We start from the raw sequence: 60,408 nt of genomic DNA, 5'->3' as shown, positions 1-60,408 counted from the left end.
GCTAATAACACTTTTACTCAGCTGAAATTTTCACTTCTAAAACTGCATTTCTAAACATTTTATAGTGCTACATATGCTGCATATCTTCCAATCATACAACTATCTTTTTTTTCTTCACTTCACTCCAACTCGACTCTCCCTTTCTCAGCATTTCCTCACTATGGGTGTAAGATTAGACATGTAAAGCAAAGAAAACAGAGGGCTGTGTTGTGACTGTTTGTCACTGTCTCCTTTATGTGTTTGTGAAGTCTTCATTGTGTGCTGCAGTTTAGTTCTGTAAATATATGTGCTTAAGACAATACTTGTGTTATATGATGTATCACAAGCAAAACCTGCTTTATAATTTTCTCATGTTGTTAATTTAAAATTGTACTTTCTTAATCTAGATATTGCATACACCAAAACTATAAAAAATGTGGTCTGTTTTAAAGTTTGTATGTAGTTTGTTATATGATTTGTAATATGAAATACCATCATATCAACATATCCTTTGATTATTTACTTATTTATTAACCAATTTCCTGCAGTTATTTATTCATAAAGTTTAGGTGTGAAAATGATTGTGAAAGTCTAGTTAATGATTTATGCCTATGGTCATTATTGTAAGTAACGAAGACATGAAAAGTCTGCAAAATGCACATCTCTGGTATGTTTTACCATTTTGAATCTTAACTAATGATTGTGACTAGTGATCCTATGTGGAGAATGTGCTTTAAAGTACACTACATTCCCCAAAGGACAAGGTGCACATGTTCAGATAAAAAAAAAAACCTCACTTGTTTTCTGAGAATATCAATACACAAATATGTGTATAACAATATATTATATATTATATACAATATAATTATGAGAGATAATTTATCTATATTAATTTTGTAGAATGAAAGATAGCCCGTACCCTAATAGCCTCATAGTATTTTGCTTGTCAGTGTATTGGTTGAATTTTACATGGAAATTTAAATAACCTCACGTGTTTAAAAGTTTGTCTAAAGTTCTGGCTTTGTCATAAGCCTCATAAGCCATAAAGTTGTAGGATTACAATGAGGTTGTAATATTAAGAGAAGAAATTGATTAGTTTAAAAAGAAATTAATTATGTATATTTTGTCAGTGTTATTTTAACTTAATAAATTTCTACAAGCACTCATTTGTCTCTTATTCTAAAATGATATGTAAATGCACGGGAAATAGAAGGAGGGTGACATCCATTAAAATCAAGTCGAGCGATATTGCCCATTTGTAAGCCTCGGAGATTTGGCTGGACATGAGTGGGCAGGCCTTTTGTAATCAACAGATGGTTTGATGTTCTACAGATGACAGCTAAGAGATGTGGCACATCCCACAGCATGTCAAGCTGCTGGCTCTTGTGAATTATTGTTTTGTGTCAGTGCCAAGAGAAACTCAAGAGTGTCGACCCAGTCAGCATTCCCATTGAGTCTTGATTGACACAATTTCCTTCTCTTTCGTTTAGCATAACCCTCCTTGGCGTTCTGTCAGTGGATCACTGGGGAATCCCTTCAGTGAGCAGCTGACAGGTGACAAACATCATCTTGTTTCCAGGTAGTAATCCCAGAGCGCATTTCTCCCTGGAGAGTTGCGTGTTTATTGATTTTTGTTCTCTCTCCCAAAATGTGACAGTGAATGCTTTCAAATCTGGTTTTTGATGCTGAGGATTCTGAGAAGTTTTTTGTTTAAGAAAAAAAAAGCATTATTATTTAAAATGACCATGTTTTTATTTCATACAATTACTGACGGACAGGTCGATCTTTTGCCTAAAACAAGTGAATTTGTAGTTCAGATGAAAAATGTGAGTGTTTCTTATTTTCCTAGTTTATGTTAGACAGAAGATGAAAATTCCAAGTAATGATGACAGGAAATCTTGATTTTAAAAAAATCACAGCATTTATGATTAACACAAAATAACTTTTTGAATTTTGACAATGTTACCTCCAACCACTGAAGGCCAACAGAGCTTGTTATTGAATTTAATAGCAGACCAAGGAAAAGACATGTACAGGTTAGGACACATATAATGGCATAGAGTTGGTGGGTCGTTATTAGTTGCTGTTTAGGGAGCTGGTGAGTTTCTGCATGTTGAGTCTAATCTCTTCTGCCCCGGCCTGTCTTCAGCCAGGACACAAACTCCTTGGCTGCCTGGTCCTGCAGGTAGGAGCTCACGTCACTAGTGTAGGTGCCGTCGGCATGGCGTCTGAATAAAGTCCTGGAGAAGGAAGAAGGCACGAAAGATGTAACTGAGGTACAAAAAACAAATAAATGAGATATTCATCTTATAAAAAGCAAAGGACTACAATCAAGACAAGTGGTTTTCTCAGTGTATTAAAAGTAAAACAATTTAAGGATGACACCAAATTTAAGAGCTTCAGTAAGAAAAGCAGCTGCTCACCCGTTCCTCTTTGAGTTCTTTAGCCATTGGACAAAGTCTTGTGCTCTTCTTGTCTCCAGGTATTTACTGTAGTCATTGGAAAATGTTCCCTCAGAATGTCTCTTCATGTTTGCGAACCCAATGGGTTCAGTCAACATGGAGTTTTCAGCAAATGTTCTAAGAAAAGACACAAATAGAAAAAACTGATCGGATCTCTTTACAAACTCTCCCCTTGCTGTTTTTATTTTTTTGTAAACAGCCTGTTCTCTCCCTGTTCTTCGCCCTGCTGCTTTATTAATCCAACACTCATATATTTCCACAGTCAATAACCATAACTCTACATTCATAGCTCATTAAATCCTTGATGTGCTGGTTCTTTCCCTTGAAATTAAAATTTAAAAAAACTCAGTGACAGTAAGCACTAACATTGTAAATATTGTCACGCATCATCAGATGTCACACTTCCTTACACCACATTACAACTACAAACATTAAAACATAAAAAAACATTTCCTGAAAAAAAAAAAAAAAAGCATTAAACGCATCAAACATACTTATACTTCTTTTTACATATAATGCCAAGTCAAACAAACTTTCCCTACAAGTCTCCTCATTAAGAATTTGAACTGGTGAGTTTCATTTGATGTATATATGTTTTTGGCCAACAGAAAAAAAAAAACAGCTTCACAGCTCAAAAAGCCTGAATAGAATGCTCTAGTGAATTACATTCACACCATCCTGCAACCCTCACATGGATCCTTTGAACCACCGAGACATGCAAATAGTTAACATCTAACATCTAACATCCAAAGTTAACATCTGGTTGCTTGCTTCCAAGGAGAAAAATCTTGTATAAGACCCATGCTATCAATGAGCCAGCGACAATGAGAACGAGCTGAAAGTGGATCTTACATGGAGTTTCGCTCTGTGTCCTGGTCTGGAACCTGCCAGCTGCTTTGGATGAGGATGAAAAGCAGGAGTCCAGCCAGAGAGTGGGCGTTTTTCATTGTTTCAGCTTCTGAAAGATGAAAAAAGACAAAGGGAAAGTGAAATTATTTCACTAAAGCACATTCACTAAGGCGCATAAAGCTTTACATAAACTATAAACTCCCGATTTCAGAAGTAACTTATAGTAAAAAATTCTCACTTGTGCTCCTTTGCCGCTGAGCGTCTGAGAGGGGGACTGTGAAGTGTGCTGGCTGGTGCCCTTCTTCTTTCAGCTTCTGGAGCTGTTTCATGCCCCCCTCTTGATCTGCTCTGTCTTATATAGTGCAGCTGAGCAGCACTCTCCCAGGTGACTCCCCCGTCACAGTAACCTCAGCTCATCCTCTGCTGCTCTCAATCCATTAGTTAGCTTCCGTCTCTTCTCTGAGAGTGTTTGACTTAAAAAAAAAAGTGCCACCATCTGAGTGATAAAAGGTGTTGTAATGTTGACCTATAAATACTGACACCCATGTCTATTAAAATTCAACAAAAGCTGTTGATTGACTTACTTTTTTTTTTTTTTTTTGCTTTTTAAGGACAAGAGATTTTTAGCCTGCAGTTTTTCGGTACGGAACAGTTACTTAATACAACTTAATACAACACTATTTTTATGATGAAGCATTGTAATGTTTCATCATAAAAAAATAATATTGTACTTTTTATACACACACACACACACACACACATATATATATATATATATATATATATACTTAAAAAAAAAATATGAAAAGGTTGTGTTCCAAAATAATTTTCATTGATTGGATGATTTATTTTTCCTTCATTACAACAAAACTGCAGCAAAAATGGCACCATTTCCCAACAAATCATTGCAATTTAGATACTGTTTGTAATCATATTGAAAAAAATCACGATAAATGCATGCATTGGATTTTGTATGATTTAAAAATGACATATTCTGAAGAAAGTTCCACATGAAATACAAACATTAATTTGTACAAACAATCAAATATGCATTGCACATTAAAAAACATGTACAAAATGTTTAATCTGACACTTCAGAATAACAAAAGTAAAAAATACACAAATTAAAAACACTGTGGTAACCTTTACTATAAATGCTGTTACAGTCTTCACATCTATTTGGGACTAAGGAGGCACTTCTGCAGGAAGAGACTCATGTGGTTGTATGTATGATGGAGGGCTGATCCGCTTAGACCATGGTCTTTGTCAGTGTACCACTAAAATGAACAAAAAATTACATGAGTGCAAAGAGTAAAATTCATAAGCACATTTGAAATCATGCATGTTTTAGAAGGTGAATAGTGCCACTCTTTTTTAACATTGACACCTTGGACCAACACCATCATGGTCAATATCGCACCCACTTCGCTGAGCCAATATTTACCATAGTCTCAAAGTCCACTTGCATGTCCACCAGAGCTTTGGAAATCTGTGCTGCCTGCTGGAAATGGACATTGTCTACAGGAAAGATAGTGCTGTCACTACGTGACTGAACATCAAAGCTCAAGTTTCCATCGAGGCAAGCAGTCTGTGTGTACAAGGCTTTACCATGTTACCTGGTAGACGGATGAGAAACAGTGCTTCCACATGTTATGCTGAAGAGTATTAGATCACTGAACTTACCATCTGCTGTGCCGTGGATCAATAGGTATTCTACAGATTTGAAGTTCTTTGCTCGGGCTGTAACTGTGGAATTCTATTCATCAGAGACATTTTCCAGTCAACACACGTCTCAGTTCAGAAATGTGGTGCAGTGTGAAGCAATGACTGTGACGGAGTTTGAATGATAGTTACTATGTAGGCATCGGAGTTCTCTGTGGGCTTCCCCATGTAGCGCTCAGTGTAGACTGCGTCTGCAAAAGAAATACCACTTTACCTACAGTGCCTGCTGTGCAAATATAAAGTAGATCGCACCTACTTCACACATCAAACTGTCACTGTCTTACTGAGGAGTAAGACCACCTGCCTCAAATTAAGTTAGTCAAATTTCCAAGAATTCAAATCTCTGAGATGTTTGAATTTTTCTGGGTTTTGAAGCTCAAATCTGTTTGAAGGTGAGAGATGTTAAAATCCCAGAGAAGGATGAATGTTGATTGTGTTGTCACAAGCTGAACTTCACTGTGGTTAGTTTGTTTGGCAAAATTACCAAAGTGCACAAGTCGATAACAGGTCCAGTACAAGTTTCTCTTTGTTCACATATTAACTTTTCTAACTTTTGTGGGACCAAATCATTCCAAAGAGGAGATGGAGTAGCTTCCATTTGAATTTCTGCAGTAAAGAGAAACTGTCACAACATTAAAAGTGGTTCCAATTTTGTTAGTGTTAACATTGTGTTGGGGAAAACTGCTATAACACTCTGGTTTAGTGTGTCAGGAGGAACATAGTGGAGTGCTAGATCAATGAAATAATTCCACTAGTGAAATTTGTTTAAAGAAGGAAAAGAGTCATCTCAAAATAGACAACAGAAATATGTATGAATGTACACCCACCATAATATTCCCACTTTGCTACCGGGGCAATAGCTACTCCACACTTGAAGAGTCCAGTTCCAGCACCCAAGGCCATCGAGGTCACATAACCACCATATGACTGAAGAAGAGAGTGGATGAAATCAGGATATGAGAATACACAACCAGACAAAATGACAAACGATACCACACAACTTACCCAGCCCCATATAGCTATTCTGTCCTTGTCGATGAAACCCATCTCAATAAATTTCCTACAACACAGACATTTTTATTATCTGGGAAAGCAACACGGACATAATGTAGCTCATGTAAAGCAGACCTTTAAGTCTACAATAACTCCTTATTTTGAACACTGCAATTTGGGTTAGGGTTAGCGATTTGCATTTGATGTTTACCTGACAGCTGTTATCTGATCCTCCACTTCAAATGTCCCAAGGCGCCTGTAGATTGCGTGCATTATTTGATCGCCCTGGTAGCCACTTCCCCTTCCGTCGAAACTGGCAAAGATGATCCCGTGTGAGCTGGAGAGGTGCGTGCCCCAGTTCAGCTTGAAACGGTAGTCCACTCTCTGACTGCAGGGGCCACCATACCTGCACGGAGCAGCGACAGAATTGAAATCGCACTGAGAAACTTTCACCGGCTCATTTTGGGAAGGAACACAAAGGGGCGGGTGGTTCACTCACACATCAATTAGAAGAGGGTATTTTTTGGATTTCTTAAAATTTGGTGGCAACATCATTTGATACCAAAGATCTGTGGTGAGAGAAAGGAAAGTCAGGAAGTTGTTGTTTAAAATATGACAGTAATTAGAAGATGAAATGACATCTACATAATAAACACAGCTGTTTATGCTATCAGAAAATTTTACTTCAATGCTAATCCAACAGGTTGATTACATACTTTATTTTTCAAACTTAATTTCCTAAACTGTATGTGACATTAAAGTTTCCCAAAACTAAACATCATGTTGCTTTTGGCCACTTGGATGATTGACCCACAGTTTGCAGAACAATATATGTGCAAAGTCGAACTCTGGGGGGCAGTTTTGTCTGTTTTTAAGTGACATCAGAGTTTCACACAAGCTACATGAGCACCAGTGTGCCACCAAGTGCACATAAACTGAGAACTTGCCTCTGTGAGTTGTTAAAGTTGTTAAATTAAGAAATATTTGTCGACTTGTGCATTAAAATGCGCCTTCCAGGATTGTTAACTCATTTCTTATTTTATGTGTGGAAAATAGAGTAGACTAGAATGTTTTATTGTAATTATGTAGAAAAACCTACTAGATGCAAATTATTATTCAAAACAGAATATTTTATATTTTGTTTTTGCTTTGGATCTTCAAACGTGTTTTATCTCACCAAATCCTGCAATTTTCAGTGTGCCGTAGTGCATCTTTGGCATTTGGAACTCTGACAGAATTTTTTCCAGCTCCTTGTTGTCTTCAAGGACAGAGAGCTCTGAAAAAAATTGATGCAACTTCTAGATCAAGAACAAATCACACAAAATAAATTAAAGGAGCTCATAAATGTAAGTGATAGGACACTTGAAAGAAGGTTTCATCAAAAGACAGTTTGGTCAAAACTTTGTTACTTTATGAGAATAATTCTATCATTATGTATGTTTGTTTGTGTGTGTGTGTGTGTGTGTGTGTGTGTGTGTGTGTGTATAAATAGCAATAACTCTATATCCCTGCACATCTGAAAAAAGAATCAGTCAGTCAGTAATTCAACAGTGGCCATGGCGTTATAGGTGATGACACTTCAGTGAGTTTACGTACGTTTACCGGAGCCTCTGTTGTCTACGAGTGTGTAAAGGGGCAATCCAGGACCTGGAGAGGAGCAAAAAACAAAATAAAACTAATAAGTGACGTCACATCAAGTCTTCTGTATGAGCAGAGCTAATGCCTAATGTAGCTCCCATAATGGTTTACACATGCTCCACACTTCGAATGAATTCCCTCACAATGACTGCGGATGAGTCACTGTTTCAGAGGAACAGGGCGAGGGGGAAAGGCGGGGGTGTGGGGGTGTGGGGGTGTGGGGTAGCTTACCGAAGCAGTCCTTTCTGTAGTAAGAGGCATCAAAGCTTAAGTACGCTGAGTTGTACTGACACCGCTCCTTATTCACATCGCAGGTGAGGCACTGAGGTGCAGAAGGGCTGCTCCCAGTCATAACCCTGATCAACAACACAAGCCACTCATGTCAGCTGCATCATTCAGTTTGTGCCTCCACTCTTTTTTTTTGCCCATCCCACTCGGCTTCAGCTAAGGTGTTCATAAATGTGCATGTTAACATACGTTTTTATGAACAGACACCAAAGAAAAACTTGCTCAGGTAAAAAAAAAAAAAAAGATAAGTGCTTACTTGTAAAAATTTCTCTTTCCTGGTGTTCCTTCATACTCATTACTCACAAAATATCTGTGAAAAAAAGAGTTTGACAAGAGTTGGACTTGCATATTTATTTTCTAATATTCTTTTCATGTCATTTTCCTAAAAGTGAACTCAATCATCACTCACATGGCATCTTGCGTTAATTTGGATATGTAGATAACTTCCCACTTCCCAGAGGTAATGGGTACGGCGTTGCCCTTAACAAAACACCGTTATTGAATATAACACTTAAAACTAGCTGACTGGATAATAGTTACTGTATGTTTAGAATTGAAATGACTTACATCTTTCACATAATGAATGTGTTTGTAGCCTTGAGTGTCACTCATCACGCTGAAGAAACTGAGTTTATCTTCCGTAAAGAAAAGAGGTAAGGGTACATACTGGAAAACAAAGAAATGTCTCACAGTCCCACATCAGTCAAGGAATCGCAAAAGTAATGGACATTTTTTGGAAACTTACATGGCCAATCCAACCTGTCTTGCTTGTTTTCTCGAATTTCTACAGAGAGTAAACAAATGAAGATGTCATTTACTTTCATGAACATTAATTCATCATCATCATTCATCCTACAGTAGGTGGATGCCTTTTAAGGTGGACCCTGGCCAGACGTCTAAAGATACCTGTTTTTCTCTCCAGCTGCTCCCGTCGAAGTCATAGATCTGTACAATCATGTGATTCTGCGTCCTTGTGAGCCACTGCACAGCAACCCGTTCGTCTGTAACCCAGGTCACCGAGCACATAATGTGATCACTGAGAAAAGGCGATAGAAAGTGACAAGGTTTCACATAAGGCAGGTATTGTATTTGCCTTCACTTTAAATATAGTTGGATTTAAGCAATGCCGTTAACTGAAGGAGCTACAAACCCAGAAGCGATGGGTGCAGGCGGAAGCACCTGCGTACGGCGGTATGAATTTGTGACATCAACCACAAACAGTTTCACCTTGGTAAGTTTTGAACCAGCCTTTAGCAAACAACAGGCAAACATATGATACAGCCTTGATGAATAATCATATATTCTGACAGCATGAAGACAATTAACTTTGTAAGATGATGGAAATGGTGAATTGCCTTAAGAACTTATTCTATAAGAGTGAATAATAATGGCTTTCAATGCAAAGTATAACATGTGGTCTAGTAACTAGTATCTTTTCCTGTTCATAACTACATCACAACTTTGAAAAAAAAAAAAAAAAAGACACAACATCCCACCTTTGGGTACGGAACAGCCACTGTTTGAGGATATTGATCAGAGCCATACCAAGAAAACTCCACTTTGTTGACTTCTGTATCATTAACCTCCAGATAAGCCAAATATTTTCCAGTTGTTGACCACCATATCGCCCCATTAGATGCAAACACTTCCTCTGAAATAGTTCATAGTAAAAAATAAAAAGAAAAACAACACAAAAATTAAAAACACAGTAATATCTTACACAGAGATACACGGCACTAAAATTGTGAACGTCACATACCCTCGTATACCCAGTCAGGGATGCCATTAAGGATCTCATTCTTTTTTCCATTGTGAGTCAGTTGGACAGCCTCAGCAGTGACATCAGATTTGAGAAAAATGTTGTAATCTGATACATATGCCTGAAATATACAATGTGGGTTAGGGTATACTTCATGACAGAACTGTTTCACAGCACTTTTTTTTGATTGATTTTGCCAAATGCAATCAGCCCATTGTGGCCAATTAGAGGCAGCATACATCAAAACTAAAGAGAACAACATCAAGGACATGTGATAATATGAGACAAACTCACATATTTGTGTCCTGTTGGAGCCCAGCCAAAGTACTGCACAACAGTTGGAAGATTCGCAGGCATAACAAATGTTCTGCGTGGCCATAAGAAAATAAATGAGTCATAATCACTGCCTATTGTCCTGATGTCTCTGTCAAACTATTGCTACTGAAAACTCGAACAGATTATCACACTACGCAGTTGTACCACCTTTGTGTTTGTTTCTGAGATCATGCTTTGTATGAATGCACAGTCAGAGTAAGGATGGAGCTACTTACGAGCCCTCCCTGTCATAGATGGAGTATGAGGCTGTGAACGAATGCCTCCATTTCTGTTGGACGTTAAAGCACACATCTTGTTTTCAGAAATTGGAATCAGGTTTGTTATGCACGAATTTATGGTGAAATCTATACTGAATATCTTGCAGAAAAGAAAAAAACTGTAAATCCAACTGGAGGAGTTTCTCACCTTCGTGAAATTACTTTCGAAAGCGACATATTTGTTATCACCGGACAGCAGGTAATGTGTGGCATCCACTTGGCCCTACAGTGACGATGGTTATGGAGATATCAGTCTTAACTATTAATCATTATAGATAACATCATATTTCTTGCTAGAAAAAAGCCATATTTAGAAAAAAATAAAGATATATTACAAAGGTCGAATTGCTCAAATACAGTGACGTCTCATTTGTTTCAGCGTTGTAGAGAAAGACGTTTCCCTCTGCTGTTTTGTGAAGATACTCCTTATCTGGAGAAAGGAATGACGGCAGATTCTTTTGTGAGAGGTTTCTGCACAAGAAGGAGAGTCACCTGTTGCCCAAAAGGCCAACTCATATAACAAGAGGTGTCAATACCTGATATCCAATACAAATTGTAGGATCTCCACCTGATGGTGTCATTGAAGTAATCGTCGAGCGTGAACGGCCTTTTGGTGTCAGATTCTGAAAGGATGCAGGTGAGATGCTGCATTAGAGTCAGACTGGGCCTTGTTGGAGAAAACGGTGTCAGGGAGAGGCTGACACGGGTTTGTTTTCAGGTCTGAGATGAGAGGCCCTTCCACAAGGTGGCGATATTAGTGCAGAAAGGGTTCACCTTGATAACTCAGGGAAGCATAGCTCATATATCCCGTCATCACCTTCTGTTTCTGTCGCAAGATTCATTCTTAGGTTGACTGAGGACAATCAACATTTAGGCACCCCCCCCCCCCCCCCCCCCCCCCACACACACACACACACACATTTTTTAAACAGGTATTCTGCGGACTGTCACTCATTGAACCTGCCAGACAGACACTCTCACAAACTTACTGCTGTAATAAACTGCTGGGATTGTTATCAACGTGATGACGACAGCCGTCCCCAGCAGCCCCCACAGCACCTTGTTGCAGCCCTGTGAAAGGTGACACACACACACAAAGCTGCTCATACACTTTCTGATAACACACTTAACAAAACGCAAGCTGGCGTTGCACGTTTCTCATTTTGTTTGCCACTGATTTATCCTTAAAGCTGGTTTGACTCCATCTTTAATCTTATCTTATTTTTCCAAACAGTTCTTAAAGTCATCTATCTGAACCGGAGCGGACTGCAAGCACATTACTGACCATGATGCAGACGGAGTCACGGTGAAGCTCTCAGCCTTACTTAATCCTGACAGGTTTAAAAGTTGACTTAAAAAAAGCTAAACATGGCAGCAGCCTGGGTTGAAGCAGACTTCTCTCTTGTCCTCTCGCCGCATTCCTGAGAGAAGTCCAATGAGTTCCTGAAGGCAGCAGCCTGCTGCAACTTTCCAGGAGCGCAACTTGCTGGTATTTGGGAAGTGGCTTTTTTTTTTTTTTTTTTTTTAAACCAAGTCATCCACTAACAGACCTGAGAGAATCTGAGTCCCCCCTCCACTTCAATTCAACCTGTTTTTCTTTACCTTCCCTCTGTCAAACTCACCATAATTACAATTTTTTATATATAATAATATGCATTTTTTTCACTCAGAGAAGTAGTCTCATAGATTGGGAAACATTTTTATTCTGGATTAGCCATTAAGACTATAAATAAATAAAAGAATGAAAGAAAATTAAACATAGTAGACAGTTTTAGCACATGAAAATTTACAGGTTTGTAAATGTCCAAGGCAATCAGATCACGTCTCTTCATATAAGGAAACAGGACGATAATAAGTTCTAAAAATAGCTCACCAATACTGTTGGGTGTCATGGAAAATCATCAGCATCTGTTTGTCTGCATGTGTGTTGACAGGTAAGCTCTGAGGGGCTATCACAGGCACAGTGGCTCCTGAGACCTCAGGGGTTTGGGAGGAAATTTATTTATTTTCTTTTCTCCAGTGTTCAAACAGAGATGAGTTACATTTATCTATGACTGCTCAAGTTGCTCAATTTCACCAATAAATTCAACATGTAGTTTAAAACACACCAAAGTGAGATTTGTGCATTGACATCATCAGTAAGACGCACTTGCAATGTAGAGGACAAACATTATGTGTCGCCGTCAGCATCAGTTACTAATTTTAATGACCATTTTGCAGTTAAAATCATGAGAAATCAGCCTTTTCTTATTTCCATGTATTTTGTGTTCATGCTGTCTCATCGTCGTCGGATGACTGTGCCACCCGCCTGGCATGTTCAGCGTAGTCAAAGGGAGAAAACCTGACCGGGAGCTCACTCCACTTGGTGCACTTTCCAATCTTCTTCTCATTGATTGTCACCACAAAGTTTTTCACATGGAGGCAGGGGCACTCGATGCTCCGGTACATCATCATCGAACCCCATTTCTGCGATGGAGGAAAGTGGTTTAAAATGTTAAAGAGACGCAGGCTTACCTAATAAGTGAGAAAATGTTTGTCCAAAAATGAATCCTTCATGAATGTTCATGTAATTACACAGGGCAGTCGTGGACTTTCTGGAACTATGATTCGTGTGGGTCATGCTCTGTCCCACAGTTTATTCTAATGTTAAAGACATGATCTTGACTCACTTCCTCCTTTTTTCCTCATTCTGCTGAAAAATCCAGCTGTACACAATTATAGTTTGGTTGCTGCCATGCTGAATGTGTCTTCTCTAGTGCTTGGAAATACAACAAATACAGTTTTTTTCATTTAACCTTTAAGATTGTGAGAAAAAAAAAATCCTCTACAAAGTCTCTACTAAAAAATCCCCAAAGCTGCAAATCAATTAGAAAACTTGAAACCCATTTACCTCTCCACATTTCTTGCATGCTATGAAGCCACTGGTCTCACAATCCAGATGTTTCTCTTGAAGAGAGGTGTTTTCTGTTTGATTAAAAAGTTCACTGTAAAAGAAAACTGTTGAATTAGCTGAATAAAAATAGCGGCACAGAGATTTTACATCACTGAACACACATAAAGGTTCCATATGATGTAAAAGTGAATGTCAGCTTGTGATTTGTACCTAAACTCTGGTGTAACATTGACCCTGTGTACGCCTGCGATGATCTGGATGTCTTCTCCTGTGCAGACGTACAGGCTGCAGCCTCGGCAGCTAAACTTCACCTTAGATGGGTTCTCAGTCTTTATGTCTTTATGCTTCTTCTTTGTCATCCTCACCTTCTTCTCCAGTATCGCCTGCATCTGAAACTCTAAGATCTGATGAAAGGGAAAAAACATCATTAAGAACTCCCTTACAGCAATGAGGAATTCCCATTTGTTGGGAATAAAAAAAGATTAACGTGAACACACCTGCTGATCATATTCTGCTTGATCTAAGGTTCTGATTTTGTCAATGGCTTTGTGCATCATATCCTTGCGGTACTCGTTGACGTACTCCTTTCCAGCCACCCCAGAATTCTTTACTTCCACCAGAGTGTAAGAGCTGTCTTCAGCTCTTCCTCTTCCTTCAGCCTGAAAAAAGGTAATGACGGAGTCAATACTTACGACAATAATCCTTGTTTAAGACAATGGGGCCATTTTGCGACCGACATCACCGACCTGGATCATAGAGATCTCGTTGGTCACAAGGCCATATCGGATAACAACATTGCACGACGGTATGTCCAAGCCTTCCTCCGCCACCGTGGTTGCGACCAGCAAGTTGATCTCACCGTTGCGGAATTTGTTCAAAACATCATTTCGCTCAGCCTTTGGTTGGTTAAAACGAGTTTGTGTTATGATGCTTAGGTGAAAATAGGTTTAAGTGCTAAGGATGCTCAAATCAAATTTAGCGTTTGCTTGTGTGATATTCACTCACAGCGGTCATTGGTTTAACATTACTCTGGTCTCCTCCTCCGATGACATACGAGGCTTTCACTCCAATGTCAGCAAACTTGAGATTCTCCTGGATCCACTGGCTTAGAGCGATGGCACTGCGGCGCGTTTTGGTGAAAATTATCCCCCTGGCCTCCTCCCTTGTGCTGAACTCATGTAGAATTTTACTTTGGAGTTTTGACAGGCTGTCATTTTCATAATCTGGATTCTCTGCGAGCATCTGCAGTTCTTTCTTGTTCTCTGCAGTACATAGATTTGAAACAAGGAGGCAAATTCTTGAGCTTGGTTGGCACTTGAATTAATTTGCTTTCTAGCTAAGAGTGAGATGATAAGATTGATAGCATTCTCATATCAGTTTGGTTATTTCATAAATATATGGCTATTAGCCTAAACATTAGCCTAACATTAGCCTAAATCCTGCTGCTAGCGCATTAATTTGCTTCTGACCAACAAACAGACAGGCTGGAATATGAGAAATCGGGTGTGTTTAAACTAAGGTTTTTGTAGAGTAGAGGTCAAGAGGTGCCGGTCAGTGGATTTTGATAACTTTAGATAAATCCAGTGTAGCTCTTTCCCCAATGTTACATTCAAGAGCGCTATCAATCTTTATCTAAATAAGCACTCTGAGTGACAATGCTGAGGAACATTTGAACATCATCAAGTCAAGTGTTTCCTTGTTTTGTTGCTGTGACAGAACACTACACTACCTTTAAACAGATTGAAGAGGAATCTCTCAGTTGCTGTGATTTGTACTGCCTGTTCCCCGTCTGGGGATGTCTTTTTCTTTATCTCCTCCTCATGGCTGTTGTTCAGAAAATTGAAGGCATCACGCATTCGAATGGTGTTGCAGAGATTCAGACCCTCGTTGTACAGATGAAGATGCTCGGCGCAAACGCGTACTTTGTGATCCTCGTCCGTTGCAGCTTAAAATGTAAATTTGAAAGAGCTTTTAGATCCCAGCAAAACAGATTGTTTGTAGTTAACTTGTGAGTTATAGATTTTACTCACCTTTTACTTTTTTTTGAACGACCCACTGTTCATAATTCTGAGAGCCGAGCTCACAGTTGGGATTCAGCTCAGCGTGGGTATGAATGGCATTCATGATTTTCTTAATGACATCACCAAAGGGATCCTGAAAAATGTTGCAGTTGGATTAAACACAAGTCCCTTTAAGACTTTCCTTAAAAAGTATATTATAATGATCTCTTGTTAAATAATTTACTGCTTTTCTGTCTTCCACATTGAGAGTTTTCTTCCTTGGCTCCTTTTTGTACGCCCCAAGGTTTCCCGTCATTATTTTGGACGCATCTAGGTTTGCACAAATCTATGAAATGGATACAGATATATCATGTTAGAACAACATAAAATGAAACTATCACACCATTTTTTCTAAACGTTTGCACGCCCAATGCCGAATTAAAAAATCAAAAAGGGGGTTTTGTCTTCTGGGGCAGTAGGAAACTTTATGGCTTTGAGTGGAGAAGCACTGTGGAACATTGGAAGCAGTTTTGCTGGGTGAACAGGAACTTTGATGACTAAGGCAAAGGGGTGGGGGGGGGCTGGGTTTGGAGCTAGACAAGATGAAAAACAGAAGCTGTTTATCAAGACATGAGTGTGCTGTAGGTGTGGACACAGTCAAAGCTGTGGAATGTGATCCAACCCAATAGATTGTTGGTGCCATTTTAGATACACATTCAAAGGAACATTTTTGTCTGCACAAGGGAGCTGACAGCGCTCTTTACTTGCAGGATGTGATCCACTGCTTTCTCCAGTTTTGAGGCTCCCCCAACCCCTGGTGAGGCAGTCAGGCCCAGTATCTGAGGGAGGGGCGTGATCTCCTTCCCTTCCTTCTTCAGCCTTATGTTCTTGTGCTTCTGCTTCAGGTAGCGCATCATTATGTGGTTGTAGACTCCTCCTTTCTGAGTGTGGTGACACTCGTCTATTATGATCAGTGTCAGATCTACGTGAGCAGAGCACAAAATAATAGACACGTGAATTCTTTGTGGTTGTTCAGAACAAATGCATATTTTACTATAGAGTCATAATTATTGTATTTAAGTGGGAACCCCACACTAAAACCAAAACAGTTGCTTAGAGAGATGACTACTTGCTTTTAAGACAATAATATTTACATTCTTTTTTTCTTTTTGGCATTGTAGTATCATCTTCAAAAGACAAAATTACTGCCACCTTTCTCAAACAAGCATAGCTATTTCAGTTTTATTTATTTAAATTTCTTGAATAAATAGAGGTGACTTATCCTCGCAGATTACAGCTTCTCTCTGTGAAAGAGATCCTCCCATAGCTACCCACTTTTCAGGAAAATTTAACGCAGCAAGCCACACAAAAACATATGCTAGAAAATGTCCAGTTCAAATCAGCTTAAGCTACTTTCCTTTAAGCAAAACTTACCTTTACATATTCAAATGTGTCCCTGATCAAAAAAAAAAGAAAAAAGAGGGTGGAGAGAAGCAGCTTGATGTACTGTGGGTGATACAAGCTCTCATGTGAATTTGATCAGCCACACACTGATGGCTTGAACAGACGTGTGGCCTGGAAACCAAGCGATAGAAAAAAACAAAAAGAGTACAGCCTTTCAGGCGTTTCAACAAACAGCATATGTTCCACCGAGGTGGCTATTCCACCTTAGAGTGGTGAGTGCCAACAGGAGTGAAGAGCAGAGCTGGATTACTTTGACAAGATTCTGTCAGGTATTATCAGGGGAGCTGCTGCGGAGATGAGTCCTCTGAATGGTTTTTTATTCCAAAACCTGTCAGAGTCTGGGGTTTAAGCCTGGACAGACTTTAGCTGGAGGTTTCAGGAGGGTTTCTTTAAAAAAAAAAAAACATTTGGGGATGTCACGGCCCTAATCAATTTAGTATTTGCATACGAGTTGAGTCAAACTAAATATGTATATTATACAAAATTTTACTAACTTAAAATCATATTGTAAAGCCATACCACTTAAGTTCACCCCGTCATCTTCTCCTTTATTAAACCTCTCCAAGTAGTTTTCCAGAATCTGGGCTGTGCATATGATGACATCATTTTCCTTCACAATCTTTGTGAAAGAGATCTTGAGCTGGCAGTCTCCGCTGACTCTCTCCACTTTGTATGTTTGCTTCAGAAATGGGAAGAACTCTGTTGTGTAGTGCTGCTCAACCAGAGGAACCTGTAAAACACCGGTGCAAATTTTTACTTTGATGTTGCCACAAAATCAAGAAATGTAACGCAAAATGGATAAGAAATAGCTGCACTATTTTGGCTGCTGCAAAGTTCTCACGAGGGTTTGTTCATAATCATAATAATTGCAGTGTTTATGAGAAAGAAGATACTTTTTTTTTTTTTTTTTTTAAACTTTGCCTGAAGTGTGGTTTGAATTTACCATTGGAAGGGATTAGGAGATTGTATTGTTGGTTGTTTTGGAACCAGGGATGAGACACAGTGAGCCAAGTTATTGTTCTGTTCTTTTTAAGAATCTAAGAATGAAGCATAATGAGTCACATTTCTCAAGTTATTATTAAACTTAGCTAAATAGTCTCATAGCTGTAGAACCTTTAATCCAAAAAGGGGAGTAAAGAGTTATGTTTTTCCAGTACAGAGCAGATCATGCATGTGCCAGATAGTAACAAAGTGCTGGGTTATATCTAAACCTTACGGTATGCAATTTGTGGTGAGCTGACCCACATGTGTGAATGGTCTGGAAAATAAAGTGTTTTCTTTGGCTATGAAAAGGACAGAAGTAGGTTACAATAATAGCGCAAAGCAGTAAGTCAGGTATTCTAGACTTGGGTTGTTGTACCTTGTTCACAAGAACAACCACTTTTCCTGATTGTCCCTCTGCCCTCCTGCGCTCCAGATGTTTTTTGGTAATATAAACTGCGACTCTGGTTTTCCCACTTCCTGTAGGGAGGCAGACGATGATGTTTTTCCCCTCCAGGGCAGGGCTTGCAACATCCATCTGATAATCCCGAAGAACAATATCAGCGTTTTCTGCATCTCTGGCTGCTGCTGCTGCTGCTGCTGATGATGCTGCCGCTGGTCAGACAGACACAACATATGTCCATGTCAGCAGCCCACAATTACATGCATTACCAGCAGGAAAAGGCTGTGCTCGTATTGTCATTGTTGGTGTTTTGGGTCTTGTAGTGGAATGTTTTCATAATGTTGCTATTAAAGTGTCAAAGTAAACATATAAATTACACACCCAGTTCTGGACCTGCTGAGCACTTCACAAAACCAACATGCTGTAAGCTCTGCCTGGAGCTCCTTTAAGAACATGTCTGGGATATTTAAGACATGAACACGATGCAGTACACCTACAGCTGGACCATTTTTCCTTTTTCCAAACCATGGAATTAAAAATGATGCCAAAAACTAATTCAGGAATTCACATGAACCAATTTGAGCACATTTTACTGCCTGAAATTATCGCAAAATAATCTAACATCAGATGCAGTTTTTTAAAAAGTTAACATCTGTATATATTTATTATTCATTTAGACGCTGTCAAATCATTTGGGAGGTTTCATTTCATCCACTGTCTTTTTGTTTTGTTCTTTTAAGGACAGCAGATTTATTATGATCCCGTCAGTAAGGTTTTAAGTCGTTGGCAAGCTTTAGCTCACTTGTTCTGTCTAGGGATAAAACATCACTGAGGAACTATGCACAATGTGCACAGCCCCCCCCCCCCCCCGCAACCTCTTTCCCCTCAGCTCCAAGCTCTACATTACCCCCTCATTATGAATTCAGATCCCCAGAACATTTTTTTTTCTCTGAGCAGACAGCTTTTAATTTCCATCTCAGACTACGCCGGAGGTTAAAATGGTCTTTCAAGTTACTACAGCAAGTAAATAAATGTGCTGATGGAGAGATAGAGCTTTAACACAATAAGAAGTAAACAGTGGTCACAGTGGTCCTGTGAACTTTTACCAGTGTTTCCCACACATAAGATTTACTGGAGGAGGAAAGTCAACAATCAACCAGAAAGAACAAAAAGCTCACGGGCCAATTTCTTAGTGGGAGTGAAAGTCTTGGTTAATTTGTGACTCTTCTACACTTTTCACAGACTGATGGGAGTGTGTAAACTATGCACTCTTTCAACAACAATAATGTACATTTCCTAAATGAACATTCTCATTTCTTCATCTCTAAATATTTTTAATTGTCTCGTTTGTCAACCTTATGTGCTACTTCTCTTCAATGGGCTGGTTATTACTGAAGCAACATTTCGGTATGTGGACATAATGTCAGCAGAAGACTTTGCATGGTAACTATGTGGAAAGTGATGATGCTGAGGCAGGAATTTTTTAAATGATCAAAGGAATTAGGGAGGCTATAAACTTAGAGAAGCAGAGGAGGGCCCCACTGTGCAGCAGCTCAAATTAAACTTTTCCTTTACATTTCTCTACAATCCACAATACAGAGTCAGCATGTGGTTTTAATTTGAAGTGCTCTCTCGCTCTCCTCTTTGGCCTCTGTGTGGTTCATCATGGTGCACACATGGAACATATTCTTTGGTGCAGGCAGGCAGGAGAAATGTCCACTTGTGACTCACTACAACTCCACATAATGCCTTCAAGATACTTTGAGTGTTTGGTGTGTGAACAAGAGGAAGAATTTTTACATCGGGGTTGAGGAAAGCTGAATCAGTCCCACCTGGTTCTGAAGGCTCCAGCCCTAACGGCAGTTGTTTGGATTCAGTGCTCGCTCCATTGTACAGGTCTGAGATGAAAAAAATCACAGTCAAGAAAGCTGGGTAAAGAAATCTTTGCCCACTGTTCACCCACATTACCCCTCCACAAAATATGAAAAGCTAATACAATAGGGGGAAATGGAATCTTTACATTTTGTGGCCTTTATTACCAAAAGATGTGCCGTGCAGCAAAAGGCCTTTGTCCATACCTGGCCCAGGCTTCACAGGCCATGCTGTGAAGGAAAGCCAAGGAAAGGCCATGTCTGAAGGTTATAGTATTAACCTTCACACGTGAGCTTTCCTTTTTACAATTCTAGCGCACAAGATACAATTTTAACATGTAACACAAAACCTTGGCACATAAAATGAAAAATCTCCATGGACAAATATGATGAGAGTTGAGATCCTGCCAAATGCACATTATTCCACATTCAGCTTATTAAACTTGTTCAGCATGTACAAAATAGGAATCCTTGATTGTTATCATGCATTCTGACCGAGCTCTTTTTTTTTTTGCATGAATAATTGAGCAGAGGTAGTGGATGGGAAAAAAAAAAGACCAAACCTGTGTCTTGAGGTTTCTCTGTTATGTTGATTTGCACAACCTCTGAGGGGTCACAGCTTTCAGCGGGTTCTGTGACTGCTTTGCTTCCTTTGACTTCATCTTTTGGGGAGGTAAGTTTCTCATCTGAAACCAAACGATAAATACATGACAACAGTTTAATTTTAAATTGCCTTGAGGAAACAGCTTTGCGTTTATTAAGTATTCACATTGATAGCTGCTGACAACAACAGTTAATGAGCTGTAAAAAAAAAAAAAAAAAAAAAAAAAAAAGGATGATAATCACACATGCAGTGTAATGAGAGAGGTGTGTGCTTCAGTAAAAATGAGTCACCTTGTTTGTCACAGTCAGGTGATCCTCCAGTCAGCTCATACAGGTTCTTGTGTTCCGTGTCCCGCAGAATTTGGAGAAATTTTGAAAACCAGCCTGGTTGACCTCTCACGATGCTCTTCAGGAGTAAACGGGCTCCACCGATTGGCCCTTTGTTTGCTGTTTCAGCATTTATCTGTCAAAGGGAAAACAGATTAAATGGAGCATTCTGATCATGCAACCAGGGTGTAGGTCTCTGCAGAGCAGATGCATGCATGCCTGCCATCTTGTGGTCAACAACCACAAACGCATCAATTGAAGTTGAATTAGAAAAAAGGGGGCTGAGAACACAGACTGCATGCTGACGGTTTGTGGAAAGCATCTGTGTCTCTGCTGAGCGCACAGTTTGGGCCCAATAAGCTGCCAACATCTGTCTGCGTTCATAGGTCAGGGCTTGATGAACTCTAAACAAAATCAAGACAAATCGGCAGTGCTTTGACAGCTCACATTCATGTGACTGTACTTACAATCTCAAAGTCCTCCTGCGGGAACAGCAACTGAGCGTAACAGTGCTCACACACGTCCGCAGTTTTCATGTTTACCAGACTGGGAGACAGCAGCTCGATGAGGCGGACGCACTGGTCGTTCTCTCTCTCCACTTCGGGATCCGGCAGGTTGAGCTGGATGTAGTCGGCAGCATAGGAGCAGTCTGAGTTCAACAGGGCGTCAACGAAGGCCGTGAACCAGCCGGGGCTGTGCGGCTTCTTCAGGACCGCGTCGATCAGCAGGTCGGCGGCCGCCGTGTTGCCGTCGCTCCTCGCCTTTTGGCTGATCAGCGACTTCCGATCCGGTTCGAGAAAATGCACATGATCCAGAACCCGATCCACCACGATCAGCTCTCGGAGCCTGGGCCTAAAGTCCTCAATGACGATCTCACACATCTGATCCTTGTCGGACGCCATCACGGCACCCCTGACAGTTAAAAGCAAATGACGACTCACTGCGATTAAAGGGGGGAAAGAAGAAAGTAATTCACTTTCGTTTCGTCAAAAAAAGGAAAAATGGGTCGCCAGGGGTCAGTATTGGACCGCAGTGGGTCTATTTTACCTCCCATCGTCTCCCATATTTCACTGAAGCGCGCACAGATGTTTAAACTGTTACAGACAGATGTTTGACGGACTTTTGTTGGGCCCCAGCTGTTAAGAATGAGATTATTATGTGTAATTACTTGCTATATAATAATTGTAGGAACATAAAGGCCTTACACATTCACCAACACTGGTGTTTTCAGCTGTGGATCTAATCTCTCCCATGTTGCATCTGTCAGGGGCATTTGAACACATGAGCCATTGTTTAGGGCCACTGATTTCACTGATTTCAGTCTTCAGTCAAGGCCAGTGTCGGCTTAAGGAGCTGCAGTTCCTTTCACTGCTGCAGAAAAAAGATTGTATCATTAATAAGACAAAATTAATGCCAACAGATATTTATAACAGCTCCAGTGTGACATTACGTAGTCCTATTTTAAATTCATACTGCCTGTTAGTCTTTACTCCATAAAGAAATGCAGTCTGTCTGTTGTAAATTTGGCCAAACGGTTTGAAAAACAAGCGAAGCCACTGACACAACTACAATTGTGTTTTACTTTATTGCTCCAACAGCCTCAAAACAAACATATGTGCAGCTGTTCTGCTAAAGATTTTCTCTTATTTACTCGGTTAAAAAAAAAACTTTTTTTCTTTAAATACACCTGGCAAAAGGATTTAATGTGTTTAATTTCTAATAGCTGTCTAACAACATACTGTCTCTAATGTACATTGCCAACAAAAATAGTACAGGGAAAAAAATATGACATGGTGTTGAATGGTTAGTTTGGATTGGTTGTATAGGCACAAGACCCTCTCTGGGGCCTGTTTATGCACAACCCCCCCCCCCCCCCCCCCCCCCCCAAAACTCTCTGCCCAATACACCCTCTACATGCATCCTAAAAGAAACACGTTTTCTGACATCATTTTATATTGTCATGTGCTACTTTGGGCTTGTAAGCAGTGCAAAAACAGTGAGTATATAGATTATAAAACACATGCGCTGCCTTGTAAAAATGCCCACATCATACTTGTTTGTCGGAGGCCCAGCTCTTCACTCTCACACACAAATTATGCCCAGACAAGCAGGTATGATGTGTTCTGTTGGCTTAATGAAATAGAGCAGGCGCACATCAGTGATGGCAGAAATAATGCACATTGTTTGAAGAAGAAAACTACAGTATACTGGATACTGTACTATATATTGCAGTGCAATTGTCCATAACCCCTGAGTCACACTTCAGAGAAGACAGGCATACAACGAAGGAGAAGAGAACTGCTCTCACACCTCTGTAATAATGCTGTATTACACTAAAAGCTGCAGAAAAGTAGCTTGTGTCATACTTTCCTTTGCAGACGCAGACTCTCTAAGAGGTAGAGTTTGCCTCTGTTCTGTACACAGGCTTTAGACTCTAATAATTTCTAACAGCAACTGCTGACGGTGTCTGTGTTGTCCTGGATGTTCTGTCACAACAGAGAAAATGCACCGCATGAGTTCCTACTTATGGCCTCCCCGCCCCCTCAGTTTCAGGAGCCAGGCAGAGTTTTCAGCCACTGGGGCTCGGATTGCGTGCGGATCTTTTTCCCCTCTTAATATTTGAGGTACTCGCATCAGTCGATGGCAATGAGGACACAAAAGCACTGCAGCACCCGCCCCCCCTTCACATTCTCACTTTCATGTCTCAACTTGCACTTACGAACTGCTTCGACATCAGTTAGGTTTTTGTCCATTAGCTGCCATAGCTGCCTTGGTAACAGCGCTGATCTTCCTCCAGTCAGCATTTACAGTGCTTCATTGTGGCCATGCCAACTCTACTTGTCTTTATTGCAGTCAGCTGCACTCCTCCTTCTCTAAGGCCACTTCGACAGTGAGTTGTACAGTCGATGCTTGCTGTTGACACTTGAAATCTTTGCTCGCTCATTTGAACACATTGTTTTTGGCAAATATCTGTCCAAAGAAAAAAATGATGTTAACTACAAAAAAAATTACATCAGACACTTTTCCTTACCTGTCTAGCAGCGTCTGATTTATTATAATTACTACAAAAAATATTGCTTTAAACTGACGGACTGCCACTTTATATTTGCTGTGTTGTGGCAGTTTAATGCGCCTGATTTTATCCATGTTTGCAGATGATTTATTTTTATCTTTCTTCTGGCCAGTGCCCAATACTCAGAAGAGATCATGAGACTCCAGTGTGCTGCCTTCACCTTCTGCTCGAACAGAATGGATGGATTTTAGATTTGTTGTTACCATAAGTCTGTTTTGTCTCCTATTGCTTCCTAGATCCTTTCCACGCACAGTCAGCACCTACAGGTATGTTCTCTAGGTCTGCAGCTGACGGCAGGACGAGACCTTGGGTGATATGATTGGCCTGTACATTTACCCAAGAGTGTCTGGACATTGTGGCCAGCCTAGTGTGAGGTAGGTCAGTCAACTCCACTGACTTTGCAAGGTAACAACTGATGGAGAGAAGGTCAAGGGTTGAACGTCAAGCGTTCTTTATGGCTCCATGAGTTAACTCTTGGTTGTCTTGTGGATTGGTGCGTTCATCTGTCCACTTTGGTTGTTCAGACAGGAATGAATACAGAAACTATTAGATCTATTAGAGCATAAAGCCTGGTTAGTAGGTTGGTTTGTTGGTAAATGTAGCTAGTTCGATTACCACCAGGTGGAGCCCTTTAACCAGGACCGGTAACAAGAATTTAGCTGGTTCATCCTGATTGATTGGGCATGACATTTTGAGTGAGAAAAATGAGTCAGTGATGGGGATTATAATTCAATCAGAGGGCTCCTGTATAGCTAGATCTATTGTCAGGCTATGTAACCTGTCATTACACTGATAACTGCAGAAAACACTGCCATTGCACAGTTAACTGCAGACAGTGTTAACTTCACATGCATAATGAAAAAAAAAAAAAAAACATTTCTTATATCTATTACCAAGGCATTGCAAATCACCAATACAGAAGTCTGCGCCAGCATGCTGTTAAAAAAAGTCGATACTTATAATAATAAGTACTTATATAATAATTACAGCATTACAACCCGGATATTAGAACACTATAATGCTGGAAGGTTTATGGTCCTGGGTCTGAAACAGGTCTATGTAGTCCGGTAGAGTTGAGGTTGGCGTCAGAAGGGGATGGGGTGGAAGCCGAGGAAGAGATGAAAGAAGCTTCAGCTGGAAGAAGGATCAGTGCAGACTGCTGATGCCCTGTGATTTGTTGCCGCTGCTGTTGCGGCTCTCTATGTCTTTGTACAAGGAGTGCTGTAAGGCTGTCCTCGATGGGGGCATTCATGTTGGCCAAACTTGACAGAGAGTCCTTGGATTCCTGAACGGTGCTCTCCTGTTTGTGGTTTGGGCCCTATCAAGAAGAGTGACAGGATAAATGAAGTCTGGGGGCCTGATGGGCTTCTATCTACAAGTATAAGTGAGCCAAGTTTATCTATTCAGTGTTTTTACTAATCCAAGATGTTGTTTAAACTAGGTAACCTTGGCAAATAAAGTTTATCTGACTGTAATATCATTAATGCTGAATATTAAGCTTGCTATAAGAATGGAGAACAGGTAAATTGCTAAAGGTCATAGAAGACCATGGAAAATATCCGACACAGACTCAAATTTTTAACTCTGATTATCCTCCCCCCAATAAAGCAGAAGGAAGACGTGAGATAGCACCCTTACTTGACTGTCTGAATGGCTGAAAAAATGGCTTGCAGGCATAGCAGCTGGCTGAACCTTCACTGCAGGTCTGTGATAGTCTGGACTGGCAGTCACAGTGCTGTAGGCTGGAGGTCCCAGAGTAGGCTGCCTCTGTAGCAGTTGCAGAATGGTCTGAATATCCGACATCAGCTGAGACTCCAGCCTAAAAACAACAGCAACAAAGTGAAAAAAAAAAAAAAAAAAACAGAGGAAAGGATTAGATGACTCCATTCTAGCCTGATTGCAGCCAGTTTTGATCATTTAAGGGCTGTAGACACACTCAGTTGTGCTTGACTGAGCACTAGGTGGAGCTTCTGCTCCTGAGCACTGGACAAACAGGGATATGGTGAAGGTGTGGAAACATATTTTTCTGGAGTAGCAGACAAAAGATGCTGCTCTTGCTAGGAGCGATAATGAGCTTTGTGTGGGAGGTGTGAATTCAGCGTTTACTGGGGAAATGACTGTATCACACTCATTTGGTCAGTCTAATGATGATTTCATCCAAGCTCTATATTTAAGGCATCAAGTAAAATTAGATAATGCCAAATAAACTTAATTACCTGCAGCCCATTTCATATGCACAGACCATGTCTGATGGGCTTTTTCTCCTGGATTACTGTGTTCCTGCAATCAGCTTGGAAACACGACGTACAAATAAAAGCAGCAAGAGTAGATATTCATTGCAGGAACAGGAAAAAAACATTTTTGGGGAAGACTGCAATACTGACATCTTTTTCCCTGTCATATTCTTTCAGACTAGTCAAAGCCACAAAAACCCAAAATGACAGAGAAGTGCTGCTCATCCTGCAGCCAGCTAGCATTAGGGTTAAAAAAAAAAAAAAGGTGAGCGCAGTGGATAAAATGTCTTATTTGTGCCGAAAAAAATGAGCCAGCCCCGTGTTTCAGGCACCCTGATGCTGTCTGTGGTTGTCAGTAATAATTCCAGCTAAAAATACCACCTGCTGTTCATTTGTGCTTCTATTTCAGACGGCCTGTTGGCTGCAGGTGTGTCGGCCAACCAGTAAGAAAATAACACGACTAAAATGGAATGTGTTCTTTCTGGAAAGGTACTTCGGCGTTTATTGTTTAAAACAGCCTGCTTTGCTAGAGAGTAGTGTTTTGATTGAAAATAATTTAGATTGTTGGCGTTCTCAGTCATTTTCATTGTCCGTACAATAAAGTCACACAAACAAAACTTTTTCAAGTTTGATATGTTCCGGTTCTACAACAGTACATCCTGTTTCCAGCAGATCCAGCCTCCCACTCCGAGTCCAGCAGCAGGCTCTGCCAGCTAGTTGCCTTCCCCCACCTACTCATGCACATTAGCAATTGAACTACATGCTGGCAGTGATAGCAGTGGAAGCGTAGCCTACTTTTAGCAGTGTGGGAGGTGACAAGTTTAAAAAGTAAAGCTATATAATAACGCTCTATAGTGCTTAAATTATTGACTGAGATGAGATGGCATTTCATGAGAGTAAATACAAACTTTACTGTGCATCCACGGTTTTCTAAGTTTTGATCAAAATGTCATTCAAAAGTTTGTTTTACAATGTTTGCAGTGGTTGATTTTTCACTGCCATTCATGTTTGTGTGTCCTTTACTTTCCAGATTTTTAATGGACTGTGAGCACGGCATGCTGCCTTCACTGTGACCGTGCAAACAGTGGCAAGAAAGGGGAGCAAAGGGAGTTGTGTCACAGCCAATCAGTGTACACAGAGGTGCATGACTCGACTGTAGCAGACCAAGTGCTTGCATGTGGAAGCAGCACGCTCTGTCAAATCTTGCATTCTTCCACAAGTAGGCTGGACGAAAATAAGATGGATCATTATTGGACACAGTCCCCACTGTGACAATGTGGTGTGCTGAGGATGTGCGAACCATATGCTGACTCCAATGTGTACCTGTTCAGGTGCTCTTGAAGCTGACCTAAGCGCTGGTCTACCTCTCCATACGTGATTTCGCTGGGAGAGTTATTGTCTTCTCTCAGGTCCTGGAAGTGTGCTGACTCATCCAGGTAGTGCGCAGGTTTCTTACAGGCCCATTTATCACAGCACAGATCTGCAAAGCCAAATCAACACACGTGATTTACATCCTCACATGTAGGTCAGAGCAACCTCATCACTACGAGTAAAAAAAAAAAAAAAAAAAAAAAGAAGAGAAAGAAAAATCACCTCAAATAGAAAGTAATTAATCTCAACAAGATGCTGTGTGTAGGTTCTTGGTTGTAATTTAACAAGCCCTTGTGCTGGGAGAATTGTTAGTACAATGTTTTCCAGTGGCAAACTAACCCTTCTGTTATCTCTGCTTGGCACCTGGTAGTATTCAGCTTGTTGTCCAGTGATACGGGTTGAGACCCTCTTGTGATTGTAAAAAACACAGATGACTATACCTATGATTACACTATCTTGTGCAACAGTCTGTGCAGAAAGCTTTGTGCTATCATGATTAGCTGTATTGATATGAGCATCAGTTTTGTCCGTTCAGTGTGCCTTCATTATGGATGGTTTTTACTTCCCATGCCGCCTTATTTTCATTTGTCGACCATGCAGAAGCTTTTTTCTCTCCATATTTCAAACTGTCTACTGGCTCTACATGGCGGCCTCTCAAACTTGTTGATAGATTGTGGTCTGACCATACAAACACTGCGTTTTCCATATCAGATGCCTTGTTATGGGATGTGGACAGAGGGTTCAGTGGGTGTTAGAGCTTTTAGCCCAGGTTACAGCCCAACATGAAGGGTAGTGACAGTCTGAAATTAGCACCGAGTTGAATCACTGATCATCTCGATTATGTTTGCTGTTCTGTAGTCAACTCTCTGTTGGCTGTAGTTGGTATGTACTCAGGCGTGGACACAAAAATATGAAGCTATTAATAGCAGCCTTTGTAGGCTGTGCTCAATAATTGGATAATAACTACATCAACTAATTTTGTGAGAACTCAACCATTGAATTTTCCCTCCTTTCCTCCCCGGTGCTGCATTCACTATGTGAAAGAAAAGCCGTCAGTGTTATAACATATAACCACTCATTCCTAGTAGATCACTTTAATATGTATTTGATTGTTTACTCTGCGCATGTTAAGACAGAAAATCAACTAATAATGATAATTGTCCAGAGTCTGTCTTACATGGCTGTGCTGTGTTTGGTTAACAAAGGGATGGATTTGTAGCCTTTGCTTTCACCAAGGAAAGAACTGCGGCATAGTGGTTCACACTGTTGCCCTACAACAAGAAGGTCATGGGTTTGTTTCCCAGTTTCTGTGGAGAGTTTGCATGTTCTCCCTGTGCCTGTGTGGGTTTCCTCCCACCGTCCAAAGACATCATGTTTGGGTTAATTGGTGGCTCTAAACTGCCTGTAGGTGGTGTGGAGTGTGAGTGGTTGTTGGTCTCTGTCTGTCTCTGTGTGTTGGCCCTGTGATGGACTGGTGACCTGTCCAGGGTGACCCCGCCCTCAGCCAGTGTGAGTGGGATCGGCTCCAGCACCCCTCGGATACGTGGTAGAAGATGAAAGAAATGTCTGGATGCTTTTCACTGGTCTTTAGGTGCTGCTGGTGCATTAATGATGCTTCATTGACATTGCCTAATAGTTATTATATATGTATGTATATATATATATATATATATATATACACACAAAGACATCATTGTAGGCTAAATTCATTTCTAAAGTGAGATAGATTACCCTCAAACGACGGGCTTCTCTCCAAGCGGTCTCTGACAGTAAGATCTGAGTCCAGGTGTGGAAGAGTGGGTGAAGAGGGACCCAGGACTCCTGAACATCTCTTTAGGCACGAGTTGAACTCCCTCTCCCTCCCCACCTCTTTAACCACTTCCTTGTTTTCGCCTGCATAATGGCAATGAATATAGATTAATGAAATAACACGGTAGTCCACTCCACAGAAAACACTTTTCAGCTTTCATAGATCTGTGAGGAAGAATAGACCGAGGACATATCTGCTACCCCACAGCTGAAAAAAACGGAACTTGCGTAAATTAGTTTCGGCTTACCTTTAGATAGATCTGGTGTGAAGGAGATTCTCCTTTTAATGCTTTTAGTGCCCTCACCATCTGAATCACAGTCTTGGGAGCTGGAAGCCTGCAAAAATGCGAGTTGAAATCTAAAAGTTAAAAAACATGAATGTGATACATGACTGAAACTACGAATATTGTTTAACGGCCTGCAACAAAGTGTTTGAGCTCTGGGTTCAGTTTTCATGCTAAATTAGGTGCATAACCTGTGACCAGCTACTGCTTTGTAAAATGAGATCGCCTCCCTTCTGCACTTTCTCAATGAATTTGCCACTATATATAGGATATATACAGGAATTGCAAAAATAATCATGACAACACTCAAGTTGTAATTCAAATCAGTGTAATGTCAGTGACCGTGGCAGACTCATCTCGGAGGTTGAAGGTGAGCTCCAGGTTGTTGAAGAAGTGGTCAGCGAACTCTGGGTACATATCTAACACCTCCAGCAGATCCTCTCTCTGAATGGTGCTGAGGTCACAGTAACTCAGAGCTCGCACATCAGCGTTAGACTTCCCAGGCTTGGCAAACAGATGGATCATTTCTCCAAAGATGTCATTTTTTCCTGGTAGTAACAAAAACATAAATACATACAAACACACACACACACACACACACACACACACACACACACACAGACAGACAATTAATCATTCACTGTACAGTCACTGGGAATGAAGAAAAATGTTACCTGAGAAGGCTTCTGCAGGTTTTCATGCACATAGTAGAGAAGCGTTTTCCATTTTGAGCGCAGATTTATCTAGATATTCCTCAGGCTCTCACTAAAGGGCAGCAGATGTGTTTGTTTTTGTGGACAATGAAAATCAAACAGGCTCTCCTCTTTGTGTAGATATTCTCCCAAGGCCTGTGCATCAGTTGTCTTTCTGTCTCTGATCCATTATTGATGTTGAGGGATAGCTGCCAACTCACACAAACTTTGATGTGTGAGGAAAAGGAGCATCTGATTGTGACTGACCCACTTTACACGTGTGTAATTGAAAAGGCTATCACACATCTATAATGGCTATCACATAATGATGCCAGATCTTCAGTAATTAAAAAAAAAAAGAAGACTTTTCTCTGTTAAAATGAGCATCTCCTGTGAAAAGGAGGTCCAGTTTAAAGGCCATCTAGACAAATCCCTTTGTTGGTCCCTGGGTTCACTAAATGCCAACACTGTAAGCAGGGGTCCAGGTGAAAGAGATATGATATGTTGGCAGCCAGTGTGCCTTTCACAGCATGCACCAGACACCTTTCCAGCACAGACAGCAGCCACACACAGAGCGGTGCATATCTCACAACACGCAGCTCTCACCACGAGGATTTAGGTAGTCGTTAGCCTGGATGGCTGTGCGAGAGACTAATTCCTCACCTGTGGAACAATGCTATTAGCCTTGTTGGACCCGATACCATTACAAGAGAAAAATGCTCTAACATTATTGGCCGACCATGATCTTGTTACAGGCTGAGCCACTTTGGTTGCGGATAACAGACCTAGCAACATACAAGTTGTTGCGAATTGGGAGAAAAGTGCTGATGGAGCATTACAGCTGTATCAAATACAAATGGGATGATCTATCTATGAGATCAGTGACTTTCCCAGTGTGTTTGTTAATTTTTTGTGTGATGCAGCAGCTTTTGCTAAGATTAAACCCCATTCTGTCAGGTGCAGCTTTGGAGAGCATTCATCTCATGAATAACGGCAGATTTAATCCAGGCTTGGCCTGCAGCACGCAGTTGTGGTCTACCCACTAGAAAAACATAAATACTTTTTATTCTAATAAGAGTAATGACTATACCGTATTTAGTATCACTATATTACGTAGGCACATTAAATCATATTTAGTGCAAGCTGTTTTTTTTTTTTTTTTTAACTCTAAATTGTCTGCCATTTTTATCATTCCTGTTTTGCAGCATGAACACATTTCCCTGAGCTGTCAAAAAGAGGCAGCTATTTCACCATGGTCTTTGAAATTGCCAAACAACCTTTCATGGAGCCACTTAATAGAAATGCCAGAGTCTCCAACCTGTCACTGAACAGCGCTGCTGCCCAGAGGACATGAATGGGGAAAAGGCAGGCACACCTTTCTATTCTTGTCATGTGCGTGAACATGATTTGATGTAGTTCCTGTAATGACTTGGAAATTATTCATGTTGAGAAGGATTCAGATTATAACAGTTTATTCTTTGATGTGCAAACAAATCACGTTGAGCCTCTTTGTGGGAATTACTGTCTTAAAATAGTTTAACTCAGTCATATTTTCCCAGTGGGGAGATGCACGGCCTGTCTTTTTTGGAGCTTATGGCAGCAAAATCTCCACATATTTGCAAAAATCAAGCACTCCCAGGAGAAAAAGTGGTTTGCTCAATTCAAATATTTCAAACTGTATGTATGCATTAGCGTACATTCTGTATTTCCTTTTTGCCTGACACAATCTAAAAATATCATTAAATCTGCCTTGTCTCCAAAATGACAATGTCTTAAATTCACACGTTAATATCATTGAAACCTTTCCACGAGCGGTTATAAAAAGCTAAATGATTCCAAACCAGCATCAAGATTTGTCTGATATGACGATGAAGCACCCAATATCAGATGTCTCCAAAAGCAATGGAATAAATGTCTCTGACATTCAACACACAATCAGCAGAGATACCACCAGGGAGGTGACTTTTACCATTGTTCTCACCTCCAAGTAGATAATAAAGGTTCTGAATGCCACTAAAGGTGAAAATAAAAGAGTCTATCTTGGTGTTTAGGCTATTCTGAGCAATTTCAGTTTTCATAAAGGATATACATCACATGCCATCATCAATTCCTCAAAATTTAGGCAATGTGTCCAAGTAACGATAGAATTCAATGAATGTGTCAATATAGCAGCAACACAAAACCAGTAAAGTGTTGTATTTACCAAGGATGGCAACCACAATGTCATCTTTCAGGATCTCAATAGAGCCGCGGGACAGAAAGTAGAGAGCAGTGAGCACGTCACCGCTGTGGACCAGGGTGTCTCCAGGAGGGGCATGAGTGGTTTTGAAGCGCATAGCCAGGGCCCTCAAGCAACCTTTGGTGGCTCCCTGGAACGCTTTGCAGTTGTGTAGGAGATTCCTGTTGAGGTGAAGGCAGATATCTGCCTGCAGGCACTCAGGAAAACCTTTTAACACCTATGGTGCAGAGAAAATCTGTGAGTAAAATGAGCTAAGTTTGATATTCTCAGAGAGGAGCATTTTGGGTAAATGTTCAGCCCACCAGTGGACACTGTGAGCAGCGAACGTGACATTTACAAACAGCAGTTGTAACTAAACTTGACAGACAAACAGCACAGAGATGAAGATGTGACAATAAACATGCTACAGTGTCACAGATTCATTAAACCGCCAAAAACATCTTAGGGGTCCCAGAGGAGAAACATTTAGACACTGTCATTGTTTATTATTCATTTACACATATGATAAAGATGGTGCAGTTGCTGACAGAAATGTGATACGCAAAAATAACTGCCACTTGGATTTATGTAACAACCCCCTGAGCTAAACACGCAGCACAATGCCTGCTCAGTTTTGGCTTGGGATCTTATTTTTTTCTGAACTCTCAATGCATAAAATCAGATGAGGGGGAAGTGTATTGTGTGATAAATCCGAGCAAGAATGGAGCCACCATTTTTATACCCTAAAACCATTCATTTGCCAGAGCCAAGGAATAAATCCAGACTTTTGAGGCATACATCCATCTTAAGGGAAAGAACTGACTGCATGCAATATGATTAATGTTATTATTAGCATAAAGTAGAAAAGCTGAATTTTCCAGTTTCACCTGTTCATGGGGGATAAATGGCATCAGCTAACTGCTATATATTAAGGTAAATACATGGTTAAGCACAAAATTAGTTAGTAATTACATTGTTGTAATTATTCTTAATGCTACTGTCAATAAAACTGATTTCCATTTTCTTGTTGTTGTTGTCTTGAATCCATTGATGAATGGTGACTGCCCAGTGTGCCAAACAGTGATATATTTGTACAGCACATATCTGTGCGTGGCTTTCTTTTCAATTCATGAAAAACTGCATTTTACTCATTAAAAACTGCTACAATAGCAATTTATTTACTTGAAAACCTAAGTAAGAACAGAACTATGCTGTATTTGTGCGATCAAAAATTTCAAAATTTATTACAAACAAAATTTCAGATTGATATTAGACTTAACAGTTGCCTAATGTCAGTACCATTGTTCAAAGCATACTGATTTGTTGCTGATTTGTTTTTAGAGCTAAAAGAACTAAAGGAACAAACATCATGCATCACTGATGAATATTTTGAATATTATTTGTTTTACATTTGTAAAAGTAAATTCTGCCATGAAAATAATGAGAAATATAAATATATACCTCCTGCTCTTACCAGTGCAGAGATGTTAATCCAGATGAAAAGCAGACAAAGGACAGAAATCTCTATTTAGAGTATTGCAAAATGATGATGAATTATTATTTACATTTAGTTAAATTTGCTTGCATCGATTTTTTTTTTTTTTTTACCGTGTTCATGTCAATGCCATTGGTGTAGGTCCATGAATGCTGGAAGTACTCCTCTAGCCTTTGCCTCAGCGGGTTGGGAATCTGGTGAAAGCGAATGAACTCCTTGACCCGCAGCATTTGAGCATGATAACGGGCCGTACCCGAATATAACCTCTGGATGATGGCGGACACGTTTCCAAAAATGCTGGCATACATCAAGGCTGAAACAGAGACAGTGATCAATAAATGAGGAGAGCTACAATCTGCTGGCTCTAGTTACACGGGCAACTAGAATAAATATGGGTAAATGCTGAATTACTGCACACATAGAAAATGTGTTATCCAGAAACTGATTAAAAGAAACTTATGCAGTGGTCTGTGCTTTTACAAATAGAACCATAATAAAGTTTTGCAAGGAAAAATTTTTTTTATAAAAAAAGACCAAAACATACTTACAGCCAATAAGCATTACACAGATGGAAAAAATCTTCTCTGAGTTGGTGTTCGGAGAAACATTTCCAAAGCCCACGCTGGTCAGACTGCTAAAGGTGAAGTAAAGTGCTGTGACATACTTGTCCTTGATAGATGGACCAGAGCTGGGATCGCTGTAGTTGTATCTCTTCCCTATGGACACGCCCAGGTTGTCTAGCCAGCCAATCTTGTGCTCTAAGTAGGGCTTCTCCACGTTGCCAATGGCGTACCATATGCAGGCCAGCCAGTGGGCAATAAGGGCGAAGATGCACATGAGCAACATGAGGACTGCAGCTCCATATTCAGAGTAGCGGTCCAGTTTTCTGGCAACACGTACCAATCGCAGGAGCCTAGCTGTTTTCAACAAGCCAATCAGAGTCGTAGTCTAAACAAAATATACAGGACATTTCATTAGTTTAAGCAGTAGTGGTCTTCATATTAATATGACATTTCACAACATCTTAACGCAAAAACCTGCATCTTATTTCTGTATCGATCTGACATTCTCTCATTGAAAAAGAAATCTGTTGCACATCAGCCAACAACAAATAAAAGCAGTGAAAAATTAAGAGGTTTATATTCCTGACAAACTAGAATAATTAGTTTCATCAACCGTGGGAAGAACAGAGAGAAAGAGAATATCTTCACAGCACTTTGGTCAATTGCGAATGAAAAAAAATGTGTGAAGATGTGTGCTCCCTTGAAGTTTGTGGCTGCTTTTGTGACACTGAGAATCACTCACCATCACATTAACATAGTCACTCGTCTCCATGACAGAAAGGCCTGAAAAATAAAGCTTTCTTCTTCCGCATTCTGTGTCTTTCTAATACCTTTTAATACTTGTTAAAGCTACAAGCACAGTACAGTCTAGTTAAAGTTGATTTCAGTTTTAAATGTACCTGTGCTAGTTATATTAAGTCATTACTTAATATAACTGCACGGCCCCACAAGCCCCTCCCCACTGTCTCTCCCTCTCTAATGGGAACATCACTTACAGGTTCAAGTGGGGACAAAGCACTCAACTTTTTTTCCACTGTATTTTACAATGAAAAAGCTCTTGTTTAAAATTCTATAATTATTATTGGAAACAAAACACTGCTTGATGCCAATTTTTGAATAATACCCCTCACAGCATGTTCAATCTCCTGACAAGATGAAGTTGTTTTGAAAGCAAGCCCATTGAAAATTATTTCAAATATATTCCCTGCTCCAATCAGAAGGTTTACTTAAGCGCTTGTAGGTTAAAGCCATCTTATTAAGCTGCTAAATTAAATGAGCCTTGTGGAAACCATCTGCCGCTGCCTTGGCTGCTTTTATTTTCTGAATGATGCGGCTGTTGAGCAGGACTTTGCGTGCTCAGTCTGAAAAGTATATCGCTCAACTGGAGGGTTATATTTAGAAATAATGCAAGATACATTCGTTAAGATACATGTTATCACATAATATACCAATCTGTGCACAGGCCACAGAGGGAAAATATACGTTTTCCACTGAAGATAATCTCCAAATAAAAATCAAATTAATCGTTTTAAATGGCGACAGAATATGTTTCACTCATTGTGCAAGTTTTCACTGACTGATTTGGTGTTACAGGCTCTAGTGTGAGAGACACAGACGTCCATCTCCTGTTTGATTTGCTGTGACCCACTGAACTGACTCAGCAGTGGCAACAGCAGCAGCAGCACTGGTGGAAAAGATGATTATGGTTTATAATCAGGAGCTTTTCTGGTGTAATGGAGGGCCTACAAAGCACGATAAAGCACAGAAGTGGATCCAGATCCTGAGGGGGACATATCCTACCAACAAACAAGCCAGGAGGCCTGGCAGCCAGCCTACCAATGGCCATCTCACATCTGCATGTAAGCTGTGACACAGCCCCGTTGGCCTGCTCCTCACATAAATGCATCATTGATTGCCATTTGGTAAGCCATTAATCCGTGGTAATGTATTCTAGAATGAGGGCCATTCAGAAAAAAAAAGAAAAATAAAAGAAAAAAAAAAAAACATGCAATTTAAAGTAATCCTTTCAGAGCTGAGACATGATGATTCAGGCTTTAAGCAGTGGCCCACGGGTACAAGTCTGGAGTTTGTAAATGGATCAGTGCAACAGAACAGACTGGGCCAACCATGTCCAGCTGCAGTAGAGCTATAACGTGCCCTGAGAGGAGAAAAAAAAACAAAAAACAACAAAGCAGGTGAAAAAATAAATACATTAGAGGGAACATACCTCATCAGATCCTGAGCCAAAGATAAGAAGGTCAAAGGGGATTGCTGCCACCATGTCTATAAGGAACCAGCCTTTAAAATAGTGGATGGCTATCTTCGCTGGATGGCTGACCACCTCCTCATTCAGGTTCACATAAGTGGTCCTGAAGTTTATAAGGATGTCAATGATGAACATAATGTCCACTATTAAATCCACTACATTAAGAGGACTGCAGGAGTACCCGCATTCACGCCTCTTTTGTTCCTCTTGGTCATTGAGAAGGAAAGCTGCGGAGTACGGGGTGAGGATTGCTGTGTAAATGACCAGCAGCAGGATCAGCCAGTCCCACACGGCTTTGAAGGGGCTGTAGTGGAGGATGGTGAACTTGTCAATGCGGGCAGTCTGGAGTTTGTACTCTGGCAGCACATCAGCGCCCAGTGACAGGACCTGGAGGAGCAGTAAGAGACAGTCAGACAAGTAAAAAGAGCACATGACCACACCTCTCCGCTTTGAGTGTCTGTTTGTCACCCCTTCTCACCATCTTTTCAATGGCAGCTTTACCCCTTTTTTATTTTTATTCTAATTATTGGTAAAGTACACCTCGCAATTCGCCCAGCTCTGACTGCAGTAACTGTGACACCCTAAGTTTAGCACTCTGCAGTCAAAGTGCATTAGGTATGAACAGGCACACTAGTATGACAAACAGACTCCTGATGTCATGTCACCAGGATATGACTGCCACTGACTTGTTCTACATTTGCAAGAGGCTCATGGTCGTGGTAAAACTGTAAGCACCTTACTGCCGAGATAGGGAGGGGATATTGAAATTGTGCACATTGATATTTTATTAACGTATTTTAGTAAGCAAAAATTTGCTTTTATTCCACCGTATTAACTAGACTGGACGATAAATTATTAATTTTCCCCAGGAGGTCCAATCTGTCCCCCATTTTGGAGCTTAATAAGCAGCCGGATGAAACGACAACCGACTTTTGTCAGAAAACAGTGAACGAGTGAAGATGAGGGCATCAAGTCTTTCTATTCGTTTTAGCACATCCTCCTCTCTTCAACCCATAAATTATGTATTTCAGTCAGGAAGTAGATGCCATCTTCACATCACAGCAGTATCCCCAAACTTAAGTCAGTGGCGAAAGAGGGTATTTAATCATAATGATGGTTTCTTTATTTATGAATGAGTAAGAGTGTGTTGAACGATGTTTAAATCTCAGGTTTTTGGCCTAGGAGCATAATTTTTTGGGGGCTTTTTTTTTTTTTTTTTGCACAGTGGTGTCGATGTACACGTTTTATTTGTCAGAATGATTCAAGGAAACATACACAAGGAAAAACATTTTTGGATTCCTTGGTTGTTTTGTAGCTCAGGGTTGGGTTTATGTTGAAGCTCTGGATTCCTAGCTGTCCCTGATATGTGAGCATCAGCTGTGCTGCAATTCAAGTAAAAAGTTAGTTCTCTCCCTGGATAGGCCTGTTTTCGATCACATGACAGGAAGTACTGGGCCTGCTGCAACGTCTTTGGACCCCCTGCTGTCTGCCGGGGTGCTTTAATCTGCACTTGGATTTGAAAAAATAAACAAGAATGTCCAGATTTCCTCGACTCATAGCTGACAGGTATGGATATAAAAGACACCCATATTTTTTAAAAACATCTCAATCTTCAATTAAGAATACCCAATCACCCCTGACTGTTTCGTGTCACTGTTACACCGTTGACATGAGTGGGCAGCAGGCAGCTGTGTGTTACCTATGTGATACATGAGATCACCAGCTGCTTTTTTAAACCACCAGCAGCAAAGTTCACTGGCAGGGTGTTACATGTGCTGTGTATCAGTGTGTCATGCTACTCCACATCTTTACTTAGACACATTGGAAACAGTGACTACATTAGAATCCATTAGTGTAGTGACAAGGACATTAAACTTTTGCCAGCTTCCAAACTCCAAACACAGACAACTGTGCTCCATGAAATATCGAATGAAGAACTTGTGGTATTTCGAACCCTTGGTATTGTGATAGTGTCTGATAATTTGCCTTTGTGCCACCTATAAAATGGTTCAAAATGAGCCCCTACAGATGCCACAGGACAGAAAAAGACATACTGCAATAACAAAAAAAAAAAATAAATAATAAAACAAAATAAAACTTCCTGGCTCACCTGTGTCACTTTTTCTGTGACGTTGTGAGTTCTGTCTTTGACCTTTGGTGCTATAATGGCTTTCTCAGACGTTGGCGGAGAATGAGTCTTTTTATCAGTCCCCTCAGAGAAGTTGAGTGCAATCAGAGGGATCTTGTTGATGGTGCTATACTTGTTGATGTTTGAATCCGAGGTAGAGCCAAGCAGGCTGGATTTCACATGATTAAAAGGACCTAGTATTTTAAAATAAATAACAGTCACATGAGTACTGTTGGTAATGTCATCATATCTTTGCTAACTCAAAGATATGATGCCATGAATCTTAGACAACATTTCAAGTACATGAGAACATGTGCACTACAGCAGAAATAAGGCATCAGAATTTATACTCTTATAAATCAGGTCAATCGAGTTTCAATTTTAAAAGCATGGACTTTTCACATTTCACCCATTTCACAGGTTTTAAATCTTATCTCTGTTTCTCTGATATAGCCAGTTGTGTAGTTGCAGCCTATCATACTTCCACACTTCCACAGCAACACAGTTGGGATGTATCATAGCATCAGTTGATGCATGATGCAAAATGTTGGGAGTACAGTGGATGGGTAAGATGTTGACCTGCAGAATAGAACTGAGTTCATTTAAGGACGAGTGTAATGGAAGCTTAAACTGTTAGCCTAGTTTGGAACATGAGCCAGTTAGGAGAGTGACGACAATATCCCCAGTTACAAGCATGTATGCATGCAGGATCATTTGAAAACAATGTTTAGACTAACATTAGACCATGAAGAGAGCAAATATGAGGCTTGTGTTATGAGGTAATATGATTTTATCAACTGTCGGTGTGACAAAATCATTCCATGTTCTACATATGCAGTCATTTCACATAATTAAGTGCACAGAGCTCATTCAAACTATCCAACAGTGGCAGATCTGTGAAGAGCATGTATGCTTGAGTGCCTTGCTTGAAAGCCATGCTCCACAACAGCACTCATTAATGACATCAAGTGCAGGAATACACGATTACCTCTGACATGGCTACCATTGTCTATAGCCAGCATTGTGTGCACAGAGAAAATCACAGACAAACATTTTACTAAACCTATACACATGAATAACATAACTGTAAGAGCAAAAGCAATCACAATGTTAACTGAAACAAAAACTCTGATTTCTTAATTGACCCCGGTCTCATAGGATGGCTGAGTTGACATTGCTCAGTGTTAAAATACAAATCCAGTCATAATGTGATACATTAGAGTATTATTTACCAATTACAGAAGTTTTAGTTGCATGCTATAGTACATACCTTCACTTGTATGCCGATCCCTGAATATGCTTTTGGAATTGGAGCTGTAGGCTTCAATTTCGTGAACCGATGAGGCTCTTCTCATGCTACAGATGCTGCCTCTGGGAAAGGTGTTTGACAGGGAGGTAGCAGACTGCTGTGGCTCTGTGTGGTACAGCTTCTCCCAGGGGAGTTTAGGGGATGAATGGTCAAGTGGTTCGGGGCCGACACTTGCTTGGGAAGAATGGCGGCTTGAGCCTATGAGGGCATGCGTGTCATTTGCCTCAATGGGACTGCAAATGCTCTTGGTGGGTGAGGGGAAGCTCTGCAGGGCCACTGAGTCGTCATTTTCTTTGGGTGAGTCTACCATCACAGCATCTGGGTCCTCTTGCGGAAGAGATTGCTTGTTGGTATTCATAAGGCTCAAAGCGGCCTGGCGGAAGCGGAAGAATCGACTCCTCCCTAAAAAATGAAAAGAAATGATAGTATTGTTCAGTTACTGGTACACAGCACTGAAATATATATATATATATATATATATATATATATATATATATATATATATATATATATATATATATATATATATATATATATATATATATATACACACACACCTTGGGTGTGTGAGGAGTTTATGAATTATGTTATGAACTAATACACTAATCTGTATAATTAAGACAAAGTGTAACACAAATTATATTAAAGCATATTTCTTTTCAGTGCCTATATGTGGATGTAAGGCAACTGATTGTAACATTTGCTTAAAAAAGCGTCATAGATTACAGAGACAACCAAATTCTTGCGCATAACCACATTCAGAATTGACAGCAGCAATGCTAATGACCACTTAGGACGGAGTGAAAGTTGGAGCTCATTAACAATAGAAAGAGGATGAACGTGAACCCTGCCTTACTCCCTAGGCACCCATCCTTCAGCTCTCTCCTTACATAACATCACAGCCATCTGTTTCCATTCCCCAGCCAAACGTACTGATGTTACAATTGTAGCGACGTACAATGGAGGCATGGCACCCAACAAGTTTCCTGGAAAGGAACATAATAGTATCCTGAGCTGGCAGAAGGTATGGATAACCCTCCTGTCTCTTCTCTGCAGGGATACAGTGGCATCTTCACTGAACCTTTTCTTCATGCTCCTCTCATATACACCCAATAAGATACAGTTTGTAGTTTGTTGTAGTAAGGCGAGAAAAAGAGATTGTTCAAATTATAGTTTGTTAGTATAGTATAGTATATTGTAAAACATACAATTGGAGGCTACAAATGTTAAATTATACTAAATTAACAATTTACGATTTCACAGTATTCCTTTGGCAAGAAGTTTCCAAATATTGAATGATCACATTTCTATTGAAGTACAGTTAATGGAGAAGAACTATATGAAAATATCTATTTTTAGCCACAGCAGTGGCATGGCTCTAGGGGCTGTATGGCTCATATAAATCCAAATCCAAGAGTTTACTGCAAGTGGGAAGAGGTTTACAGCACTGTCTTGACATCTCTATTTCAAAAATTTTATGCCCAATTCACACATTTATTCATTCACTCCAACTCACACAACTGTCACAAGACCTTAATGACTCATACAGTATGTAACTTTATTGATTCATTATTAATGTACCTGAGAGTCCCCTCTAGCAGAAGGCAGATTTTTATATCACTTGGCTGTGTCATCTGATATATAAAAAGATACACGTATTCCTGGTACAGTTTGCAGCTGAGTGTGAACGAGTTGTTTGGTCACCTGAGGAAAATGGTGGACTGAACCCTTTGGAGCGTGTGTCTTTCTGCTTCAAATTACGGCGTCTTCACACATGAGCATAAAATACCGAGCATGACACTGACAGAAGGATGGATGACAGTGTAAAGGGCATATGCATGGAAAAAGCCTCAGTCCTGAATGCAAAACTCCTCATTAAGTTGTGGAGCTCCAGAGAACAGGATTGTGGGTACGCACAGACCCCATCAGTGTATAGACAGGATGACTACTCCATTAAGAGTTGGAGTAGAACAATAGCTCTTCCATAATGATGGTGTCAGGAAATATGATAGTGTGTTTGATTTCTAAATGTATTCATCCTCATTGTGATTTTACTAGGGGGCGGGACTCAATAAAAAGAAAAAATCTAATTATCAGAGACTTTGCAGTAAATTAACTGAAATTAATCACATTCATGACTGTTTTTCAACATTTAATGCAAGAATAAAGAAATCCATGCCTCTTTGATGAATAAATCACTACGCATTAGCTTAAACTTCTAAATCTCTTTTTGAAAATAAATTCTTTTCAGCAGTGTCAATTCTGACCAAAAAGTATTGATTGACTTAAACTTTGCTTTTCCAAATGTCATTTATGAAAAACCAGAAAAACCATTTATGACCCCGTTTCAGTCAAAAACTCCCTGAAACATCCCTGGCCAAGACTAAACACAGTTTAGTTAGACTACACAGTTCAACAATATTTCTAACATGTCTAACAGCTAAAATGGTGTAGATAAACCAACCTGCGTCCTCGCTCGTGCATGTTTTGCGTTGGGATCTTAACAGAGGCGGAAGTGCTCCTGGGATGCGCAAACTTCCAGCATAAAGTGCAAAGAAGAGCATATTTGTTTACTCTTCCACCCGGAAGTTTCTTATATTAAATATTGGCCTTCAACTAGCGTAGTCTCATAATGGGCGGAGCTTTTGGGGTGGCACCCGCCCCCTCTATAATATGATTGGCCTCTCCATGTGCCCCCCCTCTCCCTCAGTTTTCATTGGCTCTCCCCGATGTCAATCATTTGGAGTGACAGCACATTGTGTAAAGTTGTGTGCCAAAGTTGATGCAGCTCCAACTTCAAAAATGAAATAAAGCCAGCAGAAAGAAAGCGACTGGCGCTTTTATTTTGAAACAAGTGCAGGACGTTGTCCTGCACAGTAAATGCTGTAAGTTTTTTTGTTTGTGTGCGTTTTCTTTTTGTTTGTTTTTTTTGTTAAACAAACTTGCGTCTTCCTGCAGCATCTACTGCTCGTTTTCACCTGTGCTGAGGTAAGAACTGTAACGCTGTCTGTGCTCTGTTTGCATGTGGATCTGTTCGTAAACAACATTTGATAGACATGACCGGCAGAGCCCTCCTCGTAAACTTCCGTTAGTTGGCTATGCTAGCATGAAAGGACAGAAAATAAACCCTCTGAAATTGTGAACATAAACACAAATGTGATAAAGAAATTAAATGTATGATGGTTTTTGTTACTGTTCAAGTGTTGTTAGCCGAGGTTGTGCAATAGGTTTGTTCTTTTGTCGTTTTTGATTGTATTGTTAATTTCAGAGCGCAGTTCATGGTGCTGTTTTTCACCCAGCAGGGTTTCAGAGAACAGGACAAAGCTGCATGCTGATCATCATGTTCATGTCTACAGTGGAAAGGGAGACGCTAGTGAGGTAATGTGGCCAACAAAAGGCCCCCCAACACACACACACACAGTTTAACTGGGGCCACCCCTTTGAAAATACTCTTTGTCCGCCCCTGAGTCTCATCTGCCTTGTCCATCATGCTATCACACTGTGCGTCGGTGTAATCTCATGCACTGAGAAATGTTCCATAGTGCAAATTAAAGTGCGTTTAAAAGGCGTTAATATTTTTTAAACAAGTTATTTTTTTCCGCATTTAATTCATCGAAATGTATGTGTTTAAGTCCCAGCCCTAGTTTTTGCTGTACCATTAAGCCTTTTAGGATTTGTCAAATTGTCACTTTATACGACAGGAGTGCAGTGGGTAGACAACAACAAGTACAAAATCAGAGTAAAGCTTTCTGTTTGGGGACCACTGCGATAGTGGAGTGTCTTTCTAATGTGGAGTGTGTTACTCTTGACCTTGTTTGGAGCCTTTGGGGCATGCTGATGTTTGATGAATGGTGGTAAAGGTGGGAGCTCACGGCAACAGAGAAAACTCCAGGTTCGATATTGTGGAGCTTGACACCTTCTGCTTTATAGTCCCCCAACAAAAAAAAAGAAAGAAATCCCTTTCTCTTTAAATCATTCCTTCCTACTTTCTTTTGTTGTTTTATTTTTAAAGCTTGATCACCTGAAAAAAAAATTACATTTCTAGGGGTTCTAGTATCTAGTTGTGGTCTAAATAAAATTGAATAGTGGTCATTTCTGTGTTGTTTTATTTCCTTTACAAGTGATATTAATGGCATAAAATCTGACTATAATTCACTGTCATTGTCTCGGGGGAGCTTGAAAACAAAGGTAATGGTAACTTCAGCCTTTCAATGATTTGTGCATGCAAGCAATCAACTGTGATTAACAAAGCTGGCATCAGACCTGGGCACTCACGTGCACACACACATGCAGATACATGCTTGCGTGCATATGTGTGGATGTACATATTTAAATATACACAGCGCAGCACAAGCCAAATGACAGCGCTTGGAGGAATTCATCCTGAGTGAAGTAGATAGCTGAGCCCAAGTCAGAGGAGAGATGACGAGTGCCTCCGATCAGGGAAGAGCAGAAAAGTCTCCCTGACATTTACACCTCCTGACACACTTCCCCCCCAAAAAATAATGAGTGCACTATATATGCTGCTCCTAAAAGACATGAAGCAGATATAAAGAATTCACCATCTTCAAGTATGTAAGGTTACGTAAGATGACTATTTCCTGCCTGCATGCCCAAAATGCATTCTATTGGCTGTACTCAAAATGTATTTTGCACTAAGTAAATTAAGCTCTGTTTTTCAGAATGAGGGAAAGTTGCAACAAAAAAAAAAAACAAACTTCAAAGTCACGCGGAGGAATGCTACTGGATCAAATGCTCCGTTACTGAATCAGTCTTTAACAGATGTTGCGGCCATCCGGCAGAATGCTGCCACCTTACAAAAAAAATGAACAGGGTTGTTTTGAAAAGAAAGAAAGTGTGTATCAAATTTATGACAAATACAAAAGCAGGGATAACTTCTGTGATTCCATCGTGTCATGATTTAGCTTTGGAGGAGAACTTGTGAGGACAAAACAAAATCCAATTTTATACGCCGTGGGACGCTATTTTAAAAGTTGTATCATAGTACGAAGGTCCATCAAATACTCACTTTGATCTGACTTTGTAGGCGACGTAGGGCTTATCTTCTCTGTGGAGCTGTCGCTTCCATCATCCACAACGTAATCAAAATTTAAGATGAACATCATCACCACACCCTCCTCATTCTTCACAGGGATTATATGAATGTTACACTGAAAGTCAGTCCCTGAAAGAGAAAGAAGTGTCAGTGCCAAAAATGCTGAAGCATACATTATCCTTCTCGGCTATGTTGGGAAAACTGAAAAGAAGTTGATGTGATTCAAAGGTTCATTCTGATAAAATAAGCAAACCTGGGGGCTGAACAGAGTCAAGATGTAGGCTCCTGCATTCATATGTGTTATAGGCCCGTTTGGGTCCATAGATTTGAACCATTATTATTTTAATGAGCAATACATTGCATGAAAATGACAAGTAATAGAAGTTAGACAAAAATACGATTCAAGAGCCGGTGTCGTACACACGACATAATTAAGTAGGATGGATCAAACAGGCAGCACACATTACAGACAGTTTAGAGGACGGCCCTGTGGTCAGAGGAATAATCACCAGAAGGGAGTCATATGAGGCAGTGGAGCAGAAACCAATCCATAATCTAAACTTAGTCTTGAGCCCACGTTATCACAGTTTCCTAACTGCACTGGTTATAGCTGTGTTAGCAAAAGCTATCGATGCCTGCAGGCGCTGGCCAATAATAAAAAAAACACTCTACCCACTAGACTCAACAAAGAAGCACAGTCACAGTTATCTGCAATATCAGAGGTTTGGGAGAAACTGTCCGAAGGTTATTGTTTGTTTGTTTGTTTGTTTGTTTTTCCCCTGTTATATTCTCCAATTTTCAGCATGCAATCAGTACTACTTTCCAGACACTTAAAAATCTGATTGAATCTTTTTAAAGGCCACTGAAGCCAGGACTATGCTGGCTTCAACCAAAATGTCTAATAGTAAAGCTGTCCCTCTCTCACCCTATGTAGGTCTGTCTGTCTTTCTGTGTGGCTTGTTGTGTTGCTCCCACTCAGAGGACACACATTACCAGTGTTCACTGTAATCTCCTCAGGGCTCACAGACACCCTGCCAGCAGCATTCATTAGCAGTAGACTTGCTGTCTGACTAAATATAACAAGCTTGGTCTGCCTCAACGTGCCAGAGTTTTGTTGGAAGGATTTCTGCAACGAACCCCCGAGAGGCATTGCTTCATTGTCACCAGTGACAATATGAAAATGTGATTTTAATACAATAGAAAATATACATTTAAAAGGTGTATGAGTGGCTACTCAAGAAAACTGGGACAATTCAGAGTTTCAGCATATCATGTGATTGACAGGAATGACAAGAGGAAATGTGTGTATGTGTTGTATGTGTATAACAAGGCCTGTGGGTGTGAACTACACACCCGTCTTGTCTAGTGTCATCAAGTGCTTGGTTACTCTATGCTGTAAAGTAGGAGAGCGGTGCTTAGAGAGCAAGGGAACTGCGAGTCCTTCCCCACAAAATCCCCTTTTCACAAAAAGCACTCTCCTGCATTTCCCAGAAATCCTTCCCTTAATTCTACATTGTCCCTTCTGTACAAAGGGAGCATTTTTTGGTTTTGATTAAACAGTATGCTCAGTTTTTCTGAGTGAAGGGAAAAAAATAGGGGAATGAGAGATTTATTCCATATTGGTCCTGAATTATCTATTATATACTGTATAAATCAAATGGGTTCAAAGTAAAGGCCTCAAAATTCTTGCAATAATTATTGATTTTAGAGCATTTTGGCTCAATAGAGAGAAGACGTGCCAAAGGGCTTTCAGAGTGGAAGCCAGCTGGACGTACAAGACCAAAATGTTCAAATAATCTTCTAGTAATTCAATACATTAATAAACATATGGCCCATTACATTTTGAAACTCTAGAAGAAAATGATGTCTGTTATAGAATATATTATTCCCCATATGCTAATTCCTTGACCTAACAGTATTTTTTTCTTTGACCATTTTATTAAAGAGAAATTTAATGAGATGCCAGGAAATATAATAGTGAGATTAAAAAACAAACAAGAAAACTGTTGGCTGGAATTGTACCTGTAATTTTCATGGTTGGTGGCTCATCCCTGATGGAGTTACAACATTAGAAGCAGTGAATGTTTGGACCTGTCTATTCTAGGTAAGATAACACCACCAGACCCCTCCCAGTCAGCCTAAATATAGAGCGAGGTTGGAGGTTACAGTTGAAGTGAGTTACACACACACACATATATATGTGAATATATATTTATATGTGGAAGAGCAGCAGTGCACCATTTATGAACAAAGCTATAACCCTTACATTTAACATGAATTGCAAAATGTGGCACATAAATTAAAAACATGGTAGAAAGTGCATTAAAAACTGCATTAGTGTTAAACTCCTACAGTTTACATATTTTCATATGCAACTCATTCTCTGTGTATGTTTTATTAACAACACAAGCATCCTTGTGTCTTACAGCCACTTAACACAAAGTGATGTAGTTGCAGTGGAGACCGGGGCAGTGTATGTGGGAGGAGGGGGATATTGTCACGTTAAAAGCTCAAAATCCCAGATGTAATAAATTCAAATGAAATAAATATGAGTAATACTGTGGAGATGTAGATTTCTGGACTGGAGTTTACCTAACCAGATGGGGAAACAATGGTCATGTGTAAGGGCAAAGCAGTGGGGGCTCCTTCTCATCTGGCTCCCCACTGAATGTCACCTCCACCAAACTGGATCAAAGGAAAGCTTCTTTATAGCTGCTAGAGTAGAGACTGTACTTAATCTGCTGATGTCTAGTGACAATATTTATCTTTTATGTATCATTTTGTTTATTTGAAAATCTCAGTCCAGTATTCTGCTAAAAAAGGGGAACTGTTTTGGGAATAAAATACCTTCAGGCAGTGGCAGTAAACCGTGTGATCAACATAACTACTCATGACCTAAAGAGACACTGCTTATTGATTGGAAACAAGTGTGTTATTCATCTCCCTTTAGTGGCTCACTCTGGGAATTTAGGGCGACAAAATAAAAGCAGTCAAAGCTTCAGTAGTCTTTCTCCTTATTCTCATTCAGCAAGACCTTATTCACTTCATCTTATTCATGAAGAACAAGCATAGTATGTGTGACTCAACTTTATGTTCTTGAAAGACCCATATTTTCTGGAGCTCTGATGCGACCCCCCTGCTGAGTGACAAATTGCTTTGGCAGATTTGACTTCGCAGCTAAAGTGTCATGATTAGCAAAACTGTCAGACAGTTTCATGAGAAGCTTTGGTCTTTTTCAGTTTTATTAAGAAATAATATTAGATTCACAGCCAGACTTACTTAGAAGCTGTTGTAAGATTACAATAAATATCCAAACCCTCAACGTGTAATAAATAGACTTTCTGTTTTATCATATTTTAGTTCCATAAACTGGTTTTCAGTTTTCTCTGTCAGGGCGTTTTAAGCTCATTCTTGTTACCCTTTGTGTCTGTACAATTCATAAACTAAGTGGTTGTTTGTAATTTGCACCAGTTTTGGTGGGGGATTGGGGCCTTGGCTAAGGAAGTGGAAATGAGGGCCGGAACTTGAAACGAAAGAAACTCACTGAATTATTTTACAAAACATACAAAGCATACAGACACACAAAACAAATTTAAGAAACAAAGCAAAGAAAAACTAAGAAACACTGCATGTATTATATGCATACAGACCATTACACAGACGAACACAAAAATTCCACAAATACACAGGTGATAAATTTTATATTTATAACTATCTGTATATTTTTGGTAATAACAAAGCCCTGCACACAGAACCGAAACATATAACCTCGTCATATAACTATCCAACATCAAATCACAAACCAGAGCTTCTTGTGTCTTGTGACCCAGGAAACTTCTCTGGTCTAATTATTTTCAGTTCTATGCAAAATTCAATGCAAGAGTTTGTGTTTTCTGAAAGTGTTCTTTTTTTTTTTTTTAAGGGTGCGTCATTTATTTTTCCATTCAGTGAATTTGACTTTTAATTAAGTTAAGTGTGTTAAATGTGACGTGTAATTGGAAGTTATCACATGTCACATTTGGCTAATTTTCTTGTTTTTTTTTGGTCCATTCACAACTGTTTTCCTCAGCTGTGATGGCTTTATGTTCCTTTAGCTCTCTCCTCTATGTATTCGGCAAACTCTTTGGATTATTATCTTCTTTAAAATTTACAAGATGAAAATCTGAACTCTGTAAACATTAACACACAAACTAGAGTGCAGAGTGTATGTGTTACTGAAGACTGCAGATCATCTCAGTTTCAGGCTATGCAGCATTCCTCTTTTTCTCCAACACTTAACTCAGTACACGGCATTAGTGTCTGTGGCATCACGGTTAAAATCACAGACAATAAAACATGGTGGAGCAGTGAAAGTGTGGATGTTCATTTATTCCCTGATCCTTACGTAGGGTGTTTCCCCGCGAGCCAAGAAATGTTATTTACACCTGCTTGAATGAATGGACAGTGTATTAAGAGTAGCTCCCTTTTCATGATGGAAATTTCATTACTGTAGATTCTATTTCCATCATCAATTATTAAAACATTGCTGCTTTAATCAAGTGACCCTTTGTGGACGATTACAATAATGACTCACAGGTCATGTAGAGCTGTGGTGAAATATATGACTTTATAAAGCACACACATGGATGGCTGTGTGCACAGTTTCATAGTAGAATGGGTACCGTTACATGCCTTTCATTTCAAAGAGATTTTTTTTTTTTTTTTTTTTGGACCTCACTTTTCTGATTTGGGTGTATTGGGGCTTCCTATTAATCTGCATAAGCTGATCTGCTTTAGGGAGAAACATGGGTAATATTGTGGCACACAGATTTTTGTTTTTATGTTTTCCTACCGACGAATTATCCACAACTGCAGCATTTAAAGCGTACAGACCAAGACTACTGCCTGGTAGTAAGTCTTGAATAATGAAATCTGACATGTTTCTTGTTTAAGGCTATTCTGCTTAAGCCAATACGCAACGTTACTGGGGCATAGCCAATCAGGACTGGGGCATGTAGGCATAGGCCATGCAAGATAACCCTTTGTTTGGAGTGCTCGGGCCTTGTGGCAATATCTTGCCTTAGCAAAGACTGCTGTAAGCTACAGAGCCTGGCCTAATTTCATCTTCAATCAGTGTCTCCGAAGCCGTCAGGGATAACTCACAGCTCTGGCTCTAACTGCATTTCATTTGTGCCTATATTAGTTAATTAATAATAACTATGATATTTTGTTCCATTACCATTAGAATCAATTTTGCACAAATACTTGCACATTAAATGACGTATTTGGTAAAATATATATATATATATATAATAATACAAATTAAAAAATGGCACTAGCATACAGTAACTGATTAAGGGCAAATGATACACAGTGGAATATTAGATTAACACCTCCAGCCCAAGCAACTCATGAGATGAAAATAGCCTGTGGATGAGCATTCTTATCCAGAGCGAAGTGAGCCCTATTGTTGTGGTGACCAGAGCTCTATCTGCTCACTTTACCACTAATAAACTTGTTTTACATCCTATTTAAGGACATCAATGGTGGGGCAATCTTAATGAAATGATGAACCTGAATTTCTTCTCTGTGTTATCTGTACTTTTTATGGTTGCAAAGATGGAATGCATGAATGTAATGTTATGCCTTGTATTTTCATTTATTATATTTAGCTGGGTAAGCCTGTTCTGCCAAACAAATGAAACCTGATCAGGGAAGCTCTGTTTGTGCTTCACCTCATACTGCGAGATACCAGAGGGCTGAGTGTGATGAAAAATGGATGTGCTCTATGTGATGCAAGTCATCCAAGTGTCCCGCAGCATACCTTGTGCACTGTAGGTCCCCCCCGAGCCCTCGCCCCCCTCTCTGTTTCACTATTCCCACAGCAATGGTACACGTCCCTTTGCTCTCCTCGGTGGGGAGTCACCCATGAAACCCTGCACCCGGGCACACCACATGTCCAAATCATTCAGCACGGTTTGCTAAGCTGCTGCTGTTATGTAGCCATTATCCATTTAACTTCTCTCTGCTGCATGGTGTCAGCTTCCTTTTGTTAAGACTCATTCAGGTACAAAGTATTATTACACCCCATGGAACAGGATAACTTTACAAAGCCATCGGGAGAAAGCATTTATCTCACTGATGAGGTAGCATCATTGGAGAGAAGAATTCATGTGCAGTATCTTTACACATGAGCCTTCTATGGCTGATCATGTAGAGGAGAGCACAAAAATGAAAAGAACATGCCCTTGTGCCTTTGCAGTGCTCTCACAGTCCCCATTGTTCCATTACCTTTAAAATCCAAGCATACACATAAGCAGCTTAACATTTTGCCTTTCCAGTGAAAAGAGTAAAAGCTGTGCTGCTCCTGATGCCAAACAGCTTCCTCTCATCCTAAGCGTGCATTCAAAGATTTCCAACTGTAGCTGTTGAGGGGACCGAAAAACAAAATAACAGCAAGGCAGTCCTCTTTGTCATATCTGAAATCATAAATCAAAAAATTATAGCATCCTCTGAGCGAAACTGGCAAACTGGCAACTCTGTTAGCTCCTACTCTTTTTTTTTTTTTTTTTAAACACGCCTTAGTGATTTCTGACATACGGTAGGTGCATAGAAAATGAAGAGCTTTAATACAAAGGATTAACTGATTTGCATGGGGACTGATGACTTTAAATATAGTTAGGAGAGGAGACATGGAATACATCCACTTCCCACCCATCAGCTTCAATTTGAAGAGTGACTCGAATCAATAGGGCCACCGCTCTCGACGACGGCATGAATCTTTCATTCCTCTATAGCAGCAGGAGCGCGTGGATTGTGTCCTCCATACCAGTTTAATGCATTTACTCTGTAAGCTGCTCATTCCCAGTCGCCACACTGACAGCCCTGACATCTTTATTCATGAGCACACATGCTCACCGTAAATTCCTCTGGGGAGTATTAAGAGTTGTGTCTTGAAACCGTGATGAACACCAGAGAGGACTGTGAAGAGACAGGGAGCGATGATTATGTTGGAAGGTTTTCGGCGGTTCTCACCCGCCACATTTTAAACGTTACAGTGACATTAAGTCTAGATGGAATAGAGCACATGCACGTGAGGTTGAGGACGGGAAGCTAAATGAAGTTGCTTTGTTCCTTGTCAAAAAAATACAAGCTCCTTGTGCTTGCACAAGCAGACCTGAGAATGTTCTCTGTAACTGTTTTGGAGGTTTCTGAAACAATCTATTTCAGTAGAGGAGCAGCTGGCTCTTGTTTCTCTGTGATTAGCCCCAACCAAAAAATTTAAAAACAGAAAATATCCATGGCCTAGAATCTTATAAAACCCACAATTAAAAATTGAAATCTTGGCTCATGATTGCATAAAATATTACACCGTTCTTTTCTGACTTAGAGTCTTTACATACAGTGATGCTGTTTGTACTTGCCTTGGAAGCATGAAGCAAATACTATGAGTTCAAAGCAATAGTGAATACACGCTACAATGTTGCTCCTTCTTGGTGCAAACACAAAATAAAAAGGAACAAGCACGTTCTCGTTACTTTCCCAGAGGAATACCTCTGGCCTGACAGTAAAGCCATGTCATGCTGACCGTAAAAAGCTCATGTGAGATCGTGGCAGGAGGTGGTCAGTCGTGGGATTTGTGCCACTGAGCTGGTAACATTGTATTAATTCTCTCTAGCTCAGTATTGCTGTCTCTGCCCAACACTATTCATACCAGGCCACGGATTGGCCAGAAATGCATGACGAACACCAGTCTAGCATAAAGGGGGGGGGGGGGGGTGTCATGCAAAGCTGGCAAAGCTGTAACCCCACAACATGTACAGCAACTTTGCAGATTAGCGGATTGATCCACTGCCTACTTAAATTACTGAAGCCAGAAAGTATAATAAACTCCCCGAACTCTGTCTCTGATCTCTGCCTCAACCAGACACCAGTGTCCATTAAAGCCCAAAAACCATCTCTGTGTGTTATACCCGATCTGGCACCATCCTATTTCTGCTCCTATGTTTAGTCCAAAACCAAGAAATGCTGAGCACGAGCACTTTGCCATTTTTTTTTTTTCCCCCCTTCGGTGGTATCTTTGGTGTCACACAGACATATGATGCTGTGAACTGAGGCAGGTGGCAAAAAGAATGGTCATGTATTTCCAGACACACTGATAATAAGCCCCTGTACTGCACCCATCACCACAGTTGGGACCATTTTTTTCACAGCAGCATGCTACTAAATATGAAGCATGTTTATAATGTATTGTTCAAATCTGGATACTATATGCAGGAAAATGCCATTTGTTGCTCTATTTGTTTGTTTTTTTTTTTTTTTTATTTCCCTCTTTAAATGTGTGTGTGTGTGTGTGTGACACCTAGTTATTTTAGAATTGTCCATACAGCTTTTCTTTGTCAGGACTAAAATGTGCTGTACGTCTCGTTACTGACTGGCTGACAGGCCACATCTTGGACACAGTGAATAGATGCAGCGGGCACAGCATGTCACAAGAGACCCCCTCTGGCTCATAGGAATGCTGTGACAGCCACACTTGTGTGCCCTAGGTCACTGACTTACCGTCCTTTCGGTAGTACGTGATCTCCACCTTGCGCTCCTCCGACCCGAGCACGGCCTGGGACACTTGGCTGATGGCCTCCTTGTCAGTGAGGTCACCGTGAAGGAAGTCACAGGTGCACGGCTTCTGCATGATGTCAGGTCTGGAGAAGCCCGTCATCTCACAGAAGCCGTCGTTGCAGTATATGATTGCACAGTTCTCCACTCTGGCGTTGGCTATAACAAATTTCCGGTCTGCATGGGAAAGAAAGAATAATCTGGTGTTGTAGAGCCTGCTGGTGATCGTACCTCATGGTGAATAAAGCCAATCAGCAATCAAGCTGACTGAGTTCACTGACATTTTTGCTAAAACTGGACAGAGAAATAAGCTTTCGTACAGCAAACCTGATATAAAGAAACTCACCAATTCAACCTGTTTGCGGTCTTAAAAAAAAAAGTAATTTTAAAATTACAAGATGAAATTAGACGCAACAATGAATTCTTCCTTCCATGTACTAACTGTTAAAACCTTTAGTTTGCAGTTCTACCTGATTACACATGAGCGACATACTTACTTTGACCCTCGAATTTCCGAATTATTATTCCAAGAAATGTGTTCTGTGGCGCAACGTGTCCTCTTCTGACAGGCATATTTACAGACGGAATATCTCCAGATCTCCACAAATAAATCCTGAAGTTAGATCTGCGGGCTCTTTGTGATGTTTCCCTTCCCAAAGACCATAACCGAGGCGAGCGCCCTCTCCACTTTCAATGACCTTCTCACTTGGCAGAGGGAGAGTTTTTGTTTGTTGTTTGTTTTGGTTTGGTTTTTTTGTTGTTTTTTTTTTTTTTTAGCCCGCTTGTATCCCCGAGCATGTAACAGCCTCCTCGCCGAGACGCGCGGAGTCGGGGAGGGTTGCCGGAGTTGGACTCAGCTCGACGAGCATTTCGCGTTGAGGATGGATGGATGGATGCGATCCCGACGTCCTCCGTGGCGGTGTGCTGGGTGAAGGCGGCGGGCAGCCGGTAATATGCCGAGGGGAGTGACGTGGCTCCCGGGGGGCTTAGTTCCCTCCATCTCCGGTAGACATAAGTCCCAGCCCCTGTGCGTCGAGTCTGAGCGTTATGCGCTTATTTCAGTGTTTATGCCCTTCGACATACTGGCCAGTGTGGGGGGAAAAAAATAAAAAGAGAAGCACCAAGTCTGTCCTTTCTGGTTGTGCACTTGCAGTGAAGAGAGAAATTGCAGCTCCTTTGTTGTAAACAGGAGGCTCATGCAATGGAAGCTGCACAATAGCTCTAAATGTGTAACTCTTCCTATAAGTTGACAGTTTTTAAGTATTGAAATGATTTTTTTTTTATGTGTTCTGTAAGGTCTTTATATTTGCTCAGTCCACTAATAAATTTGTCTGATGTATATTCTAAACCTCTTCAAAAATGACTTACTAAGTTATTGTAAAAATAAAGCCTTCAAGGAAAATTGTTATTTAGCAAGAAAACCAATCATTTATTTTCAAAATGTTAGGGTGCATAATTCTTTGAATAAGCTCTTGTGGAGTCAATGGGCGTTTCACTGAATTATTGATAATGCTTGATGCCAATATTGGAGTTTATTTGAAGGCAAAATTGGGTTTGCTCATACATAATGGAGTCTAAAGAGGTTTATGTCCTGAGTTATATGTCAAAGCTCCAGCTGAAATGAGGGCGACTTGGTCACACATACTTCGAGTGGCTTCATGCTTTACAAAAGGCGTCTTGGATTCTGACTGATGGAAGGTCACAGTTAATGCCGATTTGATCTATATTTTGCTTCTTGCACATGCTTATCTAATGTGAGGTCTTAAATGGGCCACTTCTTGTAGGTCACAGGTTTTGAAGAACACAGGGATGCAGTGTTTCCTAAGACCTTGCAGACAGGATGGCCTTTCATCTTTTCATCCTTTCCAAGGATGTTTAAAAAGGATTCGGACTCGTCTTAATATGGCACCGAAAACAATATTTTCTTCTGTTCCAAGCCCAGGTAATACACATATAGAGGAGTATTCACTTACCTGAAGCAACCTTTCCATATGACTGTAGGGATGTGGACCAGCTTGACACTTCCCTGACTCACCAAATACTTTTGTTGCACACAAATTACAGAATCTACCCAACAAAAACTAGTATATATCCTCCGATGCCTGAATACTGTTCCCAGCATATAAGCTTTAACCTGAATAATAATTCAAAAGATATATGAAAGAGCTTGCTGTGGTATGAGATTCATAGACAAGTTCATCTCCACAGTGCTGAAGACAAAGATTAATTCGGGTGATGATGGAAATCCAAAATAGATAATTAGGCTTATGGGAGCAAAAATCTTTCGGCACCAATTATCTTTTTCTAAAACCGAGTAGAAAATAAAACAGGTGTTGACAATCTAGGGACACTCCTGAGGGATCAGATCATTATGCATCTGCTCCTGTGTGTGTCTGTGTTCACTGGCACCAGCTGACACGAATACTGCTAAACTGAACCATGAAGTGTACTTTCAGGAGTACCACTTGGCACCATCTTTTAGATTGTGCCTGGATAGACCTCAGTTCCACAACTGTGTTAAAAAAAATAAAAATCAATATTCAGTGGAAATATAATTCTGCATTCATTCAGCGTTTTGTTTTGTTTTTCTTACTGAGCACAATATCTAGCTTTCAAATGATTTTTGTTGGTTCATAGTGCCAGTACAGTCCAGCCACACTTCAACAGTTTTGCACCAAATCTAATTAGAGGCTAACCACAAAATCAGCTGACAGTTGCACAGGATTAGAGAAACAGTTAAGATTTTTACAGTCATCTAGTTAACAATGTTTTTTGGATTTTCTGTTACGCACTGGATGAAAAAGTTAAATTGAAAAAGTTGAAATTATGCTTTTTGTTTAAGTTAATATTGAATTCAGGAAGACTTTTAGTTTCAAGACTTGGACATTACTAACTAATTAGGTCAACTTCATTCAGACAGGCTCAGGCAAGTCCTTCACTCAAAAAGCAGGGTCTAAACGTGCAGTTTTCAGCAAGTGCAGAAGACTGCCAAAGGTTTCAGGCTCAACATTGCCCACTCAAGAGAAGAAAGGAAAATGTTTTAAGAGGTCAAAACTCCAGCAACACTTTGGACTGATGCAATTTGGCTTTTGGCCCTTGTCAGGGTCACCCTTTAGAATCTATGGTTTTCTAACAGGTCTCAAAATTCTTATCACACTAGATGCACGATCAATGTGTCATGGCCAGGGAACACATCCTTATCTCATTATCTTTCCACAGGTCCACACCGGCTTCCCCAAAGATCAATCCTTGGACCCCTGACTTTTCCATGTACGCCACCTTCTTTGGTCAAATTAGGCACTTGAATGACTTCTGAAATCACTTTTATGTTGACACGGCCCAGGTGACATATTTTCACAGAGGAATTATACCTTCAACTGACTCTCTGAGACTATACTCATAGTCATCCCAGCCAAGCCGTCAAAATGACCTCTTAATGACTTAAAAAGAATTCCAATCCAGAGTGCAGTGCAGCGCAAACTACCAAATAATGTTTGGGAAGGGATATCCATTCTGTCTTCAAGAATATTTTCAAGATTCAGCTCTTCAAGGATCGCTTCTTCTCCTAACACCTCAACAAACCTAACCAAATGCTAACTGTGCATTTTCATTGCAGTTCTTTCACAGATCTCTTAGATGCAGTGTTTCGTACTCACAACAACGTCTACTGCTGCACTTCCATAATTTTGGTCTACCAGCAGATCTTGAAAGGACTGTGTTGGGAATTCACAGATGATACATGAGGAAATATTTGGCACATCTTCTACACTAACTTGTGACTCTAAATATCCTCAAGGTGTGAATGTGAGTGTTAATAGTTGCTAGAGTGTATATATCCCTTTGTCAGCCCTGTGATAGACTGGTGACCTCTCCCAGGTCTACTCTGTATTTGGCCAATGTTGGTTGGGATTGTCTTTAACCCCCTGCAACCCAATAATGATAAAATGCATGAAACTCCTTGGTTACATTGTAATCATGGATGTGGATGTGTCCAACTCCAGAGCAGATGCTATACTCCCACACTAACACTGACAGTTTGGTGCCATGCGGTGTCATTCTCACTTATCTACTTATCCTTATGTTACTGCCATTAATCTAAAACTTCAGTCTTAGCAAATAGGACTTTTTGCACTCATCTACTGTGAAATTCTGGTATTTGTCAGCCCACACATTTGGCCTTGGTTCCCCTCCTGAGAAGTGGTTTAGGAACTCCTATTCATCCTCTGAGACAATAAAAAGACAGCCTTTTTTTTGACAGCATTTTAGCTGATTGTCTTGCATTCTTTATTGAGGAGATTTTGTATTTGTTATGACGTTGGAGCTCTCAGGAAGCCGAGGCTTTGATGTACTGATCTTCTAATTCGTTTACTTTCGGGCTGCCTGATTGTGTTTTGGCTACAAATGATCCATTTCCTGCATAATTTTTTTAGAGTTTCATGCACTGCCACATTTGAAGCATTTAGTTAAACCGTGACTGAACACCGAGAAATCCTGTCTTTGATCTGATGCCACTTTCACCACTATTACAATGCTGCCCAGTAAGCAAGCATCGCCTTGAAATGCATGGCAGGCAAACACGAGCTGAGTTACATCTTGAGTATCTTACTCAGGCCTCTGAGGAGTATCTTAAATCCAGATGGGTGTCATCCCAACACATGTTTCATGGGAAGGTACACAACTGTTCCGCTAAACCCGAACAGGACTCAGCAGGAGTCTGCCTGGGATGAGTTTTACTGCGGCGCTGTCCATGGTCCTGCAGGTTCAGCCCGACTTTCTGCACACTCTTGGAGCTGGAGAGAAACTGCTCTAATATGCTGATGTGTGCAGCCACTTGTTTCTTGTCCCACGGTCACACACACACACACACACACACACACACAGAAACGCACAGGATTTTTCTGTCGTACATTAGAGGAATAAAATTTCACTCAATCTGTGATTGCAACATCATAGTGTGAAACTTATCATTACTGAAGAAACTATCCAGCATTTGAGCTTTAGCTCATTCTACATCTGGCCAATTGAAATAGAGACAACATAGAATGATTGCATCTAGAAGGATAATCATTTCCTGCAAGTACTTATTTCATGGACATCAAAGTGTTTTATGTATTCAAAATGTAATTCATTTAAGCATTTGTCACTAATTGCCTATTTCTTGGTTGCTTAAGTTGGGCTTTTTCTGCCAGTTTTATCGGCCTATATTTAGTGGATTTGGTAAAGAATCTTCAACAGTATGTGTTCTCATCAATTTTTTTTTTTTTTTGTACTTCGCAAGTAACATGTGAAACAGTCCTTTTCTCGCTCCTCCTCCATCCACAAACACAGACCTTCCCAGGCCACAGTGCTTTGTCTGCTGTACTTTATTAAATCACTATTGCATTGAGCTAATCTGCAGCTTGTATCCATTACTCAAAACTGCAGGTGAACCTTTCAGAGAACAGCCATTACTCACTACCAATTGAGTCTGAAGCTCATGTTCTCCCCCCCCTTCTAATATCTTTCAGTTATCTGATTTTACAGCCTACAACTCAGAGTCCAAACTGTTGGTTACAGTATTTTGACTAATACAGTGAACATCATTGTTGTGTGTATCTCACTTTTATATGTTTGCTATGTTTGGGTAGCAATGGGTGGGTGAGGGGTTATACTTAAGAGCTGCACACAAGTGAAACGCTACCCCATGTATAGCTGTGTGCCTTTGGGTAAAGGCATAACTTAATGTAGAACAGCATGTCCATACTCATTCGTCACACAATGCATCTGCCCCTTGCATATGAATTTCATTTGAAATATCCAGTATGACTGCAGCAATGTTGCCATCTCCAGTAGAAAAATAGCAAAGGTTTGACCTCTAATTCTTTATCAATTTAAGTATGTGTGCTGAATGTTGTGGTGTGTGGTAGTGTTAAATGCGCCATACACTGCATGAGACAGTGTTCAGTGGGAGTTATATATAATACTATGTCTGATATGACTGTTGTCAGATTTAGTTGGGATCTGAAATCTGATGAGCAGACTGCACTCCACTCAGCTATGTGGAATGAAATTAAGTGAGTGAAATGGCAAACCCTGTACCACACGGGTCTTAGTCTGCTGAGGAAGAGAAGGTTTAGTCTAATGAGATGGTGCTTGTTCTTTCATCTTCAACTGCAACTTAAACAAGATGCATAAGCACATTCAGTATTCTGTCAGTGACACATAGATGTGCCAGAATAATAGGATGAGATTCATCACTTTGTGTCTGTGGGTCTAGTAATTGGCCTGTCAAGTCACAATAGTTTTAGCTTTGAGTGATTTCAAATGGGGGGACAGTGCTTTAGTGAAGAAGGAACACCTGGATTCAAACCTCTGCGCCAGCAAACATTCATCTTCTTAGCAACAAAGGTGAATGTCTCCCTGCTCTGCTAGCGATTTCTGCTTCACAGCAAGATTTAACAATATGGAGGATAAGGAGGACAAAACGCAGTGAGGATGAACACTGTCTAAA

General features: G+C 40.3%; 4 protein-coding genes across 5 annotated transcripts; all 4 read right to left on the bottom strand.

Moving 5' to 3' along the window:
- Positions 1 to 2,098: 2,098 nt before the first annotated feature.
- gcgb (glucagon b) lies at positions 2,099 to 3,388 on the bottom strand. Its single transcript, XM_029530872.1, has 3 exons — positions 3,294 to 3,388; positions 2,403 to 2,558; positions 2,099 to 2,219 (listed from the first exon to the last, which is right to left on the bottom strand). Exons 1-3 carry the CDS (start codon positions 3,386 to 3,388, stop codon positions 2,099 to 2,101), a joined length of 372 nt encoding a protein of 123 aa, XP_029386732.1.
- A 731-nt stretch (positions 3,389 to 4,119) lies between these two features.
- Positions 4,120 to 11,738, bottom strand: fap (fibroblast activation protein, alpha). The gene is made up of 26 exons (XM_029530186.1): positions 11,569 to 11,738; positions 11,273 to 11,354; positions 10,820 to 10,906; positions 10,619 to 10,713; positions 10,432 to 10,506; positions 10,242 to 10,294; positions 9,985 to 10,057; positions 9,691 to 9,811; positions 9,428 to 9,582; positions 9,082 to 9,179; positions 8,838 to 8,967; positions 8,677 to 8,715; positions 8,499 to 8,597; positions 8,341 to 8,411; positions 8,188 to 8,241; positions 7,875 to 7,999; positions 7,602 to 7,652; positions 7,183 to 7,281; positions 6,505 to 6,574; positions 6,217 to 6,411; positions 6,018 to 6,072; positions 5,840 to 5,939; positions 5,145 to 5,203; positions 4,974 to 5,046; positions 4,735 to 4,808; positions 4,120 to 4,567 (listed from the first exon to the last, which is right to left on the bottom strand). Exons 1-26 carry the CDS (start codon positions 11,569 to 11,571, stop codon positions 4,466 to 4,468), a joined length of 2,238 nt encoding a protein of 745 aa, XP_029386046.1. The 5' UTR covers positions 11,572 to 11,738; the 3' UTR covers positions 4,120 to 4,465.
- A 230-nt stretch (positions 11,739 to 11,968) lies between these two features.
- Positions 11,969 to 21,795, bottom strand: ifih1 (interferon induced with helicase C domain 1). 2 transcript variants are annotated; one of them, XR_003842365.1, is made up of 17 exons: positions 21,293 to 21,795; positions 20,790 to 20,961; positions 20,459 to 20,581; positions 19,857 to 19,922; positions 18,001 to 18,236; positions 17,160 to 17,370; positions 15,941 to 16,158; positions 15,421 to 15,522; positions 15,207 to 15,330; positions 14,906 to 15,121; positions 14,182 to 14,438; positions 13,923 to 14,072; positions 13,674 to 13,835; positions 13,387 to 13,580; positions 13,174 to 13,267; positions 12,953 to 13,041; positions 12,608 to 12,749 (listed from the first exon to the last, which is right to left on the bottom strand). XR_003842365.1 is itself a non-coding variant. In XM_029530557.1 (16 exons), the coding sequence occupies exons 1-16, from the start codon at positions 21,725 to 21,727 to the stop codon at positions 12,552 to 12,554; spliced, it is 2,958 nt and encodes a 985-aa protein (XP_029386417.1). In that variant the 5' UTR covers positions 21,728 to 21,794; the 3' UTR covers positions 11,969 to 12,551. The 2 variants fall into 2 exon arrangements, 1 of the variants encoding a protein (XP_029386417.1); XM_029530557.1 differs by lacking the exon at positions 12,953 to 13,041 and having other exon boundaries at positions 11,969 to 12,749; positions 21,293 to 21,794.
- A 3,133-nt stretch (positions 21,796 to 24,928) lies between these two features.
- On the bottom strand, positions 24,929 to 54,491 carry kcnh7 (potassium voltage-gated channel subfamily H member 7). Its single transcript, XM_029530807.1, has 17 exons — positions 54,416 to 54,491; positions 53,865 to 54,095; positions 45,297 to 45,452; positions 40,229 to 40,669; positions 39,947 to 39,967; positions 38,941 to 39,152; positions 36,792 to 37,217; positions 34,550 to 34,949; positions 34,115 to 34,314; positions 33,968 to 33,970; positions 32,492 to 32,744; positions 29,939 to 30,144; positions 29,561 to 29,648; positions 29,235 to 29,396; positions 27,456 to 27,612; positions 25,537 to 25,717; positions 24,929 to 25,216 (listed from the first exon to the last, which is right to left on the bottom strand). The coding sequence occupies exons 1-17, from the start codon at positions 54,489 to 54,491 to the stop codon at positions 24,929 to 24,931; spliced, it is 3,501 nt and encodes a 1,166-aa protein (XP_029386667.1).
- Positions 54,492 to 60,408: the final 5,917 nt, after the last annotated feature.

The sequence above is a fragment of the Echeneis naucrates genome, chromosome 21 (genome assembly GCF_900963305.1).
Source record: "Echeneis naucrates chromosome 21, fEcheNa1.1, whole genome shotgun sequence".
NCBI classification, from domain to species: Eukaryota; Metazoa; Chordata; class Actinopteri; order Carangiformes; family Echeneidae; genus Echeneis; species Echeneis naucrates.
Note: the sequence above shows the minus strand (reverse complement) of the source record. Positions and strands in the feature narration are given on the sequence as shown.

Coding starts and splice junctions, on each gene's coding strand:
- ifih1 (XM_029530557.1), bottom strand. CDS start 21,727: ATGGCGTCCGACAAGGATCAGATGTGTGAGATCGTCATTGAGGACTTT. Junction 20,962..21,292: donor CGCAGGAGGACTTTGAGATT/GTAAGTACAGTC, acceptor TCCCTTTGACAG/ATAAATGCTGAAACAGCAAA. Junction 17,371..18,000: donor TGGTTGTTCTTGTGAACAAG/GTACAACAACCC, acceptor GGTGTTTTACAG/GTTCCTCTGGTTGAGCAGCA.
- kcnh7 (XM_029530807.1), bottom strand. CDS start 54,491: ATGCCTGTCAGAAGAGGACACGTTGCGCCACAGAACACATTTCTTGGA. Junction 54,096..54,415: donor TCGGAAATTCGAGGGTCAAA/GTAAGTATGTCG, acceptor TTTCCCATGCAG/ACCGGAAATTTGTTATAGCC. Junction 25,217..25,536: donor TCAGCCATTCAGACAGTCAA/GTAAGGGTGCTA, acceptor TCTTCTTGATAG/GGCCCAAACCACAAACAGGA.
- gcgb (XM_029530872.1), bottom strand. CDS start 3,388: ATGAAAAACGCCCACTCTCTGGCTGGACTCCTGCTTTTCATCCTCATC. Junction 2,559..3,293: donor GACACAGAGCGAAACTCCAT/GTAAGATCCACT, acceptor GTCTTTTCTTAG/AACATTTGCTGAAAACTCCA. Junction 2,220..2,402: donor AAGAACTCAAAGAGGAACGG/GTGAGCAGCTGC, acceptor TTCCTTCTCCAG/GACTTTATTCAGACGCCATG.
- fap (XM_029530186.1), bottom strand. Junction 8,716..8,837: donor GCAGCTGGAGAGAAAAACAG/GTATCTTTAGAC, acceptor TACTCTCTGTAG/AAATTCGAGAAAACAAGCAA. Junction 8,412..8,498: donor ACATTCATTATGTGAAAGAT/GTAAGTCATTTC, acceptor TGTTTTGTTAAG/GGCAACGCCGTACCCATTAC.